The following is a 72089-nucleotide window of genomic DNA, read 5'->3' as shown; positions in this document are numbered from 1 at the left end:
ATTTTAAGGTTTGATAGTCAATTGGGTAAAAAGGACTAAATTAAATTAAGTGTAAAATTATGAAATGTGATTAAATAGCTCTAGTAATAATTAAAGGTGGACTAAATAGGCAATTAAACACCCATTATTGGGCTGGATGGCATGTGTGTGCAGGAAAAAAAAATCAAGTGTGAACAAGGGGCAAAATTGGAAATTTTGCAAATTAAACATATAAAACAAGACAAAATTGAAAAATCTAAAGATATCATCTTTCTTCTTCAGAAAAAATGCCATGGGAGGTCTGAAAGTTGCTGTTTTTCATACTTTGACATATGTGAGTTCAATTCTTGCCCTTTTCTTTGAGATTTTTATGTTTTTATAACTTTTACAATTAGGTCCAAGTGTTTAATTCATTAGTTTTTTATTTTATGAACAAAATTGAAAGCTACCATTGATAAGTGTTGGATGTTTATGATGAACTGAAATAGATTTGAAGCTTTTACTTTGTTGTTTGATGATTTTATCAAGTAATTTCAATAGAAATTGATTTTAGAACTTAATTGTGAAAAAGTTGTGAATTAAGGTTTAGTGTTGAAATTCTGATTTTTAAAGGTTGTGTAATAGTTTAGAATGATGGAATAAAATTTTAATTGAGAAAAATTAGCTTAAGTGATAGGCTAATTGAGCAGGGACTGAATTGTATGACCAATGAAATTTAAAGGAAAAATGGTAATAAACATCTTGAATTAAAACAGTTTTGGACAGCAGCAGTAGGTTAAATTTGAAAAATCACCATAAATTGTAGAAATTGAATCAGAGGATGAAAAAAATATTGAATTAAAGCTTATTGAGTCTAGTTTCTTATAGAAGAAACAGTGTAAGCAATTGAATTGTAAGTTATGAGATATAATAAATCTTATGAGACAAGGTCAGAATGAATTCGGGTTCCCCTGTTCTGACTTTCGAAAATCACAAAAATTTGGAGAAAAATAATTAGAGGCTCAAAATTATATTTTTAGAATTCTTAATGAGTATATTTTCAAGATAAACCAACGAGAACATTATCCGAGTTCTGTACTATGAGATAATTAATTTTAACTGAAGAGAGGTCAGAACTATCGGGTAGTGAAACAGGGGAAACTTTAATGAATAAACTGTACTAATTGGCTAAACCAAAAATTCTGAAAATTTTATGGTGGAAAGATATGTGAGTTCAGGGAAAATTTACAAATCTTAGTTTGGATCTCTGTAGCTGAAATGAAAAATAATTTAGTGACTATGACACGAATGGACAGCTTTAAGTAAATTTATAAGTAAATAGTGAGATCATAGATAATGTTACTTATAAGAATGCTATATACATTTAGGATGTGGAATGGAGAGGAGGAGGAGGAAAATAAATAAATAAATAAATATATGAATTTTCAGCTAGCAAGGGTTTTGTTAGGTTTTTCACACAGGAAGAAAAACATAACTAAGTTATCCGGATAAAATATGAAGCTCTTGTTAAAGCTAGAGCAACAGAGTAATTATTCCGGATGAAATATGAAGCTCTTGTTGAAGTTAGAGCAACAAGGTAATAATTCCGGATGAAGTATGAAGTAAGTTTGAGATTCAAAGACTTAGGAGTTGTAACCAAATGAACAGAAGCAAATGGGATGAAAAATTTAGAGAAGTATTTCATCCGGGTAACATACATACTGTTGTTTGTTGCCACCCTTAATAGGTTTACATTTAAAATGGATAATTTGTATGTTTTAGACTCAGGAACTAAATTGAATAAAAGAAAAACTGTAGGGGCAATTTTGTAAAAATTTCAAAAATGACCAAAATGAAGGAAATTAATTGTTTTATTATTTAAATTATAAAATTGAATGAAACTATTAATTTAGATCAAGATCGGTGAAAACATGTTTTAGGGATTAAATTAAAAAGTGTTGAAATTGTGGAAAATTTTGTTATTTTATAGAATTTATGGGTTTTTATCAATATATATAAGAATAATTAAGTTCGAAACAAGGATTTAATTACAAGAACTTTATTTTTCTTTGTCTAAGGATGAAATCGTCATTAATCAAAAGTTTAGGGATAAAATGGTAATTTTGCCTAGAGATTAATTGAATGTATTAGAATATGAAATAAATAAAAATGATGATCAAATTTATTTATAAAGATCCGGGTGGCTCAAATATGAGACTTGAACATGAAAAAGAAAAAGTTTTTGGATTAGTAAAAATATAAATACGAATAAGCAATGAAGTAAGTTCGTGCAATTTGAATTGAGTTATTGAATGTTTAAATGTATGTTTTGGGCTTTAGGGGCCCAATAGAGGGACATTATGATTATTTTCAGAATATGAATAATAAATTATTCGGAATATGAATAATAAATTATTCAGAATTATCTGAAAATGCTCAGTAAACTTTGGTAATGCCTCGTACCCTATTCCGGCAACGGATACGGGTAGAAGATGTTACATATAGAATTTATATTAGCAGATATTATGGTAGTAGAAGATGAATTAGCTGAATATAGAACAAAAAATAAGCTCACATCAATATTCATAAGTAAACAATAAATTCAAGATAATGGCTAATCCCATCTCAAGATACAAAACACAACATTAATATCATGTCTTTGGACAATAATATTAACAGTAAACGATACTCTTGTTGTAGCAATCAAACATTGACAATAAATTATGTCAAACAATTAATTAATCTTTGGACTAACTTATTGCTCACATAAAATACATTATAATTGTCACACATTTATCACCACAGTTGTCGTTGAAATTCTGCCAAATATTAACTTACCTTTGGGTCAATTAATAAATGCATGAATCCCAAAAACATATAATCATCTTGATATTTCAAATAAACTAATCTATACAAAAGAGGTCACTTTGGCGGCATTTTGTTTCAACTAGTCTATTTAAAATATTAGACACCCTTAATTAAAACCTAAAGCCAAAATCAAATTTATTTGTTTCAAAATATTTCTTTTAATTTCATCTTTCAATTAAATTAAAAGATAATAGTATATATATGTATATATATTTATCCCAAAACAACATACAAAGATGTTGGCAAATATAATAATAGCTGAATAAATCAAAATGACCTCACATAAGACTTTAAATTTAAACTAAAATAATTTGAATAAAGGAAAACCTCATATCAAGATATCAGACACTCCATTAATATTCCATCTTTGGACAAAATATTAACTTGTAATTGATATCTTGGTGAAGTAATCAAACATTGACAATAAGAACATGTAGAACAATAAATCTTCCTTTGGGTCAATTTATTACTCACATGTAAAACCGAATAATTGTCACATGTTTATTATCATAGTTGCACATGTAATATTATTAACTTTCATTTGGGTCAGTCAATATTAACATAATTTAAGTTACATCCACACAACCTTTTATATTTTAAAATAAAATAATTTATACAAAAAAACACTTTAGTGACTTTTTGCTTCAATTAAGTTATTTTAAAAATATATAAACATACCAATATTCAAAATTAAAGTTTCTTCAATAGTCAAATGTCAAAACTATTTTTTTATTGCTTTATAGACTTCGAAATAATCCAAAATAAGGTTGTCTTAATAATGCAATAAAAATCGAAAACCTTAATTTTTGACTATTTCTTTTTGTTCCAAAATCATATATATCAAAACCAAACAAAAATAATGTAGTGGTTCAAAGCCAAATAATTAACAAGCACCTGTATTCATAATTTTGGCATGGATAAAAATACCAAAGCAATTCACGCATATACATGTATTCATAATCAATTAGAAAAACTTACCCTGAATTTACCATGTAAATCTAAAATTGTATTATGATTAAATAAATATTCACACGAATACTTGAAAACTACTTTCAAGCCAATAAATGTAAAAAAAATCATAATAGTTGGCATATCCCACAATTCATACAATAAACCATATCATCATAATTTAATCAAATATTTGGAACCATAAGATGTCAAAACCTAAGATTATAGAACCAAACTTAAAACCAAAATATTTAAATATGTATATAGTAGACATGAATTTACATTAAAGCACCCATAAAATTGAATATATAACCATAAAAAATTTAACAATTTTAACGATATCCATCAAAACTTAATTTCACCAATTAAACTATAAAAGATATCTTATTGAATAATGGTTATAAATACCTATTCACACAAACTATAATCATGCATTAATCCTCAAACTCATTGATATGCATTTAATATATATACACACTCAAGTATAATAATATAAAAATAATATTGACTTACCTTAAATATTTCATGTAAACTCAATTTTATATTTATAACTAAAGAAATTATCATAAAACTTCTTTATACGCACAAATACTTAAAAAAAATCCATAATCATTTAATATAAAAAGAATCTCAAATTATATAAAAATCTTTATATGTGCAACTACTTATGAAAATTCATAGCCGCCATATTTTAAAAAAATTCCAAATATTTTAATTTTAGTCGGGTTTCATAAGAACTAAAACTTATATAAAATAATTATAGCAGAAATCAAAAGTAATCATTCATATATATGAATTAAATTTAATGGTGAATATAATTCATCATGAATAAAGACAAAATATAATAATTCCATATATATTCAACTACAAACAGAAAATTTAAAACAAATAATGCAAAAAAATATCTTACCAACATTTTTTTATTAAGCATAATCATGAGCAAAAGCATAGTATACATATAGCAAACTATATTTTAACCTTAAGCAACTTATATTGTGCGTTGTTTTATATGCGCATACATACTAAAACAAGCAAAATAATTGACATAATGCCATAAAAAATTAATCTAAAATGAATTATCAGATTTGCAGAATTAATCCGAAAATTATAAATCAAGATTTACATACTGTAATATCCTGATTTTGGGCCTAGTCGGAATAGTGGTTTCGTGACCACAAAATCCGATATAGAAATAATTATTTTATGATTATTTTAAGGTCTATGATATGATTGCATGATTGTGTGAAAATTTCGTGAAGAAATTTTATGCATAAAGTGCTTAATTTGAAATTTGGGACTAAATTGAATAAATTGCAAAACTTGTGTTCTAGAAGTATTTTGCATAAAATTGAATTAGATTATTAATTAGAGGTCCTTAAAGAGTAATTTTACCAATTTCTAAGTCTATGGACAAAAATTGGACATGGATGGAATTTTTGGAAAGTTTAGTAGTAAGGGCATTTTGGTCATTTAGGGTAAAATGAATTAAAATACAAAATTAAAAGCCAATTTTGCTCATCTTCAACCCCATGGCCGAATATAGCAAGGAGAAACCATGGCTAGGGTTTTCAAGCTTCCAAGCTCGATTGTAAGTCCGTTCTAGCCTCGTTTTTAATGATTTTTACGTTTTTGGAGTCCCTAGCTCGATTTAGCTTATGCTAGCAATAATTTAACCTAGGGTTTATATTTGGAAAAATACCCATAGGTGAAATTTGTGTATTTTGGTGTTTTATGATAGAATATGAAGTTTTAAATTATGTTAGACAACTTATGCTACTCGGTTTTAAGTGAAAACGAGCAAAAGGGCTTAATCGGTAAAAATACCTAATAGTCATAAGTACATGTTAGAGTGAGAATTTGATGTTGCCATAGAAGGGAAAAATGATCAGCATGTCATAAAACATAAGAAAATAGGCTGAATTTTAATTTACGAGCTTTGGGGCAAAAGTGTAAATATGCAAAAGTTTAGTGGCAAAATTGTAATTTTTCCAAAATATGATTTTGGGTCAATTTGAATAACGTGAGTCCTAATTAGACTATATTTTAAATGATAGAGCAAGGAAAACTGAAATTCGGGCTAAAATGGGTAAAATACCAAGTTGTGGACGAAATGGTAAAAATAGCCATTTTCGCATACGAGGTAAGTTCATATGTAAATGTTGGTAACATAGTTATTATTTTAAATGTTTTAATGTTTTTTTAAATGATATGATAATTATTATGAAATACTATACTTGTGATAATTGTTTGATAATATGTCAAATTATGTGATATACTTGGAAAATGTGAAATAGTACCGAGTATCGGTATCGGCATTCCGTAGAAGATGGTTGAGACACATGATTGGGAAAAAGGTCCGTTGAACCTTAGGAATGGATTAGGATACAAGTGACATGTCACTGGGATATTTGGGCATCCGAACTCGTTGAGTTGAGTCCGAGTTCACTTATGGATGCGAGCGTCCGAACTCGTTGAGTTGAGTCCGAGTTCGTGAGATGTAACTAGGCATCCGAACTCGTTGAGTTGAGTCCGAGTTCACTTATGGATGCGAACGCCTGAGCTCGTTGAGTTGAGTCCGAGTTCACTTATGGGCGGGTTACATGGTAGCTTGGCTACATATGTGGCACTTATGTGCAAGTTATCCATGTATCCAATTATATTCGATGTGTTCAACGGGTAAAGTTCTACTCAAATGGAGGAATACTCAAGATAAAAGGGACGTATTGGTAAGTGTTGTGAAATGGATAATTTGAACAGGTATGTACTTAACCCTCGGGTTGCAAACTCGATATAACAACAATATGGTAAGATGATAAATGAAAAGGTGATATGAATGTCTTGGTGATGATTATGCAAATGATGTTTTATGTTTGCTTATATGGTTATGTTACTTGCTATTTGCATGTGAGCTTACTAAGCATTTATGCTTACTCCTCCTTTTCATTCCTTGTAGTGTTGACAAGCCAGCTCGGAAATCGGAAACGGTCGGAGGCACGCCACACTATCCGTATACCATCTTGGCATAATGGCTTGTATATTTTGAGTATGGCATATATAGCATTATAATCATTTTGTATATATGGTCTTATGATATGGTTATTGAGTGGTATGGAAATAGAAATGCTTGGTAATGATTAGCCATTGGAATGGCTAATCATGATCATATTTGGTATTATGTATGTCAAATTGCTAGCTAATCCATGGAAACCATGAAATAGGTAAAATTTACCATAAAATAGATTCAGACAGCAGCAGTGACGTGAGTTTAAAAAATCACTAAAAATATTAGAAATGGAATTAAATAATGAATAAGTTATGGAATCGAAGCTTGATGAGTCTATTTTCATATGGAATAAGCGAAACAGGTATATGAGCTATATTTTATGAGATGTTTAAATTTTTGTGAAACAGGACCAGAGCGATTTCTGGATCCCCTGTTCTGACTTTGGAAATTCACCATAAATTTTACAAAGATAATTAGAAATCACAATTTATATGTACAGATTCCTTATTGAGTCTAGTTTTATTAGAGACAAACGGCATAGTCATTGAAGCTCTGTACAGGAGATATCTGATTCGTAATACACAGAGGTCAGAGTAGTTGAACTCTGAAACAGGGAGACTTTAACTAATAAACTGTACTAATTGGCCCAACCAAAAATTCTATAAAAAAATTAGTAGATATATATATGAGTCTAGTTTCAGGAAAAATTTACGGAATTGGATTTCGAGTTTCGTAACTCGAGATATGATTTTTAAAGCGACTGTGATGCAGTTAGCCAGCTTGTCTAGAAATTTTAAAATGAATTGTATGAGCTGTTTAATTAATGAATTAAGTCCGTTAACACCTCGTGTTCGACTCCGGCAACGGTATCGGGTATGGGGTGTTACATTTAGTGGTATCAGAGTAGGTTTAGTCGGTTCTCGGACTTACCTAGCATGTGTAAAAGTTTAGCTATACTTGCCACTGATCTGTGATAGTGTGATGTCTTCCGACGCGTATAAGTACCGTCTTATTTAGACAGGGTACTCTCCAACCGAGCTGTGCCGACCATGTTCAATGTTATGTGAAGATATTTGAGTAAAATTATGATTATGATAAGTCTCGGTTCAGAAAAGTATGAATAAAAGTTTATGATACATATGTGATAATATGTGAGATGAAAGTTCATGTTGTGATAAATATCCATATTTGCTTAATGCTCATACGATGTAGTGTATGTGGCTTACTTGATAAGATGAACGGAATAAATAGAAAGTAGTAGAGGTATGAATAAAGGTCATAATATCATAATACGAATGAAAATGTCCTTGTCTTGATTGGACGTTGAATGTTGATGAATGTTAATGATATACAATTTTTTATGAGATAAAGGATTATAATGAAATGAACTTATCTATGTTAAATTGTTGGACTGAATTATATGATTGTAATGATATGTACATGATGATGCACGAAATGAAAGTTGTGATTGTGATGCAAATATCTATGTTTGTTTGGCCTTATATAATGTCATGAGCATGAATTAATTTAATTAAATGAATGGATAAGTAAAGCTGTCTAGAAAACATAGAATGTATGCATAAGTATATTGTCTAAATGGGACAATAGGAAAATTGGTGTAAGCCAACATGAATGAATGACATGATTTTGATGATGTTACTATGATGATGGAAGTTGTGTCATATGTGTATGTATAAGAAAGTCGAGTCGAGGTCCTACAACCCTCCCCTTACCAAAGTGGTACTTATAATGGAATTTCATGAGATTTGTATTGAATAAGTTTCCGGTTGAGAACCCAAAGAGTTCAGTGATAGAATAATTATAAGTATGATTCGAGATTGAAAATGAGCTGATAAGTAAAGTTAGAGCCAGAAAGTATCGGATTGATATAAAGATTATTGGAATTATGCACTTGTCCCAGTTAGAGAAGGAATTCTCTTTGGTAAATCGAATTACTCAAGTGCAAGGTCGAGAAAAGTGTAAATCGAAATTTATTCAGAACCCACATTCTTTAGTGAATGATTTAATATGAAATTTGTGACGGCAGAACTAGTTGGGGAAATGATATTTCAAATGTGAATTATCCGAGTGTGACAGATTATGACCGGACAGATTTAGATCTCTTTTGAGATGTTCTATGTGTTCACCCGTTCTCGAAATATTTCTATGGCTATTGATCTTCTGAAGAAATTCTTGTTATATGGGAATGTCTTCTAATTTGGTGTTGGATGAAAGCATTGGTAGTCTGACTGGTTTATAATTTATATTGCTCTATTTCATTGGGTATTCTATTTCATTTCGTCTGATAAGAATTGATGAGAGAATTCATATGATATTATGATTCTGTTTCTTCTACTTGATGCTTCATCTGATATATATGTATGGGAAGATATATTGATCTTGTTATATTTGATTTCAGTGGGATTAAATGATGTTTTCTTTTGGACTTTCTTTCTTTGAATTATCAGGGTATTCTGTATTTTCTCTATGAATTTGGTTTTCGATTCTCCTAGCATAGTATCGTATCTTGGGTTTCTTTATCCCGGATCTCTTTATTCGGATTTCTTTATTCGGGTTTCTCTATCTTGGATTTCTTTATTCGGTTTTCTTGTTATCTTTGTTCCATAATTTGTCAATTACGACTCATGTTCAAGTGGGTTCTGCACCCATGATAATCATGTCAAATATGACTATACTTCTAATTTGATCTTGGTAATGTGGTGATTTTAGTATTGGGATTTTTCTAATTTCGTAAGGATTTGACATCGAGAAAGGCATAGGTGATAAAAGCGAGTTTTAGTCGGTATGGTAAATTATTTATTTGAAAGATTTCATGTGACAATTATGTCGGATTATTTTCCCAAGTCGATAATAGAATTTCATTTTGTACGGATAAAGAGTAAATAGTTTGAACGAGAAGTGTATATTTAATAGAAAGAGTTGAATATTAGTTTAAGTCACTACGAATGATAAGGTTTCCATCTTGTGAAAGCTGAAAAGTTTATTACATGTTGACAGAGTTCGGATAGATGAGAATATTGGTAACAAGGCGTCGAACTAGACTAGTCTACATTGAGCAATGACTTCGACTTTCAAGAATGTATTGTTGTATGAATTGTGATGTGTTTCAAGACAGTGAGGTAATGTGATAGTTTAGAGCATCCGATGTTACATAAAATCGGAGTTGTTAAAGGGGTTAAAGCCGAGCATTGGGATCTATCAAAATTATCCTTGTCAATGTTGATATTGGGATGGAAATGAGAAGGATTATTCTTGAGGCCATATCAGAATTATTTCTATGGCGGAAAGAGGAAAATGTGATGTATCCTATTGTTAAATGTTTGGCGAGATCTATAAATCACATCTGTATTGAATGAATTCCTACTCATCAGATTCATGGAATTTCAGGTCTCTTTGATTGTTGGATTTCTTGGAATTCCGGTCTCCATTAAATCAAGTTGAGATCTGGGTTTTATGTCATGATATCATGGGAAATTGAGAAGGGTTGAAAATTTAAGAACAGTTGAGAGTTGAGACTGTAAGCTTTTAGATGATATGAGAAATTGAAGAGATGTATTGGAGGTACAGTCTAAGTGCAAGTTCTTGGCACTAAATATGAGATTAAAAGTGAAGACCACTTTTTCGGTAAGATTTTCGGGGCGAAAATCCACGAAGGGGGAGAGTTGTAATATCCTCGATTTTGGGCCTAGTCGAATAGTGGTTTCGTGACCACAAAATCCGATATAGAAATAATTATTTTATGATTATTTTAAGGTCTATGATATGATTGCATGATTGTGTGAAAATTTCGTGAAGAAATTTTATGCATAAAGTGCTTAATTTGAAATTTGGGACTAAATTGAATAAATTGCAAAACTTGTGTTCTAGAAGTATTTTGCATAAAATTGAATTAGATTATTAATTAGAGGTCCTTAAAGAGTAATTTTACCAATTTCTAAGTCTATGGACAAAATTGGACATGGATGGAATTTTGGAAAGTTTAGTAGTAAGGGCATTTTGGTCATTTAGGGTAAAATGAATTAAAATACAAAATTAAAGCCAATTTTGCTCATCTTCAACCCCATGGCCGAATATAGCAAGGAGAAACCATGGCTAGGGTTTTCAAGCTTCCAAGCTCGATTGTAAGTCCGTTCTAGCCTCGTTTTTAATGATTTTTACGTTTTGGAGTCCCAAGAGCTCGATTTAGCTTATGCTAGCAATAATTTAACCTAGGGTTTATATTTGGAAAAATACCCATAGGTGAAATTTGTGTATTTTGGTGTTTTATGATAGAATATGAAGTTTTAAATTATGTTAGACAACTTGTGCTACTCGGTTTTAAGTGAAAACGAGCAAAAGGGCTTAATCGGTAAAAATACCTAATAGTCATAAGTACATGTTAGAGTGAGAATTTGATGTTGCCATAGAAGGGAAAAATGATCAGCATGTCATAAAACATAAGAAAATAGGCTGAATTTTAATTTACGAGCTTTGGGGCAAAAGTGTAAATATGCAAAAGTTTAGTGGCAAAATTGTAATTTTTCCAAAATATGATTTTGGGTCAATTTGAATAACGTGAGTCCTAATTAGACTATATTTTAAATGATAGAGCAAGGAAAACTGAAATTCGGGCTAAAATGGGTAAAATACCAAGTTGTGGACGAAATGGTAAAAATAGCCATTTTCGCATACGAGGTAAGTTCATATGTAAATGTTGGTAACATAGTTATTATTTTAAATGTTTTAATGTTTTTTAAATGATATGATAATTATTATGAAATATTATACTTGTGATAATTGTTTGATAATATGTCAAATTATGTGATATACTTGGAAAATGTGAAATACTACCGAGTATCGGTATCGGCATTCCGTAGAAGATGGTTGAGACACATGATTGGGAAAAGGTCCCGTTGAACCTTAGGAATGGATTAGGATACAAGTGACATGTCACTGGGATATTTGGGCATCCGAACTCGTTGAGTTGAGTCCGAGTTCACTTATGGATCTGACGTCCGAACTCGTTGAGTTGAGTCCGAGTTCGTGAGATGTAACTAGGCATCCGAACTCGTTGAGTTGAGTCCGAGTTCACTTATGGATGCGAACGCCTGAGCTCGTTGAGTTGAGTCCGAGTTCACTTATGGGCGGGTTACATGGTAGCTTGGCTACATATGTGGCACTTATGTGCAAGTTATCCATGTATCCGAATTATATTCCGATGTGTTCAACGGGTAAAGTTCTACTCAAATGGAGGAATACTCAAGATGAAAGGGACGTATTGGTAAGTGTTGTGAAATGGATAATTTGAACAGGTATGTACTTAACCCTCGGGTTGAAAACTCGATATAACAACAATATGGTAAGATGATAAATGAAAAGGTGATATGAATGTCTTGGTGATGATTATGCAAATGATGTTTTATGTTTGCTTATATGGTTATGTTACTTGCTATTTGCATGTGAGCTTACTAAGCATTTATGCTTACTCCTCCTTTTCATTCCTTGTAGTGTTGACAAGCCAGCTCGGAAATCGGAAGCGGTCGGAGGCACGCTCACACTATCCGTATACCATCTTGGCATAATGGCTTGTATATTTTGAGTATGGCATATATAGCATTATAATCATTTTGTATATATGGTCTTATGATATGGTTATTGAGTGGTATGGAAATAGAAATGCCTGGTAATGATTAGCCATTGGAATGGCTAATCATGATCATATTTGGTATTATGTATGTCAAATTGCTAGCTAATCCATGGAAACCATGAAATAGGTAAAATTTACCATAAAATAGATTCAGACAGCAGCAGTGACGTGAGTTTAAAAAATCACTAAAAATATTAGAAATGGAATTAAATAATGAATAAGTTATGGAATCGAAGCTTGATGAGTCTATTTTCATATGGAATAAGTGAAACAGGTATATGAGCTATATTTTATGAGATGTTTAAATTTTTGTGAAACAGGACCAGAGCAATTTCTGGATCCCCTGTTCTGACTTTGGAAATTCACCATAAATTTTACAAAGATAATTAGAAATCACAATTTATATGTACAGATTCCTTATTGAGTCTAGTTTTATTAGAGACAAACGGCATAGTCATTGAAGCTCTGTACAGGAGATATCTGATTCGTAATACACAGAGGTCAGAGTAGTTGAACCCTGAAACAGGGAGAATTTAACTAATAAACTGTACTAATTGGCCCAACCAAAATTCTATAAAAAATTAGTAGATATATATATGAGTCTAGTTTCAGGAAAAATTTACGGAATTGGATTTCGAGTTTCGTAACTCGAGATATGATTTTTAAAGCGACTGTGATGCAGTTAGCCAGCTTGTCTAGAAATTTTAAAATGAATTGTATGAGTTGTTTAATTAATGAATTAAGTCCGTTAACACCTCGTGTTCGACTCCGGCAATGGTATCGGGTATGGGGTGTTACACATACAATAAATCAAGAATATCAAGAATGTTATATTATGCAATTGCAATTAAAACATTCTAAACAAGAAAATCTTAAAAGATCAAAACCATAATTAATCCAAGATTTGTCGTTAAATGGAAATCAAATAAAAAAATAACCCTAAAAAGATTGAATCATAATTAACAGATAATCGATTCATTTTAAAAAGAATAGAAACTTAATCAATTCCCAATGATTTGACATGACGAGGCTCAGATGACACTTGTTAGATTTGTAAAATAAATCTGAAATAAAATTTAATAAACTAGGATCTGTCATGTCAAATCATTAAGAATAAATCAAGAACAAAACTAGATGTAGAAGCGTACCTGAATCCATGAATTTCTTGAAGTTTTACCGGATCTTAGGGTTTTGATCTTCCAAATTAGCACACAAGAAATTTAGAGAATATCTGCTCTCTTTCCTAATAATGGGATATTAGAAAAGATATCTTGTGTATAATTTGGAGACTATAACCCTAATATTTATAACATTGGCATATTAGTTCTAATCAAATTCTAATTAGCTTATTATTAATCTGAATTTGATTAGAATTCAATCACTAGAGTATCTACACATATTTGACCCATACTTTATTTAATAATTAAAGACTAATAAAATTTTAACCAAATTAGATCACTTTTAATTTGAGCTAGCCTATCATGATAGTAAATAATAACATGTAATTATCTTTATTATATATGTGATGTTCATATTTTCCAACACTAGTCACGTCTAAGCATAAACTATACGCAACAATTCTTCAGTCATACGTGGTAGCGTAGCTAATTCTGTTTCTTGACATTGATTTCATCTTCCTTGACCACTAATGCGTGCAACCATAGGTTAATAACAAATCCTAATATAACTCTTAGGATCTAATTAGGCTCTGATTACTAAAGTTGATGTAGATTGGGGAAGAAAACAACAGTAAATTAACGAATTAGGGCTAAGCAAATGAACTATAGAAAAACTTTTGATTTCTTTATTAAATTCAAAGAAATACTAATAAAAGTCAGCTGTTGAAAAAGCTGTTACAATATATACAGGAGACTTCCTTGCAAATAAAATAAACTGAAATAATAAAATATATTTATTTTTTAATTTTAAGCTCCTGCATAACAGTTACACCCAAATTTGAATATTATGTGGCTTTTCAAATGCATCCTTAAAACAAAATAAAGCTAGAGATAATCTATTCATGATTTAGATAAAATGAGTTGAGCTTTGATCTTGACCTTTTTTTATCAAGTATTTAAAACCTATTAATAGTTAATATTCACATTTAAGAAAAAAAAAAGATGTAATTGTGAATCAATAAGACTTAGCAATCTTTTTAAAAGAAATACTTAACAAATAATGGTAGTCATTTGCATATTCCTGGCAAGGGTAGTGCACGGACTATTGTTCAGGACATCCATGAAAACTGGATGGTTGATTTTATCAGTTTTATATCTAATGTGATTAGTATTGGAATAGAAATGTGGGCATTTAGAGATCGGTTAAATTTTACTTTATAATTTTATTTTAAAAAGTTTTTAATGGAATTCAAATGTTGAATTTATAATAAATTATGTTATATCCGGTCAAGACATGTGGTAATGTGAGAAGTGACTTGAGAAGTACTCATGGATGACCTTTTGTCTTACACCACCTGGGTTTGACTAGCTACTTGGGTGCTTCACACCTCCATCAGGCCATCCTTTAATAGCAGACTCCCTTTTAGGCTACTCGATATTAATGAATATACACTTATCCCCAAAAGGGGACTATTAAAGGACTACTGAGATATAACAATCTCGTATTATTACCTCAGCAAAGGAATGTCAAAGCAGTACTATGCTCGACGAAAACCAATGTGTAACGAATAATCACCATCTGTATTTTTTGTGACATGATGCCATTAAGCATAGGGACCTTCCCCTTATACATACCTCAAGACACACGATGATAGGATGATCTTTTTCTCCCTTTTCACCAACCTTAAGCATTTTATCCTAGCACAGTCTCCCCAACCTTTCTTCTTTCTCCTTTGATACTTCGACTCTTCTTATGTCACAGGTGAATCTACCTTTTTATCTTCACTACCATCTCCTCCATTGTTGAACAATAGTATCAACAAATTAAGTTTGGAATTCTGATTTGGATATTTGTTCTCTTGGGACTCTTTACTGCTAGCTGCAGGCTAGCTGGACTAGTTTGGATTGCAGTATACCTACAAGGAAGGAAATCATGTAGGCGATATGTTGGAGTAGTGATTTAAATAGTGAATATTGTAACATCAATGAAATTTTGTGTTTTTTGGACTCCTCCTGATTGTTGTGTACCCAACAATGCTCTCAAGTTTAATGAAATGTTCTGTTTTTAGATTAAAGACAATTCAAGTTGAAGACCAGTACAAGCACTTGTTGTCAATAGCTAGTCATACCTGTGCAGTTTTAAACTAATAAGGGTCCATTTTTTATACAAAATTCTTTTAATATAGTGTATTTTGAAGAAAAATATATTAAATTTAATCTCAACTAATTCAAAGTTTGTATCCTTATTTAAAAATTATTTTATACTGACATTTTATATATTTTAGAGTTAAATTTAAATAAAAATGTTTTTTATATATAATTAATTTTATTTTAAATAAAAAATTTGTTCAAATTAGATTTAATATGGACCGAACAAATAACTTAACGTTTGGAGAGATCTTATTATCATTCATGGAGTATTTTTGAATTTTAGAAACTTTTATATTTTTCATATTAAATTATATATATTTAATTTTATAGAGTTTTTAATTTTCACAATTTTTATGATTTTTATATTTTTATTAGAAATTTAAAAAAACTTAATTTTAAAACATTTTTTGAACTATTTATATGTTTTTAAAAAGTAAGGACCAAAGATGGAGGAAAATATGGTAGCCGTTATGGTGCCAGTTTGAGGAAGCAAATTAAGAAGATGGAGGTGAGTCAACACTGCAAGTACTTTTGCGAATTCAGTGGAAAGTATGCAGTAAAGAGAAAGGCTGTAGGAATCTGGGGCTGCAAGGATTGCGGGAAAGATAAAGCTGGTGGTGCTTATACTTTGAACATTGCCAGCTCTGTGACGGTGAAGAGTACTATTAGGAGGATAAGGGGGCAAACCGAGAGCTGAGCTGCTGCTAACTACGTTATGTTCAACTTTGGTATGATGTTTTTGTATGTGTCGACTACAAAGCAGTTGAGTCATTTTGTTGACAATTATGATGCTTAGTTCTTTAATTTTATATCTTTAACTCTGGTGTTGAAATATTTGAGTATTGTTATTTCAAAAAAAAAAAAAGAGAGTAAAGATTAAATTAATCAAAAATTGTTAAGTAATGAAAGCTAAAAAACTTATTACATTTCTTTATATCTTAACTTAAATATCGAAGAGTAATCAAAGTGCCAACTCCGACACCTCCTTACCTTATTTTCTTTTACTTGTTACATTCCTCTATACCTCATCTTCCATCTAAATTTTTACAATTTTCTATTTTAAGGTAATTAAAAACAATAAGAGTTTCAAAAAAAATACATACCATATTTTTCTCCTTTATTTGATTTTAATTAGTATCTAATATTTTTTTCCTTTCCTTTTCCTTACATCCAAACAATTAAAGTTTACATTAAAAAATCCTTTTATATCCAAACAAAGAAAAACGATATCCTTATATTTCTTTCCCACCTTTCACTTTCAATCCATCCAATTTAAGGAAATGAATAACACTGTAATAAGATAAAATGGAAATTTCACTTCCACTACAATCCAACAGGATAAAGGAAATGAAGTTATTTATATATTTATTTGTTTATATTTTAGAACAAAAATAAACTTTGTTCAATGATTTTTTAATACTGTTTGACAAAGTTTAAAAATTTTCATAAATATTTTTAAAAATAATAATTGTTTAAGTAAATAATCAATAATATTTAAAAATATATATTTTACATAGAAAATTTAAAGTTTTAAATATAAAATATTAATTTTACCATTAAAATAAAATGATTATAAAATAAATAAAAATGAAATTTGACGTGCTTCATAAACCGTTTAAACACTTTAATTTTTGATTTTTTAATCTCAATCCTATTAGATGTTAATTAAAAGTTTATATTTTACTACACTGATAATTTAATTGATTAATTTATATCTACTAATGGAAAAGTCGAAATAATTCCATTTCAAATAATAGCCATAGTAATGTTGATGTTGTTGTAGGTACATGTTTAGTCTGGGTTGGGAGCTTTGTGAACTCAAAATTATGAGAGCTCCATCGCATTTAGAAGGTGCTGGGAGTTTATTGGAGGCTGTTGAAAAATAGATGTGTTAAGCTGAACACATATGGAGTATTGTCGGAAAACAATAATAATACTGCGATTAGAGGAGCATTTAGAGACCATGATGCCAATTGGATGTGCAGTTCTACCATGTGGATTGGAAAGGCCTCAATTTATAATGGGAGTTTGGTTTTAGACAATTGGAATTGGAGTGTGTTAATATTTCTGTTGTGGAAACTATCTTAACTGGTGGCGTGGGTAATAGTATGATATCGTAATTACGTTTGATTAGTCAACTTCTATGCCGAAATTGAAAAGTTTATTTCTGACACATCTCTAAGGAACATAATAGAGTAACTGAATAGATGACTATATTTGTAAATAGGAATTATGATGAGATGCAGGTAAATGAAGGGACTTCAACCTTATTATAGAAACTTCTGAAGGTTAATTTTAATTCAATAATTGTTATTTTTAACTAATTTATTGTCATTAGATTCGATTCCTAACGGTTTCTTGTTAAAAAATGAAAAATTATTATGTTTATATTAAACAATTAATTATAAATCTAGCAAAAAGATATTTATATTACTTTTTTTATTTTTTAAGAAAAGAAAAAAAGAGTGAATAAGAGAGAAAAGGAAAGGATGAAAGGAAATTCCCCACGGCCAGTAGAGTCCAACAGTAATTATCATATCTGCGTCATCTTGGGTTCTTTGGATTAGAATCTTAGATATCCAAACAAAACCCCAATGAAAAGTGGTGAAGATGCTGACAAATTAAAAAGGTTGGAGTACGTGCCCCCATCTCTAAAGTTGTATACTTCCTACGCAATAATGTTCTTTCCCCCCTTCTATATAATTCTGCCAACACTAAAACCTTCTGGTTGTTTGAACGCCGAATGATACTTTAATTTTATCCAAAAGAATCCTTTTCTGCAGAAGCTGAAGCGATGTTGGAAGGCAAAGCTATGATAAAAGAAACTGATATGCCTGAGAAGATGCAAACCCAAGCCATGGATTCTGCTTCTCAGGCACTTGATCTTTATGATGTTTCTGACTGCATCTCTATTGCTGCTCACATCAAGAAGGTCTTAACTTGCAACACCCTTTTACACTCCTTTGTTTTTTATGTCTAAGAATTTAGTATTACAAGGTTCAAACTTGGTTCTGGGGCATCTTCATGTATGTGTGTGTATTTGTTTGGGTTTGGAATTTTTTTTATTTGCAGGAATTTGACAAGGAATATGGAGGTGGATGGCAATGTGTGGTGGGTTCAAACTTTGGGTGTTTCTTCACTCATACAAAAGGGACTTTTGTTTATTTTGCTTTGGGGACCCTCAATTTCCTTATATTCAAGGGGGCAGCTTCTTAATTTTCTTTTACTTATGAAGACAAGCAGAGTGTGAGAGAAGGCCAAAAGGGCACTTCACCCCACATCTAAAACAGCTTTATTGGTCAGCAGAGATATGTAAAGAATAATATGCTTGCTGTTGCCAAGATTTCTGTTTAAATGATATCCTTGTTGTTAAAAAGTCTCCTATGCTTGTTTGCAATATTTTTTATTTCAGCTGCATTTGATACTGCGGTGGGGTTAGAATAATGTAAATTATTTTTTTATTGAGAAATCCTTTGTTTGCATTTTGTTATATGGTGGTTGTCTTATTCAGTAGGCAAGCTGCTGCTTATAGATTAATGGCAGTTGGCAAACTCCAACGCCAGAAATGATGAATGATTGAGCCTCGATTATCTTTCAAAGGGAATGAGTCAGTCAAGCTGCCGTGCCCTTTTTGAAATCTAAGCTTGACACATGGTGGTGTAATGGTTGATTGAGTATTGATTGGGTCTGAATGAGCAAATGGGCAACTTTTCTTTGTTGACCTGAAAGACTTAATACAGCTCAAATGATGTTAATACAGCTCACATGATGTTATTTCAAGTGTTCACTAACATATATGATGATATATTTTTATTCACACTGTAAAAATAAAACTTGGGTTATTTACATATTTTAAGTGGCTGAAGCCTAAATATACATTTTGTCAATTACGGCAATGAAAATATGATTTTTCAATGGAAGAAATGGGCACACACTTTCAACTCTGCCCCCTTTATTCAACCAAAGTAAAGCTTATTTACCATTGCTGCATCAACGACCTCTTGAAGCTATGAATGTGCAGATCTGCAGAACCACCATTTAAGAAGTTGGTAAAACCACACACTTATGCACAAATCTCAGCGATTAATCCACTTAATAGTTGCCTTTCAATGTCATCCACTACTTGTATTGTGTCATCCACTGAAAATCCTTTCCTCCAACCCAAGTCCCATATTCCACTCAAAACTTCACTGTGGTTTATATCTCTTTCCAGCATTGAATAAAGACTATCAGCAGGGTAGTTTTTACCAGCAACTTCACTGTAGCTTCTCAGAGCTTCGACCCCATCACAAGTTTCCTTTAACAAATGATCTAGAGAGATATGCCTTTTGGCATTTCCAACCAGGCTAAACCAAGGAGGGTGAATCATTTGAGAATCAGGATTGCTTCTTCGTCGGACAATTTCGTTAGCACAGTCCAAGGAAAGTCGTGTGTCAGCATCTGAGAAACCACTGATGCCAATTTTTTGCAAAGTTGTAGGAACATTTTCAAGAAGATCGAAAAGTTCCTCCACATGATTGATAAAAGCTGGACTGCTCAATAGCAATGCCTTTAGACTGGTCCCGGTCATGATGCTTTCACAGTCAGTTCCGATGGGAGTGATGAGGTCATCATCAACTTCTTCAATAGATTTTCTGCTGTTCTGATCCCCAAAGGTAACCAGGGTAACATCAAAAACAGAACTCTCACTGCAGCGCTCTACAAGAAAAACAAGGCGAAAGTAAAGAAATGGTAAGAATCTTCATTTTGCACATAAGGTACAGGAGTTCACTTTTCTAAACTGAAATTTTAGAATTTATTTTTCCAATTCCATTATATGGTTACCTAAAAGGCAGTTATACTTATGTGAAGAAATGGTGACAAACTCCACCCATTATTTGGAGGTCCTAGAATGTTTTCTCAATCATTTCTCCTTAAATTTCTCTTTAACTTACTACAATATGAAAGCATATCTGTTTATATATCAAATTAAGTTCCTTCTCAAGCTACATGCTTTTCTTTCAAGCTTAGATGGTTTGACTATCCGAGTTAAAAGTCAAGAAACTCAGCATGATGAACACATTGGCTTCCGAATATTATGTTATTGACTCCAGAAGCTCGGGTTGGGAGAGGAAGGTGTCAGCACTAGAAGAGAGAATCAGCAAAATATAACATAAAATTATTTTTAAACATGAGACATTGTACATGCAATTACATCAGAAATGCTGGTCTATATGTATCTACATCTGTAATGTGAGAAAATGGCATCTGGGTAATAATGTCACACCTAGAACACTGATATAATAAAATTTCAGTTTAAAGGGTGTTACCTCCAATCTGAATATCAGTGTGTTCTGCTCCCTCCTCTCTAGGAAGTTGATCTGAAGTTGCAGAGCCATACTCTTCAAAATTAGTATCATTTTCAGATGCAGGATCAATCCTCTTTTCTTCCAAAAGAATATCATTATTTGATGTAAGATCAATTCTCTTTTCTTCCAAAAGAGTATTGTGAATGGATGCAAGATCAATCCTCTTCTCTTCCAAAATAGTATCAGTTTCAGATGTAAGATTAATATTGTTTCCTTCCAAAACAACCTGATCTGCTTTGCATTCTATCTTCTCAGTCTGCAAAGAAGATGAACTGCATTTAAGAACTCTCAATCTTATTTTCATAGCTTAATACATGTTGCACAGGCATTTCAAATCGTAGATGTCAACATTGCTATTTAATGAAATTAGATTTATAACAGCAGAATGTAAACTTAAAAGAACTCACAGTTATTTTAACCACGGCAGACTTGCTCACTGCTTTTTTTGTTGAGCTCTTTTTCATATCAACAGGGCCACGAACTATAGTTTGTGGTTTGCGAGCAGAGTTGGAGTTTGCAGTTGCACTTGGTTGGTGGGAAACTTTACTTTTCATAACATTTGAAGCATTTTCAGGCTTACTGGACTTTTGAGGGGCAACCTTGGCTTGAACTTTAGACCTCAATAAATTCTTTGGTTTAGGAACCTCCTTCTCAAATGGTTTCCTGCTGCTTATCATAGGCTTTGGTATCATGTCAATGTTCTTCTCAGTTGCCACTTTCTTCAGCGATGACTGAGTTATAGAACCTGAACTTTTCACCCTAGTAGAAAGGCTTTGCTTAGTCTTTACTTCCTTTCTCGCTGGTCTGGTCTCATTTTCTCGGCTGTCTTTTGCACCTTCCTGCTGGATATGTCTCTTCACTGGAGTTTCTTTTGTTTCCAATCTTCTGCTTCTTTTACTGAAGTTCAAACCTCTATTGTTGGAGTCAATTAATTTTGAAGGTGAATCCTCTTTTGCTTTTGGTTTTTTGAGCATAGTTTCTCTGTTTGAGCTTCCCTCCTCCTGAAGCACCGGTGCAAACTTCTCTTCTGGTTGCAAGTACCAATCATGTCGAGGTTTTATGAGTACAATAGGTGGACTATTGTTAATTAACCTGCTTCCTGAAAAGAAATCACTTGATTGATAGGAATCAGGCTTAATCTCTTTGATGGAGTTGCTTTTGAGAAGCACTTTAAAATGCATCGTTTCAAGGACGTCCTTTAGCGTCTTCTCTGGATTTTCTGTCCGGAGAGCATATTGAGGCTTTCTCACTTTCGGTGTATCAATTTCAAAAGCAGGTCGCTGTTGACTGTAAATCTTCTTATTCTCTGTATCTTTCTGGGAATTTGTCTTCCATGACTTTGGAGGCATTTCTTCTAGGCCCATAAGCTTTGCAATCAATCTCGGGCCTCTTGCCTTCTTCTCTTCAGCTGCTGACCAGATAGATGACTCCATGGAAGTAAAGTTGTCAGTTTGAACAGATGAAGATTGGCTTGAGCTTGTGGATGGGATATCTGAAGCTGAGTCCAGCGGATATCTTGAAGTGAAGCATCTTTTTTCTTCAGCATTTATGTTTGGCAATAGATTTTGCCTAGCTAAGCTATCTCTAATCACTTCCCTAAGCTCCTCAATGCAATCTCTAGAAGAAACACCAGCTGAAAGGTGCGGATTCTGGATTGCCTTTCGGTAATTTCGCTCTTCAACTGAACTCAAATGCATTCCCTGAATCACTTGATCATTTCTCACCTTATCAGATTTTTCCTTTACTTTCTTCTTCAACCTAGCCAAATGAGATGCTTCTTGTAACTTCCCCAGCATGTGTAAAGAATCCTGTAATTCCAGAGCTCCTTTCAACAGATCCTTTGCTAGATCTTTTGAATGCTGGTCGCACCAAATCCCTCCAGACCATGAGTTGATCACCTGATTCAGCTTGTGAGCTCCTCTTGAAACCTCCAAGAGCTGACAGGAAGATGAGCTATGAAGTTCTTCCATGGGACCCTTAGACACTGTCTCTTCTCTTCCTGCCTTACTCGCAACACAAACATCCAATCTGTTCCTTGCTTTTCGGCCTTCATTCTTATGCTCCATCTTCCTTGAACCACTTTCAGCCCTTCTAATCATTCCAGACTCTACGACTCCCTTCGGATCATCACACACAACAAATGATCTGTAAACAATTGATCTTAGGCTGTCTTGAGGCATATTCTGTTTATATCCGAAGCATTTTATAATGTGAGTCAGATGCTTACAAATACTAAAATATCAAATCTACCAGTACTAAAATATTTCTCATGAGATGATATTCTTACAGCCTTTTGATATTCTAATCAGATTCAAAGATTGGCCGAAACAGACAACAGCAACACTTGTTCAGCTCTGGTTCATTGAAAACAACATAAGCAAAAATCCTTAAATCAGTTGCTGCCGCCCCATTAAACAAAACCAAATGCCATTAAAAAATGGGGAAAAAAACAATGAAATTACATTTCCCTTTGGAATGTTTCAAACCTTAGCTACTATCTTCCAGAGATTTGTTAATCCAGATAGATCCTTAAATCTAGATTCGACCATAAATAAAGATGAAAGACTTAACTTATATGATACCATTACATAATTGAAAAAAGGATATAAATTTAACAAAGTAAAAGCAAAAGTGTCATCTTTATATAAAGAGTAAAGAATGAGTTTTCCCCCCAAAACTTAATGGACAAAAACCTGAATTTAACAATTTCCTCTCATTTTCACCATTTTAAACCATCCCAGAAGAAGGCAAAAGGAAGATGACCCAGATGAGAAAAATGCATGCAAAAAGGGGAAAAAAAAAAAAAGAAGAAGCAGGAGCAGGAGCCAAGAATTTAAGAAGAGAATGCTGACCTTGTAGAAAGCTGAAAGTGAAAGTGCAGAGACTCAGATCCAAAGAGAAAACCAAAGCAGTGAGGAGCATTGACTTTGTTGGTAAAGCAATGAAGAAGGGAGTGTGTGTGAAACAAGAAGCGCCTTCAGTTTTTCTTACAAAACAAAGAAAAAAAAAAACAGCTTAATAGATTAGTTTAATTGGGGGAAATGAGATGGTTAAGGAGGAAGCTTAGCAAGCGGCGTGATTTCATGGCGGTGGGACTTATAGTTATAATTTGTCGTACGCGTGTTGCAGGAATAAAGGCAAAAAAAAAATTAAAAAAAGAGTAAAAAGGAAGGGAAAAATCTGTTGGAAAGCACGACGAGGGAAAGCACGGTAAACGCAAGTTTTGGCAACTACCCCTCTCCTCTTCTTTAACATCATCTTTCTGTAACTGCTCTTCCTTTTTTTTAATTCCCTTTTGGTAAAATTCTGCTATTAATCCTTATACTTTGTAAAAGTTATGAATTTAATTATTATATTTTTCTAATTGGTCAATTTTAGTCTTAACCAAAAGGTAGTAATTAAATTTTTTGGTTAAATTCAATTACTAGTCTTGTACTATTTGTAAAATTGTAGATTTAGTTTATATTTTCCAATTTGATCATTTTAAGTCCTTATACTTTTCAAGTTTTGAAATTTCATCTTGGTGCAAATAATATGGGTTAATTCATTAACTACATTTTGAGTGAGTAATATGTGAAAATAAAAATTAACATTGTATTACACATGATAGTATGTTGCATTTGATTTTAAAATACCAGAGCTTAACTAAATAAATTTAACAAGTCTTGTTTCAGAAGAACTAATATTTTAAATTTTAAAAAGTATATAGATTAAATACACAAAAGTTTCAAAGTAGAAGGACTAATAGAAGCATTTAACCTTTCTTTTTATATTGCAATATGTTCCAAGTTTTATTATTACTAAAATCCTGTTCGTGGGTGAAAATAAAATATTATTCTTTTCAAAATATTTGTACATGATAAATAAATTTAAATCTTAAAAATATTAAAATAGATATTTTAAGTTAATGATTATTTTATTTAAAAATAAGTTATTTTTAAATTCGTGATATATGAATCAGTTTATAATAATATAGATTATTTCAGTTATTTAGTAATATTTTTAATTAGGTTTTTGTTCAATGAATGCATTTAGAAGATTATTTAATATATAATTAGTTAAAATAAGGAAAAAATAGAAATCCATCGGCTAAGCAAATTATGGTAAGATTATTTAAGAGAAATGAAATAATTGAGTAATAAGTTAGTGTAACAGAAGTTCAATTTATTTAAAAAACAATTAATTGTGTACATTAAAGAGACTGTTTGGGGTTTAATGGTGCAAGCCGCAAGGTTTGAAAAAAATAAAAACGTATGATGCTTGTGATGGATAGAAAAGACAAAAGAAGAATCAACTATCTCATTATTTATTTATTTATAATTCAAATTCATGTGTTAATGATGATTAATTTTTGGAATTCTAATCAATTAAAATAAAGAGTTTATTGGTATCAAAATTGTCAGTTAATTGGATGCAAAATTGTCAGATTTGAGGGCTCATTTTAACAATAACCCAAAAAAGAAGTTAAAAAAGTAATATTTAGAGCTGAGAAGTTGAAATCCTAGTCCCACCAATCACCTGGATTTTGAGTAACCAAAACTATGGTTTACTTGTAGCTAACATTATATTATATTATATTCTATACCAAACACCAGTTTTTTTTTTCTCTTAGTTGAGTTGTGAAAAAAAACAAAAACAAAGCAAATGGACCGCATTTCAACATTTTTAAACTGGGAAAATTTTAAACAATGCAGTTTTTTTTTTTTTTTGGTTAAACCAAAAATAAGACTAAATGAGGGAAATATGTTGAAAAAAAGAATATTTGGTAAAATAGGTATGAAAATGCTTCTGACTCTCTTCAAAATTAAAATATTTTTTTTTAAACGGCCAATTCACCCAAGCCTTTATTGAAATGTTTGGGAGCAGCGGAATCCATTTACCTCATTTTACTCTTTTTACAGTATTACAATAAAGTTTAATGCATTCACAAGAGTCATGCTATGACTATACATAAATGAAGGTATGGTGCTAATACTACTTTTGGTGGTGCCTATCATTAATGCAATTCAAATCCTCACCATCGTTTTTGCTGCTGCTAACTCTATGTATGGTTATTCACCATGCTTGGCTAAGCTTAGAAAGTTTGCTTCAACCCTCTTTTGCCCATTTGTTCCAAAAGACAAACCTAAAATTGAGTTAGCAGAAAAGGTTTGATTGGAGTGTTATGGGTAGAAAGAAAGATTGGAAGCAAGCAGGGGCTTTATCTCTGAGACTAAAATTTTGTATTAAAAATATTAAAAGTAAGTCTCTGAAGAAAATGAAATTGAATGTTGATAGTGTAAACTAAATGAAAGGGTTTATATATGTTATATGAGAGCTGCTTTGATGTAAAAAAGCAAATGGAAATCCTGCTATACATTCCCCCGAATCTTCCTATGCCCAATAATTCAAAAGCAGTTTAATTCAGGACAAAAATAGTGTAGTGTTGGCAATCACATTACATTTCCCCAGTGAGCGGACGCACATGCCATTTGTAATTAACCCACACTAATTATTCTCCCAAGATTAGTACCAAAAACAATCACTAACATAAACATTCAACATGTATTTGTAATTAGTATGGCTCCGTTTTATTTTCAGTTTAACTTCACATTATCTCAATTTTTTTTTTTTTTAAAGTCAAAGTTTCTCTTTATTTTAAATTTCAAAATTTTGCAAAGTAGAGGGATTTATGGAAATTTTAACCTATTTGTAAATATCTATAATAATAATAATAAGCCCTTAAAATTCCAAACTAGCCATGAAGTTAAAACTGAAGCCGAATTGCAAAGATGAAAATACATGAAGAACAATTTGCGGACATTAATTAATAAAAGGTGAGAGAGAGGGAGGGAATGTCTCACAATTGAAATGTACGTTGTTTTATTCGTTTTTCTTTCTAAATTTACTTGCCCCACCTAATAGTTTTTCTATTACTATTATATAATCACAATATACTCCTGCTTCCTAAATTACAGTCTATGTTCAACATATTATTTATATTAATTAGATATAATAATATATTTATTTCTTAATATTAATATCTTTTTCATTTTATTAAATTTGGTCTTTAATTTAAAAAATAGAATTTGATCATCAATTTTGATAAAAGTCAAATTTTTTTGTTTTTTAACGAAAATACTAACTAAAATGTTGAAGATTTAAACATAGCAACTCTCTTAATAATCCACGTGTACTTCATACTATTTTTTTATTTTTATTTTAAATATTTTTATAATTAATGTGATATATAAGATAAGTTGTACTATGTCAAGATGAGGTTCATAGACATTACCACATGAGTTGTCATACCAACATTATTAAAAAAGTTAATGTTTTTGTCAACATTTTTATAATAAAAAATAATTAGACTCTTTTAAAAAGTTAATAATCAAATTTAGGTAAAAAAATAAAGATCAAATTGAAAAATATGTAAATATTAAGAGGTAAATGTAATAAATTGAGCCTATTGTCTGTAGCATGCTATATATTAAATTTTTTTATACAATTTAGAGTCAAAATCAAATTAGTGTGATAAATTATAAAAGATATGAATGAATGAAGACATGATGCAAATACAACATAGTAAAATAATTAATATATAACATGCCAGCAAAAAAATCAAAATCTATACATAATAAATATTAATTTGTCATATATCTATTTCAATACGAGTTTAAAATGTATCACTCCCATCTTTGACCTTTAATATTGTATTATATTAAAATAATATGTTGAACACAAACACGTTATGAGCACAAAATTTTCTCTACAAATAGTTTAGATAAATTATTTAAAATATCTCATAAATTTAAATATATGATATAAATACATATTTTCTTAAATCAAATTATACAAAATATAAACAAACAATTGGATACTTTAATGATAATCTAATAATCAAATTTTAATTAATTGAATACTTTAAAAACACACACTAAGACAATTGGATATAAAAAATAATGTGAAGAAAGAAATTAAATGACTTAATAACCGATACCCATAAATCAAAATAACTGCTGCTCAATTCAGAATTGAGCAATTAGGAAGAATAGATTATTATATAAATAAATGAGATAGTGGTTAAAAAACTAAATTAATATGTTGAATAACAAATAAATGAGATATTGGTTAAAAAACTAAATTAATATGTTTAATGTTATTCAATGGTATTATAATTCATTTGGATGATTAATGAAGGTCATCCTCATGGACAAATGTTTTATTATAGAGAGTCATTGGTTAAGTTATGAAAAGTCTTATTTGAATGAGATAATACTGTAATATGCTAGTTAAGTTATGAACTACATATCATAGGAATTTTCAAGTAAGTTTTAACGTGATTTGATGATGGTTCACATGTTATATTTTAAATATTCTTATAGGTGAAATATTCTATTACGTAATTAAAATGATTGACTTAATGAAGTACATTAAAATTAAATGTATATAATTTTGAGATGAATGTAATATTACGGAATATAAAGAATAAAAATATTGAAATTTGTTTGAATGATTAATGTACCTCTTGAATTATGTTGAGCCATTTTTTGGGGGCGTTTAATCTTGTTAGGTTGAAACATTAATTTTGACCAGATTTGTTTATTAGTTGAGATTTGACACACATAAAAGTGGGTCGTCCGTATCTTCGCCAAAAGTCCCTCGTCAAATAATGCATTCAAACTGTACCTTTGAAAGCTAATATATAAAATACTTTAATTAAGGGAAATGCCTATGGAATGAAAAAGTTGGTCGTGGTGCCTCCATTTTCATGCAAATTTTAGCTTATGAAGAGGGAGTTAAGTTAGTTAAATCAGTTAAAAAAGTTGTATGTTTTCCCGAACATTTTGCACCATTCATCCATCTTGCCATTTTTATTTATTGTTTTTAGACAAAAACCGTTGTTTAGAATTTATGTTTAATTTGTTAGAACCGACCCTCAAATTTATGTTTTCTGAAAATATGCACCGTACATTCTCTTGTTGTACATACAGTAATCGCCATTAAACCACTTCAGCCTCTATTTATTCAACCTTCAAAAATCACATAAACCCTCTTTTTTTAGTTCTTTTTTTTTTTTTTTTTTTTGTTTTCTTCTTCTTTTGTTTTTTTGTTGTTTAAACAACACAAAGAGGAGGAGGAGAAGAAGAAGAAGAAGAAGAAGAAGAAGAAGCTTTGGATTGACAATATGATTCGAACATTAACACGTAGGTACACCCTTCGAACCTCCTCATCTTGCAACCGTACGAGAATGTCGTCTGATAATTCAGGAAAGTACCACCAGAATCTGATCCCTGATGCCAATGATGATGATGATGGTATGGACATAAGAAATGAAGAACAATCAATGGTGCATCAAAATGTAGGAGCAGGAATTCCCCATCACGATCTGCAATCTGATATGGAAATGATGAAGGAAAGGTTTGCAAAGTTGCTCCTGGGTGAAGATATGTCTGGAGGAGGAAAAGGTGTTTATTCAGCTTTGGCTTTGTCAAATGCTGTCACTAATCTAGCAGGTAAATATTCCTGTATGTATGTATGTATGTATGTATGTATGTATGTATGTATGTATGTATGTATGTATAATGGTGGCCAATTATATTGCAGCATCGATATTTGGAGAGAAAGGGAAATTAGAACCCTTGGCTCCGGAAAGGAAAGCAAGGTGGAGAAAAGAAATGGATTGGCTTTTATCTGTAACTGATCACATTGTTGAATTTGTTCCTTCACAACAGATATCTAAGGATGGTACCAATATGGAGGTACATACCATCATCATCTCTCAAAGAAATTGGGATCTTTGATTACAATTTCACCATTGCTAATTAACTCCCAACCATTTTATTTCAACTCAACAGGTTATGATCACGAGGCAACGGAGCGATCTGCTGGCGAATATACCCGGCCTGCTCAAACTCGATGCGATTCTTATCGTCAGTATCTCTAATCCTTTCTAACCTGATGATGATAAAGAATAACAGTATATGATATGCAGCTGATCAAAAAGTATGTAATGAAAACAGGAGACTCTTGACAACTTTGGACAAGAACAAGAGTTTTGGTATGCGTCCAAAAATGAAAATCAAGACATGGACAACAGCAGCCAAAGGGATGACAAATGGTGGCATCCTATCGTTAAGGTTCCCGAAAATGGACTGTCGGAAACATCACGAAAACGGCTGCAATATCAAAAGGAGTCTGTAAGCCAAGTGCTAAAAGCTGCAATGAACATCAATGCTCAAGTCTTATCTGAAATACAAATCCCAGAAAGTTACATTGATTCCCTCCCCAAGGTAAATAAATCAATGGAGCTCCACATAATAGACTAGAATGTTAACCTGTACTAAAGCAACAAATATGCATTTTTTGACTTAGAATGGAAGAGAAAGCCTTGGAGATTCAATTTATAAAAGCATCACAGTGGATAGCTTTGATCCCTTACAATTTCTGTCAGCTATGGATTTCTCGACCGAACACAAAGTACTCGACTTCAAGAACAGGATTGAAGCCTCCATTTTGATTTGGAAAAGGAAGATGAACCAGAAAGATGGATGGAATCCATGGGGTTCGGGTATCAGTTCTGGGAAAAGGGAGCTGTTTGAAGTGAGGGCTGAGACTATCTTACTCTTACTCAAACAGCAATTCCCTGGAGTTGCACAATCTTCACTTGATATTTCAAAGATCCAAGAAAATAGGGTACAATAGCTTAACCTTCTCCTCAATTGTATTCCAGGTTTGATAAACTTAGTTTTAACTAGTGTGTGAACTTTCAATAGGATGTAGGGCTGGCTATCCAGGAGAGCTATTCTAGGGTATTGGAGAGCTTGGCTTTCTCAGTGATGTCAAGAATTGAGGATGTTCTTCATGCTGACTCCCTTACTCGAACACGAAGGTGCAGCGAGATTGATTGCTCCGGAGATACTGATACTCTCGGGATCAAGTGATCCAGACATCTGCATTAAGGTTGATAATGAGGAGAGTAACACGTTCAAACCATCATCACATGGTTCCACCCCCAACAAAGGTTCCTACCTAAAGAGGATTGAAAACTTAAACGGGCTAAGAAGTTGTGGAATGATCCAGATTGATTGATAAAAATGGTAAATTTGGAAGAAAGGTAACAAGAGGAATTACAAGGATAAGGAAGAAGAGGGAGAGAAATATGTAGAGTTAAACCAATGTATATATGAGTCAGCCCCATGTTGCAGGACTCCTTTGGGGCACTCACCTTTCTACACCTTACATCGTTCTTGCTTCACAACTTGGGCAGGGAAGCCTTAAGATTGATGCTTTTTGAGATTGCATTCCGGCTCTAGGATTATAACATTTTTTTTTTTATAATCCGGACTGCAACCATTAGTTCAACTTCATTTTCTTATTTCTTTACATTTTTAACTACAAATATATCAACATTGATATCAAATGGAAAAATTGTTCAATCCATTGTCATCGGGCCTATAGATACAATATTTTAAAAACTTAAAAATAAATAAAAACAGTCACGTCACATTCATTTTTCTCAAACACCAGGAAATGAACAGTAACCCCTTCAGAAAAAAAAAAAAAAAAACCTGCCCAACCAAAATCAAATAAAACTTCTTCACAAAAATATTGATACCAATTGCAAGCATGCCATTTACGATGAAGTTTAAAAGGACATGTAATGTATAACATTGAAATCGAAATATCAAAAATCTGGTTCCAATCCAGACCCAACAGTTATTATGGAAAATAATATGTGCTTGAAAAGTTAAGAAGAAAACAGTCATGACATGGATGGGGCTAAAACCCAAAAAGTACTTGCTACAGAACTTTAAATTTGCTTTCTAACAGCCACGGGTCACTGCAGCATGTATAGCATCAGCAAGATGAGGCACAGTCTTGGAGCTAAGACCTGCCATACTAATCCTCCTGCATGCAATATAAAGAAGAAATTTTCTTTTGATTTAGCATCACAATTAAAGTAGGCATTTACAGATGGATACCAGTAGGTATAACAATCTTCAGAAATATCATCAACTATGCAAATGCAAATGAAGTTCGGGTTAAGGGATACAGTAAATGAAACAGAAGAAGAGACTGCTACAACTCTTAACTGTAAGCCATTAACACGGTGCCTGGGGTATGTGTGGGAGTAGGGAAGATGGAGAGTCGCTAAATTTGGAGGAAGAGATTACCAATCTATAACTAGAATAAGTGCTAAACTCGTTTTAGTAAAGGTGCGTAAATAGCTCTATTCCTTTGCAATGCAGAAACAACTTCATTATAGCAGTAAAGAAACCCTCTTAATGTTGAATGAAAACTTTTAATCATATAAAACATTCATTGCATCCACGTCAAATGATCTTATTATGACTCATGCAAGAGTAGCTGAAGGGGAAACCTCAAGGCATGATTTTCTAGCCTGGCACTGATTTTTCAGGGCAAAATGCGGATTTTTGGTTAGACAAAACAAAAGCATTTCTTACCCAACCATCTAGAAACCCCCAACCTTCCTCTCTCATCTCCGAAGTGTTTTTTTTTTTTTTTGGGGGAGGAGTCAATACAAGAGGTTAAAAGAAAGAGATCTTTTTACCCATCAGATGTCATGTAGATGTGGTACTCCTTGGTCATGAAAGCAACTTGATCACTGTCCAATCCTGTGAAAGTAAACATTCCAATCTGCTTTATAATGTGACTCCAGTCACCTGGAGTACCTGTAAGAAAGAAGATAGAAACATGTTTAGTTTCTGCTTGAATGGAGTACACCAAAGATCCATACAACAGTATAGAAAATTCAAGAAAAGAATACGCAAATTTCTTGTCAATAACATATACAACAGATTTTGACTGACTCTTACCTATCAAACTTACAGCTCAAACCTACCGGTTAAGAAAAAAAGGGGCACATATATGCATATACCATTAGAAGAAAGGATTAAGCAAAACCTTTAGCACTTAAAGCATCAAATAGTTGTTTCCGCATGCTAATAATTCGGTCTGCCATAGCTTTCAGTTCAATCTTCCACTCGTTATACATATCACTGTAAAAATAAAGAACAAGATTATAAATATATATATATAAATAAATATAAGAACAATTTTAAAAGAGAAACTATATGCAACCCACAAGTGAATTTGCTTGATTTGAGTAATGATCTCATTCAAAGTCCAACAAAACATTCATAGATGAAAAATTAAATTGAAACAGAAGAATACATGTTTTCCTCCTCTAATTAATATCACATGATATGGGCAAGGATTAACAGTAATGAGATAAATTTAACACCAAGATAAATTTGTTGCAATCGTTTCATTTCTAAAAATTTACCAATCCTACTCGTTTCTCTGTCATCTAACAAGTTCAGGTAGTTTGGTCTGACAAAGAACCCACCTATTTTTGAGGATAGTCATTGCAATTGAGGCACCATGAATTGGTGGATTGGAATACATAGGCCTAATCACAAGCTTCAACTGGCTCTCAACCCTGCTTGCAACATCAGCCGCCTTACAGACCTGTAAAATTATTATCATTATTATATGAAAGAGGCCTTAGGCATATAACGAAAGAAATCTACTCAGAATTTATAAGTCCAGCATCTTACAATGCTGAGAGCACCAACACGCTCCCCATAAAGTCCCATGTTTTTTGCATAACTTTGAGCTATAAAGCATTCCCCGCCATCTGCAACAAACATGCGAACAGGTTGTGCATCTGCATCTAAGCTACCACTTGCAAATCCCTGGATGTCAAAATTCAAGTGTTTGTAAAATAACATATCAAAACTTTAACAACATAAATGGAGGTCGTTGAACAGCACTAAGTTTATTCAACAACAGACGATTACCTGGTAAGCACTGTCAAAGAAAGGCAATAACCCTTTAGATCTCATCGACTGTCTGATCTGTTCCCATTGCTCAACAGTTGGATCAACACCAGTTGGATTATGAGCACAGGCATGAAGAAGCACTATAGCTCCAGCTGGTGCTGCGCCAAGATCTTCTAGCAAACCTGTTTCCCAAAAATTTTGCCGTTACTTTTATTAGCTTACCACAAGCAAGATATTGGTTCCATAAACCATACAGAACTTGTTTAAAGGAACTTGAAACCAAAAGCAGGCAATAAAAAGGCAATGACATTTTTGCAGGAAGATTTATGGACGGTAGCCAAGATCTTATATTGAATATGCTTTTTAAAAAAAAAAAACTCTCCCTGTAATAAATGAATGCATCAATTGTTTCTCCAAAAATTTCTTAAACTAATCAACTTATTAACAGCAGCAACGCATTCACTGCATGGCCTATTTACAGAAAACCATTATCTCAGACCTTGGAAATTAAGCCCACGAGTTGTTGGATCATAGTAGCGGTAATTCTTCACCGACAACCCTGCCATCGTGAAAACTTTCACATGGTTTCCCCATGATGGCTGTGGAATGTATATAGTACGCTGGAAAACAAAAGATGGGCAAAATAAATATCACTTGCTCTTCAAAATGATAACAGCTTACTAAAGCAAAAATTAAAAAACCAGTCAAATTTACTTGGTGGTAATGCTTTGCTAAAAACTCAGCTCCAACCCTCAAGGAACCAGTACCAGACAAGCACTGAGCAGTAGCCACTCTGTTCTCTTGAATAGCAGGACTACCCAAAAGCAACAAACAAAAAACATCCATTAAGAAATCAATAAAATACAACAGAAATGGACAAGTAGACAAAAAGAATGGTTTCAACTAAACTAAAAGAAGGCACTTTCATTTTTTCTTCAATTTCTTCCTTTACCTGTCATCACCAAGAATGAGCTTAGCACTCAATTTATTGAACTCTGCGAGACCAAGAATAGGAAGATACTCCTTGACTCTCGACCTGAAAGTACATAAAACATGATCAATGAAACAATGCTAGCACGGCATGAAGAATAGAACGGTTTGAACAACTTACTGGTCATTAACAAGAAGCTGTTCTGCTTTTCGAACAACATTTAGAACTAGAGGTTTTCCTTCCTGTTGTTGTCACAAACAGATCAACTGAATCAACATTAAGTAGTAGAAGAAGAAGACTGATCAACTTTATTATTAAGATGATTCTTAAAGAAAACTTAAAAATACCTCAGTTCTGTAAGCACCAACACCTAAATTCAACTTGTTTGGGCTTGGATCCTTGTTATAAGCAACTGTCACCTGTTTGTTCAAATAAAATATTAAGAATAAAAAAAATAAAAGAATGAACGAATGAAACACCTATCAATCAATCAATCAAACGAAGCTTCCTCTATTTATTTTCTGAAAGAAAAAAAAAAAAAGGGAAAGCGAATCTAAAATGAAACTCCAAATATTCAAAATTACAGCAAGAGGCAAATAAGAAAAATAAAAAGAAATTCCTCGGTTACATTTGATCATAAAGCTCATGGTTAGCCGCGATCGAACACGTAATGATCCGATCAACGAAGATGATTGAATCAAACTTAAAATAAAGTATGAGTTACTGATTCAAAGAAAGGAGGATGATAAGTTACCCCAAGAATGGGATCTTCAGGAGCTTGAACAATGGAGGCAAACACAGAATCCATTGGGTTTGGAAAGACTCGTTTGGCTGGGGTTTTAGAGAGTGATCAAATAATCAGGGGGGGGTTTCAGATTCTGTTTTTTAAGGCGAGAAAGGGGTAGGTTGATTTGTTGAAGCAGCGGGCGTCTTAAACGCCGTGAACTATGGGCGCTTCTGCTTTTCCAAGAGCCTTTCACTACTTTCCACGGTTTTTTAATTTTGGACTATTCTTTTCTACCGTTACTTTTTTATGGTTTTTTTTTTAATTTATAAAATACTAATTACGAAAATGTAACATATTTATATTTTCTATTATAAATTAGGTGTCATCAATATGATTTCATGCCGCACCTTTTTTTTATCCTGATTTTATTTTTACTTATTTTTTAATTGGATGGTTGTGGGTATAATTCTTAAATTTTATTCTATTTTATGAAAATTAAAAGTTAGTTCATTTATTTTAATTTATCATAATTTAATTTTATATGTTTTCAATTTAAAAGTTAGTCAAATTATTTAATACTATTAAATTCGATCATCAAAATATTTATCTCAAGATCAAACGTAATTAATAAAATTATCAATTCAATAATTTATATGTGGCAAATTAGATAAGAATCAATAGTTCAAGTTTATATGATAGATTAATTGTTGAATTGATGATTTAATTAATTTTTTTCATATGAATTTGATGAGCAGTTGATCTTAAAGTAAGTAATTTGATAATTGAGTTTAATAGTATTAAATAATTTGATTAACTTTTAAATCCAAAATATACAAAGATCAAATTATGATAAATTAAAACATAAAATAGAAGTATGAAATTTAAAATTTATACCATAATTACCCCAAATTTAAAAAAAAAAGAGTGACGATGAAAAAGGGTGCCAACATTCTAATGTAACCCTTTTTAAAAAATTATTATTTTATTCATTTTATTAAAATATTTTTTATAAGTGATTTCACTTCATAAATTAGCATACTTAATTTTACTATAAAAATATTATTCTAGTAAATAATTTACACCATACCCTATTTTCGTAATTAACTTTTTATATTATTTAGATAAAATCCATTTTTATTTTTTAAATTTATTTTTATCTATGTATTTATACTATTATAATAATTTTATTAAGCAATGAATTTTTATTTGTAAAATAATTAAAGACTCACCTATTTTGTGAAGTAAGAAAATCATGGATTTGATTTTAAAAGATTATAATTGTTATAATTTTAAATTTATTATTTCAATTAAAATCGTATTTAATTTTATATCAATTTTAAAATCATTTTTTATCGTTTTAGCAATATTTATTTACTTTCTTTTAAAATGTTTTAGTCACCTTCAAAAAAAAAAAAGTTCTAGTCGGTCTAAGAAATGCTTATGCGGCGACAGGCGTGCGGTTTTACGTGGATACAAAACTCAAAACTGAATATTTAAATACTAAGGTTAATTTCTGCTATTAGGTCCTGTACTTTACAAACATTGTGAATTTAGGCTATATACTTTAAATTTGACTAATTTTAGTTTTTATACTTTTTGAATTGGTCAATTTCAGTCCTTATTTTTTAAAAAATTTGAAATTTTAATCCTAACCCAAATAGTAGTAGTTAAATTTGTTCAGTTAAATTCAATTACCAACCCCATACTACGCTTTACGGTTATAGATTTAGTCCAAATTTTCTAATTAAATTACTCTAAGTCTCTATATTTTTGAATTTTAAATTTACAATTTTAATCCAAATGACTTGTTAATCCATCAACTAGATTTTTAGTAAGTATTATGGAAATAACAAACTAATGTAACATCATACATATGTTTACTACATCGATTTTAAAAATAATAAAACTTAACTTAATGATTTAATTATTATTGTCGGTGAGGATTAAAATTTTAAAATTTTAAAAGTACAAGATGAAAATTGATCAACTTAAGATATAAGATTAAATTCATAACTTTTACAAAGTATAGAAATTAATAATGAATTTAACTAAATGATAATAAAATAATAAATGTCATTAGTAGTAGTAGGTAGAAAATTTCATTTTAAATTTATATAATAAATAAAATTTAGAGTTTAAAAATTGAGCCTTTTCTCCCCGAAGAAGGTATTGTAAAAACAATATTTTTAATTTGGGGTCCATTTAATTTTTTTTTCTTTAATTAATGTATTTTATGCCATGTCAATGCTTTACATTGGACACGTAGTTATATTGTCTACGTTGCACCCTGTATATCTTGATTTTCCTTTATTTTTTATGAGTTAAGCCTTAATCAAAACTTAAAACGATTGAGATGAGTTTCAATTTTAACCCAAACAATTTTTATTGGCATTTTATCAAACATCAAATCAAAATACTATTTCGAAAAAAAAAAGGAATTCGGTAAAATTAATTCAATCTATTACAAGTTTCTTATAAAAACCCATGCATATTTGTTTAGTAAAATAAAAGACATGCACCTTCTGATAGCAAAAGAAAAGCTACAATAATTCTTTTCCATAAATGCTATTAGATCAAGAATTAGATGTGATTATAATCGGGTCGAGTATCAATAGAACTTTAGGAATGTCTTTTAGGTTTGGGTCAGGGTTGGTTTGAAAAATAAATATAAAATTTTGTCTAAATTTGACTTTAATAAAATGTTAAAATCGAGTGCAGGTCTAACTTGCTCTGTATTAAATTTTTTATATTATTATTTTTATATAAAAATAAATTTGAAAGATATAATGTATCAAATACATAATTTGAAAATAAATTTTAAAAATTATTTATACTTAAATAATTCTAAGATATATGCAACTTAATAAACAAATATCTCTAATATAATAGCAAAATTAATAATAAAACAAAAGTTATATAATATCCAAATCAAGATAACAATATAATAGAGACATAAAAAAAAAACAGGTTTTTTCTTCTGTAAATTTGGGCTGAGTCAAGCTGGGTTCAGGTTAAAAAAGCTTATCGTTTTTTTGTCTAAATCTATTTTTTCGGTCTATATTTTTGTCTAAATTTTTTTATTTTTTGAATGGACCTTCGAGTCGGACCGAGTGACCCAATTCATGATCGATCTATCAAGAACACACGAAGTTATTAATAAATTAAAATAAAAAATAAACAAAATATTTATATCTAATAGAAAAAGTTTTAAATCCGTTATTGTACACACAATTAGGCAGACACAATTGGTAAACAAAATGTTGATAGAAAATAAAATTTTTAATTAAAATAAATTCAACTGCCAATTTGATGAGAAAGAGGAAAAAGGTAAGTATTGTTGTATCTATGTGGACATTATATCATTGCCTAAGGCAAAAGATTAAAACTACTCTCATTTGAGAATAAAAATAAAATGTGTATCCTGTTTTTTACACACCTTTTAAGTGTACTTAAAAACTATATATATATACTAATCTTAATTCACTATGGATACTAATAATTTTATCACGCATACGTAGTAATTATATATTTAAAACATAAATGTCACTATTAATATATACAAATATGTAATAAAATTATCTAATAATATATATTTATATATATTAAAATTTCACATAAAACTAAAATTACTTTAGTTGAAGTGGTAAATAAAATGTTTATATGCATGGTGTTATTTGTTTAAGTCGAACAAGTTTCAATTTTTTATAAAAATATAAGAAAGTTAAAACATTCATATAACCATATAACTTATTTTACAAATAAAATAATTTTTTGAAAATTCTCTAACCCAATAAAGGGCTTTATAAATAATATAAATATAAAAATATTTAAAACAAAGGGCAGTATACTTTTTTTATTTCACAAGCAGTTTTAAAAAATTGTCATGTATCTCTTTTATATTAATATTATACTATGTCCCTATAGGATACTTGTCAACCTCCTAACCCTACTTGTGAAGCATAAAAACTCTACTGATAATATACCAAATATTATTCCAATAATAAAATGAATGACTTGAAACTAATTAATAATAATGCATGAAATATGTAGAATATTAAAATTTAAAAAATATTAAATTGTGAGTAAAATTAAATTTAAACACATAAATAATATTAAGAATACTAAATCCACTACAATTATTTATCTTGATGTTGTCATCAATCTCGAGTTAATGTTGAGTTGACTTGTGAAATCAAGCCAATTAACAATATCATCAGTATATACAATTGACGGAGATAATAAAGTATGCATAATATAATTAAAATGAAACATAATTTCAAAATGCTGAAAAAGATAAATTTATTATCTACCACAAAAAAGATTGGATGGGATGTGTCAATTTTATCCCGAGATTCTCAAGCTTCTGAATTTTTATCCTGGGATTCTCGAATGTAGGGTTAGGATCTAGATTTTTTAAGGTCAGTTTTAAAATACGCGCCGTAAGAGACGTGCTTAGTTAGGACGAAAACACCTCCTACATGTAGGATGTATCCAAATATTTTACATTTTAAAATAAAATAAATGTTATATTTTTAAACAATTTTTGAAATAAAATATTGTTTAATAGTGGCCCAAATATTTTACTAATAATAGAAAGAGGATGTGCTCATCAAATAAGTTATCTAGTTATCAAAATTTTATGCTTACACATAATATTGTTTTTCTAGTATATCTTATTTATACTATCATTTAAACTCTTAATTGAGTTAGTGTTATAAGTCAATTATGTATTAAATCGGTTAAAGAAATTACAAAATATCTTTTCGTAATAAAAAATTATACTATTGAAGAGTACTTTAATATTTTTTAAATCAATAAAATATGCATATGATAAGATTCGAACCTACATTAAGTACATTAGTAAAATTTTTAATTTACAGTTCAACCAAAATTTTAATTTTATATTTATAAATTTATATTTTAATATGTAAATTTTATTATCACTATCAATTATATATATATATATATACTATTTGTAATAAAAAATTTAAATTTATATAATTGGTTTCGTCAAAGAAATCTAATATAAGTAGCAGAAAATATGAATTATTTATTCAAATCAATGCTAAAAATATGATTTTGACATTTTGATGAAGTGATATTATTTCTCTTGTTTTGTGTGGGTATGAATCTATTGGATGCATTTATTATTTGTCTAAATGATTTCATCAATTGTTTTAATTAATATTAGACCTATATGACTGTCAAAAGAAAGTTAGGCATACACCCAAAATTTACCTTCAAGCTTTATTACTTTTTATTATTATTAAAAGTAGTATTTAAATTTTAGTTGGAATAACTTTTTCTGTTTTAAAAAAATTGAAAGCCAATTAAAATGTAATATGTGGAAAAGAAATAAAATAAAATTTCTTTTTTCTTCCTGCACCCTCCCCACGTTTCATCTTCTTCCTCGTCAAAAAGAAATTCTTTTAATTGGTGTCTTTTGTTTTATAAAACCTAATCCCCAAAAAGAGATGACTGGTTTTTTGAAACCTCGAATGCAATCTCCATCACTATCATCGCTATTGCTTTATGATATGGAATGAAGATAAATAATGGTCATATTTTTCAATCTCTGTTACATTTCTGTTTACCTTTGGTTTAATTGTTATTAGAACGATGTGTTTTGGTTGTCATGATGTTTAGTTTAAATGGTGCGAATTGGGCAGCTGTTACTGACAACGATAGCTTGTCATTTCTAAATCGTTTTCTACTTTTATTTAGACTCATCAGCATGAGGAGAAGATGGTTATGAATATATGTATATTGTTTTTGTTCTTTATCCTTCTTCTCTAAACTCTCTCTTTCTCTGCACTTTTTCTGCTTGAATATTCGATCGTATTAAAGGTATCAGAGACAATCGATCTCCATGGCCACCAACGGAGTTACCACACGTCAACAAAAGGAAATGGGGTTACTACAGCAGGACCTGTCTTAGCTCAGGAAAGAGTTTACTCAGTTGTTGCCAAATTCAACTCTCGCTTTAAAGATTTTAGTGATGAGTTCAAAGGTGAGCTTCGATCGGAGCTTCACTATTTTTTTGCTCAGTATTTGAATCAAGTTCCAAACCCAAACGGTAGTGGATCGTCATCATGTGGTAAGGGGATTCTAGAGACACCACTTTCTGGTTTTCCGCCTAAGGAGAGTTTGGTTATGTCCCTTGTTACTGATTTAGTGCATTTGGGTCTTCATTCTCGGACCACATCAATAGAGCTTGCAAGTCATCATATTCAGTGGGGTTGTCCTCGATTCGATGGGGAAAGTTTTCGGGGGTGGTAGTTTAAACTCGAACAATTTTTCGAGGCTGAGAATGTAGGGGATCATGCCAAAGTCAGGATGGTCATGTTGAACTTAGAAGGTAAAGCACTTGATTGGCATCACTTTTTTGCTCAAAGGCATGAGGGCCTCCACCAACTTACTTAGGATCTGTACTTGCGGGGCTTGAAAGACCGTTTCTGTGTTACCAGGTGTTTGGATCCTATGATAGAAATGGTGGCTCTTAAACAGGTTAATATAGTGGAGCTTTATCATGATACTTTTTTGAGTCTCCTTAATTGACTGCGTTTACATGAGAGTTACCTTAAGCATCTTCATTTATAATCTTAAGCCTGAAATTGAGCAGTACTTATGATTATTTAAGCCTACTACTATAGTTCAATAGTACACACTTGCTCTTGAAATGGAAGTTACTGTTGGCAGCAATCTTAAAAAATTAACTCTTCCAGGAGGCACTTCTGGATATGCGAGGTCACTGTTTTCTACTCACAAAGGATAGGGTTCCAGTACTGTTGGTAGTTTTTCGCCCTCAAGAGCTTGTCCTGCTATATCCAAGGGTCATAAGCTTCCCACCGAAGCCTTCTCTCAAGCTGAGATGGACGAGAGGAGAATAAAAGGGTTGTATTTTGTGTGCTGCCAAATATACACCAGGGCACAAATGCAATCGATCTCATTTGTACCAACTTGTGATAGCCTTTCACCAAGAACACGAGAATGATAACCAGAGTCCAACCTTCGAGGAATTTTCTTGATAAACTAGATACAGTGGAAGTTGCAGGTGATACCGTCGCACCAGTTTTATCCTTACACGCTTTGCATAGATCTCAGGGTCACAGTACCATGTGTTTATTTTTCACAATTGATTTCGCTACAATCATCATTTTAGTGGATTCCGGTAGCACCTATAATTTCGTGGATTCAAGCTTAGTCAAAAAGTTGAACCTTTCAGTTGACTAATTCTGTCACTTGAGAGTGATAATAGCTAATGGGGCTCAACTATCAACACAAGGGCTATGTTGAGCTGTAACGTGGCAGGCACAAGGGTGTACCTTCTTTATTGACTCCTTCGTCCTTCCAATCAAAGGGTGTGACTTGGTTCTTGGCGTTCAGTGGTTGCTATCTCCCAGCTCACTTGTTTGGAATTTTTCATCTTTTCTCATGCAGTTTGATTATTTGGGCAAATCCTGCACTCTTCAAGTCATACACCCTGGCAGTTTTAATATCTTGACTATACTACAGCTATTGAAGTGTGTTACAATGATAGAATATGGACCTTGGCCTATGTTATTCACAACTAGTCATCAGACAAATTTAGTAATGCCTTCATTATCCCTTCATTAGGATATAGAGTTGCTCATTGCAAAATTTAATGATGTCTTTCAACTTCCAAAAAGGTTACCGTATTCAAGAATTCAAAATCACCGCATTCATCTACAAGACGAGGCTCAAGTAATTAAAGTTAGGCCTTATTGGTACCCTGTTGCTTAAAAATCTAAGATTGAAAAGTTGGCTATCGAAATGTTACAAACCAGGATCATTCACAACAGTAACAATCCTTTCTCATCTCTCATTGTCATGGTTAAGAAGAAAGACGGTAGTTGGCCACTGTGTGTGGATTATCAACAACTTAACCGATTGACCATCAAAGATAAGTTCCCAATTCCGGTTATTGAGGAGCTTTTGGACTAGTTAAGGCAAGCTACTTACTTCTCCAAACTGGATTTACATTCAAGGTACCATCAAATTAGAATGTGGGAAGGAGATGTCCACAAAACAAATTTTAGGGCTCATGAGGGCTACTATGAATTCCTTGTCATGCCCTTTGGGCTGACAAACGCTCCCTCCAACTTTTAATCTTTGATGAACTGAGTCTTCAAACATCTTTTGAGGAAGTCTATACTTGTCTTCTTTGATGATATACTGGTATACTCCACTATTTGGTCTCAACACATAGTTCATTTAAAAAAAGTCTTGGAACTCTTACGGCAACATCAACTTTTTGCCAAAAAAGGGAAATGCAACTTTGGCACCACCCAAGTTGAACAACTGAGACATATCATCTTAGCTGGTTCGATTTATATGGATCTTACCAAGGTTGATAGGGTGAGTAATTGGCCAACACCTCATTTGGTTAAAGACTTGAGAGGATTTTTGGGACTCTCAGGTTATTATTGAAGATTCATTCGATAGTATGGTGTGATAACCAAGCTTTTCACTGCTCTTCTAAAGAAAGAGGTTCCTTGAAACTGGTCTCACGATGCTTAAGTTGTATTTGAGCAACTCAAACAGGATGTTTGCCAAGGTCCTGTCTTTATACTTCCAGATTTTTAAGAGGAATTTACTGTTGAGACTAATGCGTATGGTTAAGGATTAAGAGTCGTCCTACCGCAAAAAGGGAGACCTATTGCCTTTTTCAGTAAAGGTCTAGGAATTCACCATCAAGCCTTGTCAATCTATGATAAGGAAATGTTTGTGGTTTTATTGGTCATAAAAAAATGGCATTCTTATCTTGTTGGTAGTCATTTTCGTATCAAGATAGACCATCAAAGCCTTCGCTTTTTAGCTGACAAACAAGCTAACACTCCCTACCAACAGAAATTGGTGGCAAAGATGTTGGGGTATGATTGCTCCATCACCTATAGGAAGGGGCACTTGAATACAGTTGCTAATGCATTGTCGAGAATAGATCACTCACAAAAAGGACAACTATTGCAGTGTGTGGGAAGTATTTCATGGTTTGAGGTTTGGGGGCAAATTTTAGATTCTTATTTCACCGATCCAGCTATACAGAAGATATGTTTGAACCTACAACAGTAACTTCAACTTCATCTAAAATATTCGTGGGATGGAAAAGTCTTACGTCGAAAAGGGAAGGCAGTGGTGGGACAAAGTATTGAGCTAAAGAAAAAAATTTTTGAATTATTTTATAAGGGTGCCTTGGGTGGCCATTCGGGGATACATGCTACTCAACGCAGACTCTCCAGTTTGCTATATTAGAGAGGACTCTCGACTGATGTAAAAAAATAGGTCACCAAATGTGAGACTTACCAAAGATGTAAACACAATACCATTGCAAATCCGGGGCTCCTAGAACATTTACCTATCCCTACTCGAGTATGGGCAGCTGCCAGTATGGATTTTATTGAGGGATTGCCTTTATCTAAGGAAAAATACATGATTTTTGTGGTCGTTGATAGACTTACTAAGTATGGTCATTTTTTAACCTTATCCCATCCCTTTAATGCATTTTGGCAGTCAGTGTTCAAACAAATGGGCACCAAACTTCACCTTTCTATGGCCTATCACCCACAGACCGATGGGTAAACTCAAGTCTTAAACCGCAATTTGGAAAGCTATTTACGGTGCATGTCATAGAACAACCCTGTGAGTAGGTTCGGTGGCTACTTTTAGTTGAGTGGTGGTACAATACCACCTTTCGTATAACCATACAAACAACTCCTTATGGAGCCTTATATGGCCAGGCACCCCTGCACCTTTTGTCTTATCTCGCCGGATCTTCTCAAGTAGAGAGTGTTGATAGAGAACTGTAAAACATAGAGGCTGCTAGAAATATATTGCACTTTCATTTGAAACGAGCCCAAGAACGTATGAAATAGATAGTCGGCAAGCATAGATCAGATAGAGTTTTCTAGGTCGGTGACATGGTTTATCTTAAACTTCACCCATATCGACAACATTCTCTCAGGAAGAGAACTGATCAGAAATTGGCCCCAAGATTTTTTGGTCCCTATCTAGTGGAGGCTCGGAGGGGTAAGGCCACGTACAAGTTGACTCTACCAGCGGCTGTCTGCATTCACCCTATCTTTCACGTTTCACAACTCAAAAAGCACATTGGTTCAGTTGCGAGTACTATAACGCTTCCTCTTACACATGTTCATGGTGCTCTGAGTAAAACACCAATACGAATCCTTGAGAGAAGAATGGTGAAACAGGGGAATCATGCAGCAACCGAAGTTTTGGTAGAATGGGCCAAAATACTTTCCCTAAAGACTCTACTTGGGAGAAACTGATTGTGCTACGACAACAATATCCAGAGTTTGATCCTTAAGGACAAGGATCGTATTCTAGGAGAGGAGTAGTTGATATGGAATGAAGATAATGGTCATATTTTTCAATCTCTGTTACATTTATGTTTACCTTTGATTTAATTATCATTAGAACAATATGTTTTGGTAGTCACGATGTTTAGTTTAAACGCTGCGAATTGGGCAGCTGTTATTGACAATAACGGCCTGTCATTTCTAAACCGTTTTCTACTTTTATTTACACCCATCAACATACGGAGCAGATGGTTATGAAAATATGTTTATTGTTTTTCTTCTTCATCTTTCTTCTTTGAACCCTCTCTTTCTCTGCACTTTTTCTACTTGAATATTCAATTGTATCACTTTATTGTTTGTTCAAAACCTCTAAACACAATGAGGCAACGATGACTTTTTTTTCCCTTTTTTGGCCATAAAGTTGAAGACTTTTGAAGAAACAAAAATAGATACTTAAATACCTAAGTAATGAAGAACAACACATATGGATGCACTCATATCTATATAACAGAACAACCTGAGTTTCAAAGAGAAATAAAAGAAGGCATATGTATCAAACCCTCAACTTTCCCTCACCACCACTACATTCAACTGATTCAGTTGAAGGATATTTGGTGCAAGAAAAGATGACTTTATTATTATTATTTTAATTCTATTAACATTTACATATTTTTAAAAATTGTTATCATAAATTATTAGGGTGACGATTGTCTTTGAAGGTTGCAATGAAGGTGAAGCAATGGTTAAAGGATGAAGACAGCAAGGAAGAAAATGTAAAAAAAAACAGGGAAAAGTAAGTATTAATTATTAAGGCTCCGTTTGTTTGCCAGTAAAATGCTTTCCGGAAAATTATTTCTGAAAAATGATTTACTTTTCTGGAAATGATTTACTTTTATGGTGTTTGGATGAATCTGTGTAAAATATTTTCTATTGTTTAGCAGATTACCTAAAAATATTTTTCGGAAAAGCTATTTTTACATATATTAATAAATTTATATTTTAAATTGTTTTTACATCTATTACAATGATTTATTTATAAATAAATCAAATTAAATATATAATAATACTCAATTATTAAGCTAGAATATACATTAGATAATAAAAAGGAGAAGAACAATGCAAAATGTGAAATATTTAAACCTTTGCTATCAAAGTACCAAAAACTATTACTGCACTTCAACGCGTGTCCTGTAAGATAGAGCTTTGAAAATTCCATAAAGCATAAATTCATAATCTTGGACTAGCTTTAATTTATGAATTCTGACAAATAGATCCATAATGGCAAATACATGAAGAGAAAAAAAGCATGTATAAATAAGTCTGACATAAGTACAGAACTATCCATTCTTCTTTCAAATCTCTTTAATGAAATATTTACAATACCCTTTTTCTCAATGTCTGTGCGTCTTAATGCATGTTATTTCAAATGTTTGTCATTAGTAACTCAATGCAAGCATTGCTAGCACCAAATAACTTTAAAACTAAAACCAGCCGTTGGCTAGTAACTGAAATAGCCTATGGCCACCATGTAGAACGTGCAATGTCGAGCCTTGAGTTGGTCATCAATGCTAAAGGGAAGAGCTACAAATCACATCTGTTGGGGTTTTGACAGTAGAGGAAGGGGGACAGTGTTATACAGAACGACCTTATCATCTGTGCTATAAAGATATAGCTGCGGACAGTACAGATAGGCCTCCAAAGCTGCATTAACCACCGCTCTAAACTTTCTGCAGTAAGAACCACAAGTTGTTTATCATAAACATAAGATTTGATTGTATTCAGAGAGAGAAAATAACATGGCATGTATGTGTTCATTTAACATTTATGTGGACTCATAGCAGAATCAATGTAATTGCAAAAAAATTATAATTCTCGATATGAAAATGAATACAGACTATGCTGACAGATCAGCCGGCTAGAGTCCAATGCCTTCTCGAAAATCCGAAAATGCATACCTGCAACATGGCTATGATCATTGCAAGGAGAGCATATAAACCTATTCCACCTGAATATACTTGCATAGTTTCAAAAAACATTGCAAATCAAGAACAGAGGAACACTACTTTTTGAACAAAACGAACAGATCATCAATATTGATAAACTCAAACCTCATTCAAGTCTCTCTGTTGTAAAAATACTTTCAAGATCAAACACAATGGTCGTAATTGAGGCCATTTTAGTACTGCTTCCTAAGAGAAAACACATAAGAAAAGTTTAAATTTAGAAAAAACAAAGAAAATATCTAGAAAAAAGTCCAAAGTTTGTGGAACATACAAAGAAATAAACTAAATAAGCAGAGCTTTAATTAACCACAAGAAAACCACAGTAGTCCTAATTTTGAGGAACATGAGTTAATCGAACCAAAATGATTTACATAAAATCCAAAAGTAGACATAGGAAATAAATGAAAATTAAGCAGTGATTCCCATTGGTGAAGATAAAGCAAGCAAATAATCAAACTCAACACAGGAGCACAATCCTCAAGAATAATTGCAGCCAAAAATGAAACTTGACTTAGAAGAAATTGTAATAAGGAAGAGGCTATGGTCCAACTTAATTGACCTCATTTAACAAAAAAAGGGGATTAAAATAACTATATTTTAAGCACCACTAACAAATGAAACATCTGAGCACAGGAAAGTCTGTAATTGTAACAAACCTTGATAAACTCAGCAGCTTTTGGTCCATTATCCACATCAAAGCTGCAATATTGAACACCCAATTAAATATTAAACTGTGAGACAGAAGTGCTAAAGAAAATATGAAACATGGCTTTTAAATTGCCATATCAAACCAAGATGGAGATAAACAACTTTCTTTGGTGCACTTATCACATTTGCTATAAGTCAATCTAGGAACCTAAACATGCCTCCACCCTCATCAAATTCCAAGCATCCCATCAAATCTTGTCAATCAAGAAAATTCAAGAAAATAGGAATCTCAATCAAGTGAACTGTTTATTGATTAGAGAAAAAATGACCAAGATTTCTTGTTCATGAATTCTCGACAATCTCATCTTCCTGAAATAAAAAGCAAAGAAAATTTCTATGTTTGGTAAACTATTTAGCCTCATTCGCTACTAATATCCAAATACTAAGTTTTTTTTATGGAATTTCCAATTACTTGGACCTCCCAATTATCATGGACCTCAAAGAAAACAATGAAGACAATTCAAAAGTCCTACCATAATATCTTCCAAAAAACCTCACTACTAAAATTTCATATTAATCCAGTGTTTTTTATAATGATATTCATACCAGAACTAAAACAAATTCAGAAATTTTCGGAGGTGAAGAGAATTTTAGATGAGATATTGGATTGAAACATACTAGGACAAGAGGGCAAGACGAATATAGAACTACCTTATATCAAATGCGACACCGCTTTTCTTTTTTACAAACTTAATTATTGGCATGCGAGCTTTTGCAGTCACCTAATAGGAATTGAATTGTTAGCTAAATATACTTTATTGTATCAGTAAACTTTCCAAAAAAATAAAATGCTTGCATCTTTTTTGCAATTCCCCTTTGAGATAATGCCTTGGAAAGAGCATACAAACCAGTCTGTGGATTTTTTATACCTAACTCTAGAATCACTACCTACATAAAATGGAAACAAATGGCTTAAGAATGTCAGTCATACAGAATAGGGGAGAAATACAAAAATTTGGGTCAACTTTCCTCTGCCTATTGTTTTTCTTTCCTTTCCATAGTAGAAGATCTATATACTAAATTTCATAATCCTACTGAAAAACCAATCAACCATGTTACGCAAGCTACAATATAACAAGATTAAACATTGATATAGTTTAAGTTGCGAGACATAAACTTATGAGATAAAAGGAAGCAAACTACTCACATCAATATCACTTGTTGGTGAATAAAGCCCTGTCCTAAACGACCCAAAAACTTCTGGCTGCAAAGCAACAACTCATTACCATTTGGCATTGTACACTATGTATGCATTTTTATAAGTGTGTGCTTTTGTGCATGAGAGAAAGAGAGGCTGCCAATCATACCCTGCAGGCAGGCCATATGTACTTGATAACATCAAAAATAGAATGCACAGTTGCATCGGTGCTGCTTGCTCTTCGGGAGTAGGGGATAGAAAATCACAGAAGTCCACTATTTCTGCAATGCCCATCATGGTGGGAAGTATTAAAATATGTCCCATCTGCCTCAAGACCCACAGCATATTCCCCGGTGGTTCAGAAGATGCCACATCTGCCTCAAGACCCACAGCTTATTCAACAGCTTACGCCCCTGCGATTTGTTGGTTCTAAGGTTTTCGATTGGTCTTATTTCTACCCGGGTTTCAAGCCATAGTCTCAGTTGGTGGCCTAAGATAAGCCAACATTGAAAATGGCTTCTTCAACATTGAAAATAGCTTGCCGATTTCAAAAGGGGAAGGGGAAAGGGGAGAAGAAGCGTCAATTTTCGGAAAATGTCTTACCGATCTCAAAAGGGTAAGACATTTTCCTTAAAAAAAGCCCTCCTTTTCCCGTGTTTTGTAAAATATTTTACCCTAGAAAATCATTTTCAAGTAACTAAAGATCAGAAAAGCCTGAGAAGCTTTTACGGAAAAGCTTTTGCAGGTCACCAAACGGACACTAAATGATAAATATTTTACTTAATTTTTTATTTAATTTAATAAAAAAATTTCATGTGTTATATTTTAATTGGCTTTTCTTTTGATAAAAATCTAATACTTAAATAGAAAAATAATATAGTTTAAGGATAATTATTCATTTAAGCTTTATTATTATTATTAATTAGTGGACTATTCATCTTTCCCAAAATTTTGATTACACTAAAATTCTATCTAGTTGGTTTGGCATTTGAAGGTTTTACTTTTTTTCTTTCTTTAATTCTTTTTTTATGGTTTTGGACCGCAAATAACTTCCATTTAATAAGTCAACTGTTAATTAATAATATTTATTAAGTTTGATGGACAAGGCTATTATCTCGCTTGTATTCATTTTATCTATGGATTAATACATTTTCATATTAAATTAAATCTTTTGTTTATGCTATACTAATTTTGTATGCATGTCTTTTAACTTATTTAAGGGGTTATGATAATGTGATTTGCGACCGATTTACTCAAAAAGGTCCATTTCCAAACAAAATTACAGAAATGGGTCAATTAAAACATTATTTACGGAAAATGGCCAACTTTGGCAAAACGCGCCTACGTGGCCGCGTTTAAGGGGGAAATTTTCAACAAAGCGCTCTTCCAGGGGTGCGCTTTGCTGGCACCAATGACTACTTTTTTTTGACCATTTTTTGACAGTTGGGGGGGGAACCAACGGTAAAAAAGGGAGAGTATAAAACCCCCTTCTTGTATTTCACACTTAATTTCTTCAAAATTTAGCTAAAATCTCTACAATTTCTCCCTAAAGCTCTCAAATTTCTCATTAAATTTCTCAAAGCTCTTTATAATTAGTTATTTACTTTATTTTTTCTCTAAATTAATATTATTTTTTATAGTTTCAAAAATATTTGATCGTGTTAGCAATGGCCATGGAATTAATTCGTCTCGATCATAAACATATCTCCGTCGAACAAATAAAAATGGTAATGGTTTATTTTAAAAGTTGAATATTATTCAATATTTTTTCATTTATGTAATTTTAATTAATTTGAATTTTATAATTTTTTATAACAGTCTGTAGATCGGGTGTTGCAAAGTTATATTCGAATATGCCTGGTCCGTCATCACCGTTGATAGAAAATTACTTGAGGGAAGCGGGTTTTTGGCACGTGGCCACTATAAGCTGGGGGTGCAAGTTGGACCCGAAACTCACTAGCACGTTAATAGAAAGGTGGAGACTTGAGAAGCACACATTCCATCTTCCATGCAGAGAGTGTATTATCACTTTGGAGGACATCCAGTTACAATTAAGATTGCTGATGGATGGGTCAGCACTCACCGGGTTCGTTCAATCTGCTGATTGGGGAGCCATATGTCATGATCTTTTGGGTGCAATTCTAGATAATATTTATGGAGGTCGGATTGAGATGGGCTGGTTACAAGACAAATTCTCAGAATCGGGGAATGATTTGACTGAAGTTAAAAGAATACGATATGCTCAGGCATACATCCTTGAGATGATTGGAGGATATCTGATGCCGAAATTGTTACGAAACCTTGTACATCTGAGGTGACTACTGAAACTCATTGATTTTAGAGTAGCTGGCGAACTTAGTTGGGTGTTTGCCGTGTTGGCAACATTGTAATTGGAGATGTGCGGGTGACGCGACCAAATAAAGCCAAAATCGAAGGTTGCCTATCACTACTATAATTATGGGCTCGATTTCGCTTTCCATTTTTACGTCCTCGAGTGAACCACCCATATACATTCCCACTCATAACGAGGTAAAATTTTTATTTGATTTTAAAATTATTCTATAGATTTAAAATAAAATTGTATGCTGAAATTTTATTTAATTAGGTGGAAACATCTGGCAAGTTATATTAGAATACCTACTGCTCTTGAAGATATACAGCTTTTATTAGACCAACGGTCGGAAGCGCAAGTAAGTATTAAATAAAATATATATACATAAAATAGTCGTTTCATATTTAGTATTTAGTATTTAATATTTAGCATTATGTATATAACTAATATTTTTATCCCGTTCATATAGTTTTAATGGACAGCATACGAGGATCTAGCAATACGGGCAGTAATTCTGGAAGAATTCTTTCAAAATCCGAACATTTGGCATGTTAAGGTCCTATTGGTAAACTATTCTATTGTCGAGATGCACCAAACGGATGGAGTGTTGTGACAATTTGGATTTCGACAACCGATTCCTAAGGAACCTGAGGTGCTCGATAAGCAGCACAAAATCGACTTACGACTAATGAATACGAATTGGCCGTTATTCTGGTTGGAATATATTGAAATTTGGGAAAACTGGTACGATCATATACCTGATCACGAACCGATTATCGTTCCAGAGTTAGCGTGCACCCCGGATTACATGCCATGGTTTAGGATCCATGGTAAGTCATATTTGTTGTCAAAAAAGCAGAGGTGTCAGCAAATCTTTGTGGAAAGGGAACGACGGGGCCCTTTAAATACAAGGAGAAGGGATGATGGGATAGGCCTATCAACAGCGCCCATACAATCATCGGGCCCATCAACAGTACTCACACAATCACGGGGCCTAATGCCTCAATCGACAACACCCACATCACAGCCCTTTCAGATTAACCAAGTGTGTATCTTATCCCTTATATGTATCCTAACCCTTATATGTTTCCTTTTCCCAGTCCTATGGCAGGTTGGAATGCATGACCCTGTGCATCTCCTTTCCTGATGACTCCGACGACTCAACTGATGATATATAGGCCATTGTCACTGGAGGGATCGCACGAGGCACCGTCGGTGAGCTCATCTTATTACCATTCCCCATCTCCTTATGGGATTCAAACACCTCCACCGTGGTTGATGCAAACACCTCCACATTTTTTTATTCTACCAAGGTGGGTCATCCTCCCAACACCCACAACCGGAGCAACCACAACCCCCGCCGAAGCAACCAAGGAGGAATTCAGTGCGTAATCATCGTCCACCCTCATGTGGCACTGATTTTGACCTGAATATGCATTGGTTTTTTTAATATATTTGTAGACACTGTTTCTATATTGTTTCATTTAATAAAAATTAAGTTGTTTTTAATATTTTAATTGTAAATTAATTTTATACTTTTAATAAAATATAAGTTCTTTTGAATAAGGCGGAATAGAAATAATGCAACATCATTTCATTACAGTAATTATCAACTATTTTGGTTTGGACATGATTGAATTGTATAACCTAGGTTCCTACACCATCCACACAAATTTCGCTGGTTCGTTCTTTCCCGAATATCCATATTATTACATATTCTACTCAAGAAAGGTTGACCTTTCGGTTTGCGACGCAATTCTGTATTCAGTAACAGCTTAAATGGAGTAAGCGATATAGACAGCCACTTACGTTCATTTGGGACTGGTAGGAATATGTATCTCCATACATTATACATGTTTTCTATTTTATACACTTCGTCGACATATCTCATGGGATCCAAACGGAGAATCTGACAAGTTGCAATTGCATGAGCACATGGATAACGAAGTGCGTCAAATGTCCTACAATCGCAAGTCCTATTTATCATGATATTGCCCACCGGTAATACATTGGCTCAGTCTGTCAAACTTTATCACACGAAACCATAGGTTGCCGCGATCGTGACACACTATGTGCTTGGTGTTGGCCCACGCCTTTGCCTTGTTAATTTCTTACAATGCCTTCCGGAACCATACATGGCCTCTCTGCATTTGGCCTTGCTCGCTTTGGAAATAGTTCTGCCAAACGAAAATATGTCTCTCGCATAATCGAGGTTATCAGCGAATGACGCGTTCCTTTTAGAACATAATTTATGCATTCAGCCAGGTTTAATTAATTTTAACCCTAAACCCTAAATAATTTATTTAAAAACCCCAAACCTTAATTTAATTAATTTATTTAAACACCATAAAACCTAGTTTAATTTATTTAAAACCTTAATTTTATTTATTTAAAACCCTAAAACCCTAATTTACTTAATTTATTTAAAACCATAAACTTAATTTACATAATTTTTACAAAATAACACTAAATCTGATTTATTTTTAAAATCTACTAAAATTTTAAATCCTAAGCTATTTTTAAAAAATAACCACTAAACCCTAACTTATTTTATCAAAACCCTAACCCTAACCCTAAAAACCTTAAAACCCTAAAAACTCTAGGGACTAAACATGCAAATATCCCTAAATATAAAAACATGGAGCAAGGGAGCACTTTGTTGGAAATTTCCCCCTTAAACACGGCCACGTAGGCGTGTTTTGTCGAAGTTGGCCCTTTTCCGTAAATAATGTTTTAATTAGCCCATTTCGTAATTTTGTTTGGAAATGGGCCTTTTTGGGTAAATCGGTCGTGATTTGCATACATTTTTATATAATTTTTAAAGTATTATCACTTAAACATATTCAAATCCACATTTCTTGATATGCTACAACAACAATAATATTAACCGCGTTATAATTTACTTGGTATAGCCATAATATCTTTTTTTCTTATGAAAAGAAAATATTAACTAATTAATTACATAAAAGTACTCGGAAAAGAAAAAAACACCCTTTGACTTGTCTAATTCTAGAGAGGTTAGAACTGTCGTAAGAGGGGTATAAAAAATATGCAAATCCTCTTTTTGACTAAATCTAGTTTGGCTAAACAGTCTGTAACTTGATTTTGCTCTCTAGGAATATAAAGCTAGAGCCACCATTTTTCTTGTGCCAAAATATTTTGTATACATCTAATCAAAGCCGAACTCGACGTGCTAGAAACTCTTTCTTGAATGGCTTTAATAACCTCTAAGCGATCAGATTTGATTATTACCTTGGCATGGCCTTTACATTGGGTTAGCTTGAGACCCTTCAAAATACCCCAAAGTTCGACGTCAAAGATCGAACACTTCCGTAGATAACGGTTATACCCAGAGACCCAATCCCCATTCTCATCACGAGCATACGGAGGGGGTATACCCTAAATGTTTTAAATCACATCTTCTGATAACCAAACTCGAAACAACTAAAGATTCCACGACCCTTCCTCTGTGACCATCTCATTAAGGGAACAATTAGAATCAAAATTGTACTAGCAGGGATATGTTTAAGCAGAAGCCCTACACTTGGAATCCAAATATCTCCCCAATAGCGGATTTTACTGCCATTACCCACAGCAGTTTTACTTATGCAATTATACAATAAATAATAAATGATTATATCACATATGGAAAAATAACATCAAAGTGTAAATTATAATATGTATAAATACACGAGTTTAGAAAAACTTTTAAACGAACAATAATACCTTTTATTATTAAATATATTATTAAATTGACATTAGAATAATAATTTATTAATATTATTATGTGATAATAATAAAATAATATAAATTAATATAATATTATATTAATACAAAATTAATTAATTTGGTCATATCTTTTAAAGTTCTACTTAAAAATAACATAATATATTATTAATTAATAACATTATAAGTATATAAAATTATTGAATATAACTGGATATTTAAAAATAATAAATACAAGTTTTAGTTAAATAAATATAATTTTATATATAAATATGATTATAATTAATAATGTTGAAATCATCTTTTTATAATTAATAAAATTAAATATGCTAGATTAACATTTTATATATAAGAGAAATTAAATATATTTTAATTAAATTAAATATCATTTTTATATAAAATGGTAGTCTAATCTATAATGTACAAATTTTTATTTTTCTTTATTTATATATCAAAATTAAAAGAAAATAAATATATTTTATAATTAAATTAAATATCATTTTTATAAATACTAATTACATCAAGTAAATCAATTTGATACAACGAAAATTCTAACTCGACTAATAGTATGATTCATATCTATAAGAGAAATTAATATAAAGAAAATAGACCACTTAATAATTAGTATTTGCATTATCTATGTTTTTCATTTTTCTTTTTGGTGAAAAAAAAGAAGAAGCATTAAGCTAAGATTACATCAGAACTAGACACCCTCAAACAAAGGATATGAGGCGCAATGGTTATCGTTGTTTAATAAACTCTTCACACTCGCTAGTGGTTCTTCATGAATAATCAACTGCTCCATTTCGCCTTTATTTTCTTTTGCGAGACAACCTGCCACCCTATTACTCTCTCTCAATATCTGTCGAAACTTCGCTTCCCAATTATTAAGGCACCAGTCTTGAATGAGTTTAACTTCATTGTAGTTATTATTTGCTGTTAGACCATTCTGAATATTGGTTACCAACACTGAATTATCACTTTCAATCTTCACTCTACGGTACCCCTTTGCCCAAGCAAACTTTAGCCTTCAAGTAATGCTTGAGCTTCAATATGAAAGATATCCGATAAACCCACCACCATTTCAAAACCCCCTATCTAGCTGCCATCCAACTCACTCACCACTCCACCTATGGCTGCTCTTGGTTTAAAAGTTTACACTAAACCATCAATGTTTACTTTCACCCATCCTTGAATCAGGAATTGCCAATGACCCTTTGTCATGGAATTACATGCATAATTTCTAGCCACATTTTTAATAAAAATAGACCTCGTCTAAGCTCCAACAGAAGATAGATCGAATGGTTGTTATGACTCATTTGATTGAAAATAGAATCATTTCGACTCTTCCATAGAAACCAAGTTGTGATAGAGAAGAAAGTGGGCCATTCACCATATTGGGAAGCAACACTATCATTATTAACAATATTCCAAATAATCTATTGCTCAATCGGTAAGATAAAAAAGACATCTGACTTGCTTCTAAGTACAACAGATTTCCAAACCAATCTCGAGAGACCGCAGTCCCTAACAGCATGTAAACTTGACTCAATATCCAATCCATATTGATCATAATAAGTAAAATGGGACATGCCTTACCTGGTTCATTCTTGATTTGTCAAGAGTCGGTTTCTAGCTAATAACCAAAGGAACATTCGAACCCTTTGTGGTGCCTTTATTCTCCATATGAATTCATCGCTTGCCATTCCAACTGGGCCACTTATACTATTTAAATTTTTATATGATTCTAAGAGAATTTTACTCCGAATAGCCACATCCATGATATGTGGTCCTCCCCTGCTTCCAACAATGGAGGATTATATGCCAATATCCACTCTATTATCTCTTTCGGGAGAATCGAATGAAGCCATTGAACGTTCCATATCCCTTCTACCACGACATCACAAACACAAATGGGATCTTAAATAGGTGCAAGGCCAATATAGTGATGACGAAAGATGCCCACTTCTATTATCTCATATTTTTTAAATCTATAAAGCCAATAATATAATATAATATAATGTAATATAAATTCATTATCCATGTAATAGTTATTATCACTTAATTCGACTTTGAATCCATATTAAATTACACTTATTATTTTAGATTAATTACTGTATAATTAGTGTTATAGTTATATACCAATCATAACTAATATTTAGCACCATAAATATATATCTTAGAAAGACATTCATTGAAAATAACATCTAAAGAATTATTGAAAAAAATATTTTAGCACTATTTGATAGATTATGTTTTCATCACCAAAATGTATAGTTTTCATTATTATTTTAGGTGTTTATTTATTATTATTTGATTTTCAATAGTTTTACTACCATTTGATTATAATAATATTTATATAATTGTTATTTTTATTTACCATTATCATGTGAAAGATTATGTTGTTCACCAAACAAGATTTTTATCTTATTTTAGGATTTTTATTATTTAAAGGAGTTTTATATTTAATTATTATAAAAATATTGTAAATAAAACTACTTAATTATGGTTAGTTATGATAGTTTAGTTAAAATTTTATCTTACTTAGATAGGAGATTAAATATTTATTTAGGGATTTAATTATATAAGATTTGTAAAAAAATTAAATTTATTTTTAAGAGTTTACTTTCTTTTAAAATTTAGAATTTAAAGACCTATAAATACTTGACTAGCCAAACATTGTAAAGGATAAAGATCTTAATTTAATAAATTTAGCCATGAGTTTTTATTTTCAAGATTGAAAGATTCGCCTTGTTTAATTCATTGTTGCCTATACTTTTAGGTACAAGTTATTTAAGGGTGTGTTGGGAAGCCATTGAATTATAGTTGTTGCTAGTCACAAGTTGATTATATGTGTTGTAAGATAAAGTATATTCTTGTTTTTACATCAACAACATGTTCTCTTGTCGATTTTCAAAACTTGGAGATTTTTGGTTTTCTCGGATCTTGGAAAGATAAGTGATTTTTTGCACCATTAGTGCATTGATGATGTTGATATGCATGAGCCCTTTGATGAAATAGCAACTCAATTGATTAATGGCATTTAAGCAACATGCCCAGAAGGCCAAAATTTCAAAGCTTCTGAATTGCCTCCTACGTTAGGTTTGGAACAAGGATTAAATTGCATGAATTTCATTTTCTGAGCCTAGAGATGAAGTTGGAATTAATTAAAAGTATAAGGGCAAAATGGTAATTTTTCTTAAGATGTTAATTGGATTAAATTGATGTTAAATTTATTCGTATAGATCCGAATAGACCAAATATAGAGTTAGAACGAGGAAAAGAAAAAGTATCTGATTAGTAGATTACAAATCCACGAACACTTATCGAGGTAAGTTCGTGTAATTAAATTGTATATTTGTATGTTTTAAATTGATTATTATGTATGTGTATTGTATAATTGACATGTATGAAAATCGGTCACATATCCGATAATGCTCGATAAGTATTAAGTCCTGCATGAATAAATGAAATTCGATGGATATAAGGTTCTCGAATTGGTTGTGGTCCTGCATGTGTTGCGGACACACCACAGCTCGAAAGAGCATCTTGTTGTTAGCTTTCATAAGTATCCTGATATTTGGCTCTCTTGAGCTTCTCGTTATATAGTTCTTGTGAGCCTTCCGTTAATAGTTCTTCGGAGCATCCTAATTGGTTATGATTCTGAGCGTCATGATATATGGCTCTTCGGAGCTTTCTGATATTGGCTCGCTTGAACTTCCCGATATATGGCTATCCGAAGCTTCCTGATTAATGGCTCTTCGAAGCTACCCGTTATTGGCTCGCATGAGCTTCCTGATTATGGCTCTTATGAGCTTCCCGTTATACAACCCAGATAAGTTTCCAGTTATATGGTTCACATGAGCTTCCTATTATATGGCTCTAAAGAGTTTTCCGTTTATGTACTTATATGAGCATTCCCGAATATGAATTGATAGATTACAATTTTGTACACTTTGTGCATACTATCCTTGTATCCATCGAGATTTTAAATGGTTCAACGGGCAACGTTCTGATATGAGATAATATGGATTCAGAATGGATTATTATTGAATATATTTGAAATCCATGGAAATGGTTTGTACATGTTATATGAATCCATGATATGGAAAATATATGTAAATGGCAATTCAATTGTTATGAGCTCATATATATCCCTTGATATTTCTATGAAATACATGACTAACATTTTTACGAGGATATATGTTTAGGCTTTTGGCCAAGTTGTTTCGAATATGTTTTGTGTGCTTACCTTTAATGTGATTAAATGGTAAGTTAAATTCCATGTTATACGGACTTACTAAGCATTATATGCTTACTTTGTTTTATTTTCCCTGTTTTATAGTACTCGGAAGCTCGTAAAGGTTGGACGTTGGTCGAAGTATCATCACACTATCCCTCAGCTTATTTCAGTATAAATAGTAAACTCATTTTGATTATAATGGCATGTATAGGTTAATTAGCCAAAATGTTGGCTTGTAAATGTTTGATTGATAATAGCCATTTGAATGGCTTATGTTTGATATGTTTTGATGTATATATAAGTGGATTTATCATTTTAGAAGTATTGATCTTGATTATGCATATATGCATTTGGTTATTTAGGTAAATATGAATACTAAGTAGAAATTATAATAAATTCTCATTTGAGGTGCCTAAGAGTACATTAGTTGTGTGTGGTAATAAGTTATGTTTAATGCATGATTTTGGCTTGGTTTGAATGTCTTGAATTGGTTGGTGAATGTGTTTAAGTGTTAATTTAGATGGAAGACAAATTGGGTGAGAAATGTAGCCTTGGAAATGGCCTATTTTCGTCCACATGGTCAGAGACATGGGCATGTGTCTCAACCGTATGTGACACACGGCCTAGTACATGGGTGTGTGGATTAGCCATGTGTCCCTTGCATCTTTAAAATTTTAAAACAGAATGCTCAAAATTTATCAAATGGCCTGGCACACCGGTATGTGGCTTAGCCATGTGACCTCTGCACCTATACGCAACCTAGCACATGGACGTGTGACTTGGCTGTGTGATGTAAGTCAGATAGTTACACGGGTACTAACATGAGCTAAGACACGAACGTATGCCCTATTTCGAATACCCACACGGCTTGTGACACAGGTGTGTCTCCCCACACGTCCTGACACACGGGCTTGTGAAACAGGTGTGTCTCCCCACACGGCCTGACCACATGGGATTGTGTCCCTTACACCTTGGAAAAATTTTAAAATTTTGCGAAAAATTTTCTGAGTACCCGGTTTAGTCCCGACTTGATTCTAATGCATATTTTAGTCCTCAGGGCTCTTAATAGGGATGTTATGAATTATTATTTTTAGTTTATGATGTGATTGCTTAATGATATGAAATTGTCTGTATTTAATCTGTAAATCTCAGTAATACTCTGTAACCTTATTCCAGTGACAGATAAGGGTTAGGGGTGTTACATCAATATTTGGTTATAATCATTTTTAACTTACTAATTAAAGGGGAGAAGTTTACTAATCAATCCCTATTTCATAAATACTATTGGTTTTGTTCAAAAATTTTCAAAAGAGGATATTGTTAGAAGCATTTTTTTTTTGTTTCCAGCTACAATGATAGTTGCAACTTAAGGCATAGTTGGAATTAACCAAAACTTGCCTTTTTTGTGTTGGCATATTTTTATCCTAAACATGTTAAGCTTTTCATTTGTGATTTCTGGAAATTATCTATGATCCATATATGATAATTAATCTTGCAGAACCAAATCATCAAAGATTGAATCAGAGTCTTTTAGTGCAATCCAAGTTCCCTTAGATTAAGGAGATTGAATTATTTTAAATTTGGGATATCCTGAAGACCTCGATCTTTATCTTGCCTTTTATGAGAATGATTAAAGAACTTTTTATGTGACTATTTTAGGGGAATTAAATTGCAATAGATTTATATCTTAGCAAGCCTAAATACTTATATATGATTCTGTAACAGTCCGATTTTGGGGCTAGTCGGAACAGTGGTTTCGGGACTACGAATTCGGTGTAGAAAAAAATCCATTTTTATTTTATTTTTATGGTCTACAGTTTTATGGAACTATTCTGTGAAAATATCATTCGAAAATTTTGACGTTTGGGCGCTCAATTTAGTCAAAAGGACTAAATCGTAAAAAAGTGCAAAAGTTGAGTTCTACTTGTTAAAGGTGTCCAACTACTATGAGATTTTAAATTAGAGGTCCTTAATTGGTAATTAGACCATTAGATAAGTTAGTGGAAAAAATGGACATGAATAGGTAAAATTTCAAAGTTATGTATTAAGGGCATTTTGGTCATTTGGTAAATAAAAGAATAAAAAAGGAAAATAAAGTCAAAATTGATGTCCATCTTTTTCACCATAGCCAAAATGCCCTAAAGAGACTATAGATAGGGTTTCTTCAACTTTCAAGCTTGATTGTAAGTGCATGCTAGCCCCGTTTGTAACACCCCTTACCTGTATCCGACACCGGTACAGTGTCCGAGGCGTTACTGGACTCAAACATAAACATTCATACAAAATCGGGCCATAAAATTTCACCCAAGTTAAAACCATTCTTACACAAGCATATTGTCCCTTATAAGGGCCCACGAGGCCCAAAACATATATTGAGTATGGTTCGGGACTAAACCGAGAACTTTCGGAATTCTTGTGAGACTTAGAAAATTTTCTTGTTTTGGAGGGTCACACGCCCGTGTGGTTTGAGACATGCCCGTGTACTCAGCCCGTGAAACTCTCTATTTATGACGTCATCAACACAATTAGGGTTACACGACCAAGTCACACACCTGTGTGCTTAAGCCGTGTGGTGAATTAAATTTCAAAAATCAGGCGCAGACTTCACATGGCTTGGGCACACGCCCATGTCCTGAGGCTGTGTCCTTCACACGGCTGAGACACACGGCCGTGTCTCTACCCATTTGTTTACTGTTGGATAATTTGTTTTACCTAATTAGGGTGCAGGGGATACACGACCGGATTACACGCCTATGGGGCAGACTGTGTGTCACACACAGTTTAAACACATGCCTGTGTGCCTACCCATGTGGACTACTTTGAGGCTATTTTCCAAGCCTTTTGTCACCCTCAATAACACATGCACACTTAAACATGTCAATGACATCCTACATGGCATAAATGAGCACTTACACATTCAAAAACATGACTCATGCATATTAACTTATCAATTTGTGCTAGCTTACGACTTCATATTTTATTTAGACCAAGCTTATTAAATCACATGCAATATGTAACATCAATTTACTTCCATTTTATACGTTCATGCCTTAGCTGTCATTATGCCATTTACTCATAATTCCATCATCAAAATCTATGATCATATTCACAATTCAACCATGCCAAATGCATTTAACCACATCATGAGTGACCATAGCATATGCATGCATATATGAATAGGATTACATCTCCATAATTAATATGGGTCATATCTCATTGCCATATACAAAATGAATCATCAAATCATTATAAGCCAACACATTTGGTTAAACCAATATGACATACAACAAAAAGATCAAGTCCCTATACATGCCATACTCAAAACACTTGAATTCACTATACCCAAAAGATAAGTTTGATAGTGTGAATCGAGCTCCAACATCCTTCGATACCCGAGCTAGCTTGGCGATACTATAAGAAAAATAGAAAAGAGAGGGGAGTAAGCATAAAGCTTAGTAAGTTCACATACAAATAAATAGCAACATAAGCATGATTATTATACAATTAACTTAACATAATTTACATATATGTCATCATAGTTACATAGACATAACTTATTCATTCTCAACTTACCAAAATTTCATCACATACCGAGCTCATTTATATGAGTTTTTTGTACATACCTGTACCAAGTTGTAACACATTCTCATATTTCCTTATCATTGACTTACTTGTTGCATATCTCACTGATTTACCCATTGAACACTTGGAATACTATCGGATACAAGGAAAGTTTGCACATAAGTGCCACATACGTAGCCAATGCTACCTCATATCTCATATCACACATTGCTCGCTCTTGAGCTAATCACGGGCCTGCTCACACAAGCTGACAGTCAGGACGTAACTACATGGGCTACTCACAAAAGCTGACAAGTACCTGCAACACATGCCGGGCTACCCAGCCACCGATAGGACGTACATAACTAGCACCTAGATTCACATAGTCACGTATACACATAATCTCATGAGCTCATAATTACATAGTTCCTAACGACATGTCACTCGTATCCTAATCTATTCCTAAGGTTCAAACGGGGTTTTCTTGATGTCACATATTCGTCGAACTTGTTCACAATGTCATACTCATAGACTATAACGTTGTTCATACACTTGTCATAACAATTAAACATAGAGACTCATACATTAATAAAACATTAAAACATGATATAAAATTGCATTATTTATACATGAACTTACCTCGGTATCAAAATATGGCTAATTATTTGATTTAGTCCACAACCTTGTTCTTTCCTCAGTTTAGGTCCGGACTCCGATTTTCTTGATCTATAATAGCAAATTTCACTTATTTAATTATCACATTGTTCAAAACATCCCATAAGTCATACTTTTGCAAAATTATAACTTTACCCCTAAACTTTCACATATTTACAAATTAGTCTCTAGGCTCGTAAAATGAAATGTACTCGTTTGATTTGGTACCCAAGCCTAGCCGAACTTATAACATGCTCATAACAGCCCACATTTCTCATCAAATCATACATCTTACTACTCTTTTTACAAACTTTACAAATAAGTCATTTTTAGATATTTTCATGAAAAACCACTTAGTGAAAGATGTTTATCATACATCAAACTTTCATACTCCTCCATTAAACATCAACATACATGCATGTCACACATGGGTCTATTTTTAAACATGAACCCTAACTCAAAATAAGGCTAGAAATAGGTAGATCATGCTTCAAGGATCTTAAAAACATAAAGAACATTAAAAACGAGGCTAGGGTGTACTTACAATCGAGCTTGAAAGTTGAAGAAAACCCTAGTTATGGATCTTCTAATTTTCGTCACACACTTGAAGAAAATGAGAAATTTTTTCTTCATTTTTCCCTTTTTATTCTTTTATTAACCAAATGACCAAAATGCCCTTTAATGCTTTTCTTTCAAAATTTCCTAACTATGTTCATTTTTGTCCATAAAAATAAAAATTTGGAAAATTTCTATTTAAAGACCTCTAATTAATAATCCATGGCAATTTTATGCTTAAAGCTTCTAGAACTCACATTTTGCAACTTTTGCAATTTAGTCCTAAAAGTTAATTTGGATACTTCTTCACAAAATTTCTTCATGAAACTTTCACACAAGTATGCAATAATATCATAGACCTTATAATAATCATAAAATAATTATTTCTGCTTCAGATTTGTGGTCTCAAAACCATCGTTCTGACTTGGCCCTAATTCAAGATGTTACACTGTTTTTAATGCTCTTTACATTTTTGAAGTTGTTATCATTCGATCTATCTATTTCTACCATTATTTTGAAGTAGTGTTCATGTTTAAAAATTTATCCATGTGTGATATGCATGTATTTTGATGTTTGATGGAAGATATTGTATGTTTAAGGTGTGATAAACAACTTTTACTAAGTGATTTTTAGTGAAAATGCATAAAAAGGACTTATTTGTAAAAGTTATAAAAATAGGTAGTAGAAATGTGATGTTATGAACAAGTGGCCTATTATGAGCATGATTTAGGTTCGGCTAGGCTTGGGTAACAAAGAAAATGGATACATTTCATTTTACGAGCTTGAGGACTAATATGTAAAAATGTGAAAAGTTAGGGTAAAACTATAATTTTTCCATAATGTGATTTTTTGGATAGCATTGAGTATGTGAAAATTAAATAAGTTAAAATTTCCATTATAGATCAAGAAAAATGAAGTTCAGACCTTGACCGGGGGAAGAACAAGGTTATTGACGATTAGGTCCATTTTTTCCCATTTTGTTCTGAGGTAAGTTTATGTCTAAATAATGCAATGTTATATTATTTATTTAATGCTTAATATTGCATAAATTGTACTATAGTTTCAATGGAAATATTCAATGATGTTTCGACGATGAGAAAATCCTAGTTGAACCTTAGGAATAGTTTAGGATACAAGTGACATGTCACTAGGAAACCATGTGTTATGTGATCTATGTGAATCCGGGTGCTAGTTATGTACGTCCTACCGGTGGCTAGGTAGTCCGGAATGTGTTGCAGATACCTGACAACTTCTGTGAGCAACTCGTGTAGTTACGTCTTGACTGACAGCTTGTGTGAGTAGGTCCGTGATTAGCTCGTGTGTGGGCCCTATGTGTTATAAGATATGAGGTAGCATTGGCTACATATGTGGCCCTTACGTGCAAGATTTTCCATAATTCGATAGTATTCCAAGTGTTTAACGAGTAATCTGAAGAGTATGTCAAAGATGACAAAGTATGTGACTATGTTACGAGTTGGTACAGGTATGTATGTATAACTCATGAGTATGAACTTTGGTATGTGATGAAATTTTGGTAAGAATGCTAATGGGTTATGCCTAAGATATATGATGATATTTATGTTAACGTATGTTGAATAATTATATGATTAATGTATGATTAATGTTGCTTATTATTTACATGCAAACTTACTAAGCTTTAAAGTTTACTCCCCTTTTCTTTCCATTCCTTATAGTGTCTCCAAGCTAGCTCGGGGATCGAGGGTCGTTGGAGCCCGATTCATACTATCAAACGATTGCTTTGGGTATACTTGGTTTTAATATTTTGAGTATGGCATGTCTAGGGAGTTGGTCATTTTGTTATGTGTCATATTGGTTTAGCCAAATGTGTTGGCATTGTAATGGTTAATGATTCATTTTGTATATGGCCATTAGAAGTTGACAAATATTAACTTTATTGGTCATTGGTATATTTTTGTGATGAAGTTATCATAAAGATGAAATTGACATGAATGAAAAAGAAAGTATGTGATGTTTATGCATGATAGATGTTATTATGTGTAATTGATGTATCGACATCTTGTTTATGGCTGATTTGGTTGTATGTATATGCTTAGATTTTGTGTTTCTTGGTGTTGTGCAAGTTGGTGCAAGTAAGGGTGGCAAAATGGCTTGGTAAATAGCCTTATTTTAGCCACACGGGTAGAGACACGATCGTGTGTCTCAGCCGTGTGAAGGACATGACCTAGGGGCATGGGCGTCTGTCCAGGCGTGTGAAGTTTGCACATATTTTATGAAAAATTTTGAAAATTAAATTCGCCACACGGTCTAGCACACAGGCGTGTGACTCCTTTTGGTGCAGGATGCCATAAACAGAGAGTTACACGATTTAGGAACATGGGCATGTGTGACCACATGGCCAACCCACACGAGAGTGTCCCAAGCCACACGGGCGTGTGACCCTGTTTTGATGAAAAATTTTCTATGCGTTTTAAAAATTTTTAAAGTTCTCAGTTTAGTCCCAAACCACTTTTAATGCCTGTTTTGGGCCTCGTATGCTCGTTTTAGGGATAATATATTTGTAAATGAAAAGTTTTAAATTTGGATGGAAATTTATGTCTCGATTTTGTATGTTAGTTTGTGTTTAAATCTAGTGATTCCTGGAACCCTATTCTGACGTCGGATACGGGTAAGGAGTGTTACATTTAGTGGTATCAGAGTTACGGTTTAATTGGTTCTCAGACTAACGTAGCGTGTGTACGAGTCTAGCTATATATGCCATATATAAATTGTGATAGTGTAACGACTCCTGACAATTTTAAACTATGTTTTCATATAGTAAGGGATCCCGAATGAGCTGTGGCAGATGATGTAGAAAGTAATGCGCCGGCTCCTGTTTGAGGGGCGGGAGCCGGTGCAGTTTGATAGTAGACCTCCTACGGTTAGTCAGGGAGAAAGATGTAAGGAACCCTTCCTCCACATGATGAATGAGTAGTATACGAAATTTGTTCGAACAAATCCAAATGCCCAAACTCCTCCACCCCCTCCTAATCCTCAACCTATTCCTGTAGTGCTTCAAGGTATGGACTTTATAAGATTGGATAGAACCCCGGTTGATAAGTTCATAAAGCAAGGGGCTGAAGAATTTAGAGCAAGTGCTGGTGATGATCCCGAAAAAAAAGAATTTTGGCTTAAGAATTCTATTAGAGTATTCAATAAATTATCTTGTACAACCGATAAATGCTTGAAATGTGCTATATCTTTATTGAGGGACAAAACATATCACTGGTGGAAGACACTAGTATTTGTGGTTCTGAGAGAGCGAGTTACATAGGAATTCTTTCAAAAGGAGTTCCAAAATAAGCATATCAGTGAATGATTTATCGATCAGAAGCGTAAATAATTTCTTGAGCTAAAATTGGGCCGCTTGTCAGTTGCTGAGTATGAAAGAGAGTTTGTTCGGCTCAGTAAGTATGATAGAAAGTGTGTTTCCTCTGAAGCTATTATGTGTAAAAGGTTTGAAGATGGGCTTAATGAAGACATCAGACTATTAGTGGGTATTTTTGAGCTGAAATAATTTATTGTGCTTGTAGATTTGGCTTGTAAAGTAGAGGAACTGACCAAAGAGAAGAGAAAAGATGAGTCTGAGGCTAGAGATGCAAGAAATAGATCGATGAGTAAGTCGTTCCAATCTTAGTCTAAGAAATCTAGAGAGATGCATTCTTGTTCTCATGCTTCATTTGGAATTTCAAATAGAAACCGTGGGAATCAGTATTCGGGTTATGAAGCTTAGACTACTTTTATTTTGAGCGTTGGTAATCGACCTAATAGACCTAAATGTCCACATTGTGAGAGACGTCACCCCGGTGAGTGCCGAATGAATGACCGAGCTTGTTTCAAGTGTGGTTCCCAAGATCACTTCATTAAAGATTTACCTGAGATGAATGAAAAAGAAAAGTTTTAGAGTATTAGGCCGAGTAATACTGAGAAATACCAAAAATGGAGCTAGTAGCAAAAATGTGACAAAGGATTCAGCTACAAGATCTAAAGCTTGAGCACCTGTTAGGCCCTATGCCATCCGTGCTCGCGAAGAAGCAACATCTCTCGATGTTATCACCAGTACTTTTTCCCTTTATGATACTATTGTTATTGCTTTGATCAACCCAGGATTTACCCATTTATATGTATACATGAATTTGGTAATTAGTAAGAATATGTCTGTTGAGTCTATGAAATTTATGATTAAGGTGTCAAACCCTTTAGGCAATCATGTGTTAGTTGATAAAGTATGCAAGAAATGTCCTTTGATGATTAGGGGTCACTGTTTTTCAGCTGACTTGATGTTACTGTCGTTTGATGAATTTGATATTATATTGGGTATGGATTGGTTGACTATGCATGATGCTATAGTAAATTGTAGACGAAAAGTCATTGAATTGAAATGTGAAAATGGTGAATTTCTTTGAGTTGAATCAGATAAGTCAGATAGATTGCCAATTTTGATTTCTTCGATGTCTGCTCAGAAATGTATAAGAAAAGGTTGTGAAGCCTATCTTGCCTATGTGTTGAATACAAAAGAATCTGAATTGAAAATTGAATCAATGCCAGTAGTGTATGAATACTCGAATGTGTTTCCAGAAGATTTTCCAGGTTTGCCTCCAACTAGAGAAGTTGAGTTTAGTATTGATTTGGTCCTTAGGACTACATGGATATCGATAACTCCGTATAGGATGACCCCAACCGAATTGAAGAAGTTGAAAACTCAGTTGCAAGAACTGACAGATAAAGGTTTTGTGAGATCTAGTTTTTTAGTCTGGGGTGCACCGGTATTGTTTGTGAAGAAGAAAGACGGATCTATGGGACTTTGCATCGATTATCGACAGCTTAATAAAGTGACTATAAAGAACAAGTATTCCTTGCTGAGAATTGATGACTTGTTTGATCAGCTGAAAGGGGCGACAGTGTTTTTTTAAAGATAGATTTGAGATCCGAATAGTACCAGTTGTGAGTTGAAGAGTCGGATGTGCCAAAAACTACTTTTGAAACAAGGTACGAGCACTATGAATTTCTTGTTATGCCTTTCGGACTAACAAATGCTCCCACAGTTTTTATGGACCTAATGAACCAAATTTTTTGACCATATTTAGATAAGTTTATGGTTGTTTTTATTGACGACATACTGATTTATTCTCGAGATGAGACAGAGCATGACGAGCACAACGAGCACTTGAGAACTATTTTGCAGACTTTGAGAGTAAAATTAGTTATATGCTAAGTTTAGTAAAAGCGAGTTTTGGCTTTGGGAAGTCAGATTTTTGGGATACATTGTTTTAGGAGATGGTATTCGAGTTGATTCGGGCAAGATTTCTACTATTGTTGAATGGAAACCACCAAAGAATATATTTGAGGTTAGAAGCTTTTTGGAATTAACCGGTTATTATATTCGATTTGTTAAAGGATTTTCTATGATCATTACTTTTATGATGAGATTGCTGCAAAGGGATGTTAAGTTCGAGTGGTCTGATAAGTGTCAGCAAAGTTTTGAGAAATTGAAGGCATTATTTACTGAGACACTAGTTTTAGTACAACCTGAATTGGGGAAAGAGTTTGTAATTTACAGTGATGCATCATTGAATGGTTTAGGATGTGTGCTGATGCAATAGGGAGAAGTGATAGCTTATGCCTCGGAATAGTTGAAACCGCACGAGAAGAACTACCCGACATATGATTTAGAGTTGACTGCCATTGTGTTTGCTTTAAAGATTTGGAGATATCATTTGTACGGTGAAAATTGTCATCTTTTTACCGATGATAAAAATTTGAAGTATCTGATGACTCAAAAAGATCTGAACTTGCGACAACGGAGATGGCTTGAATTATTAAAAGACTATGAGCTTATGATCGATTACCATCTGGGAAGACGAATGTAGTAACCGATACTTTGAGTAGGAAATCTTTGTTTGCTTTGAGGGAAGTGAATACACAGTTGACTTTATCTGATAATGGTTTGATTCTAGCCGAGTTGAGAGTTAGACCATTGTTTCTCCAACAAATTTGTGAAGCTCAGAAATGTGATAGTGATTTGTAAGCCAAAAGAGTTCATTGTGAATCAGGTAGTGACTCAGATGTTCATATCAGATTTAATGACTGTTTTATGTTTCGAGATAGAATTTGTGTACTGAAAAAATGATAAGATTATTCAGAAAATTCTCCACGAAGCACACAGTGGTTGTATGTCTGTTTATCCGAGCAATACAAAAATGTATTATGATTTGAAGAAAATATATTGGTGGTCAGGTATGAAATGAGATATCTCAGAGTTTGTTTCGAAATAGTTTGGTCACAAAATCTATGGTAATTCTGTCCTATTTCCACTCGGGTACCATCACTGGCTGAAGTAAACTCAAAGGTATGAAATGAGATATCATTGGCTGAAGTAAAGGCCGAACACTAAGTACCTTTGAGTTTACTTCAGCCAGTGATGGTACCCGAATGGAAATGGGACAGAATTACCATGGATTTCGTGACAGGTTTGCCTGTGACTCCGAAAAAAAAGATGTCTTCGGGATTATTATTGATAGATTGACAAAATTGGCTCATTTTATACCTGTACGTACTGATTACTCACTAGATAAGCAAGCTAAAATATACATTGCTGAGATTGTGAGATTGCACGGGGTGCCTATTTCTATTATTCAGATAGAGATCTGAGGTTTACTTTGCGGTTTTGGAAAAAGGTGCAAGAAACTTTAGGTACGAAATTGAATTTTAGTACATCTTTCCATCCACAAACTGATGGTTAATCCGAGAGTGTAATTCAAATTTTAGAAGATATGCTCCGATGTTGTGTTCTAGAATTCCAATATAGTTGGGAAAAATACCTGTCGTTGGTTGAATTTGCCTACAATAACAGTTTTCAGTCAAGTATAAAGATGGCGCCTTATGAGGCATTGTATGGCTGAAAATGTCGAACTTCATTGTACTGGACAGAGCTCAGAGGGAATCAGATTCACGGGATTGACTTGGATAGAGAAATTGATGAAAAAGTAAGGGTGATTCGTGATTGTTTGAAAGCTGCTTCAGATAGACAGAAGTCATACGCGGATTTGAAAAGAAAAAAATTGAATTTCAGATCGGTGATAAGGTATTTTTGAAAGTATCTCCATTGAAGAAAATTTTAAGATTTGGCTCTAAAGGCAAGTTAAGTCTGTGAATTATTGGGTTGTATGAAATTACCGAGAGGATAGGACCACAACGTGTTTCATGTGTCTATGTTGCGCCGTTATAGATCTGACCTTTCGCATGCGATTTCACTGGCAGAAGTTGAGATTCGTCCAGATATGACTTATGGTGAGGAACCAATCAATATATTAGCCCGGGAAGTAA

At 32.6% G+C, this 72089-nt stretch overlaps 5 protein-coding genes, 1 long non-coding RNA gene and 1 pseudogene across 8 annotated transcripts; 4 read left to right on the top strand and 3 right to left on the bottom strand.

Moving 5' to 3' along the window:
- Positions 1-18205: 18205 nt before the first annotated feature.
- LOC108486366 (uncharacterized) lies at positions 18206-19163 on the top strand. Its single transcript, XM_017790394.2, has 2 exons — positions 18206-18626; positions 18767-19163. Exons 1-2 carry the CDS (start codon positions 18489-18491, stop codon positions 18908-18910), a joined length of 282 nt encoding a protein of 93 aa, XP_017645883.1. The 5' UTR covers positions 18206-18488; the 3' UTR covers positions 18911-19163.
- Positions 19164-19465: 302 nt separating this feature from the next.
- LOC108486365 (uncharacterized) lies at positions 19466-24324 on the bottom strand. Of its 3 annotated transcripts, none has more exons than XM_053030045.1 (5): positions 23529-24324; positions 23330-23396; positions 21450-23225; positions 21004-21298; positions 19466-20392 (listed from the first exon to the last, which is right to left on the bottom strand). In XM_053030045.1, the coding sequence occupies exons 3-5, from the start codon at positions 23220-23222 to the stop codon at positions 19758-19760; spliced, it is 2703 nt and encodes a 900-aa protein (XP_052886005.1). In that variant the 5' UTR covers positions 23223-23225; positions 23330-23396; positions 23529-24324; the 3' UTR covers positions 19466-19757. The 3 variants fall into 3 exon arrangements, with proteins under 3 accessions (XP_052886005.1, XP_017645880.1, XP_017645882.1); XM_017790391.2 differs by having other exon boundaries at positions 23895-24324; XM_017790393.2 differs by lacking the exon at positions 23330-23396 and having other exon boundaries at positions 23895-24324.
- LOC128294107 (uncharacterized) lies at positions 20300-21009 on the top strand. The gene is made up of 2 exons (XR_008284368.1): positions 20300-20425; positions 20705-21009. It is a non-coding gene; the product is annotated as an uncharacterized LOC128294107 (long non-coding RNA).
- Positions 24325-28974: 4650 nt separating the features above from the next.
- LOC108484783 (rop guanine nucleotide exchange factor 9-like) lies at positions 28975-31464 on the top strand. The gene is made up of 6 exons (XM_017788686.2): positions 28975-29537; positions 29629-29783; positions 29880-29954; positions 30045-30314; positions 30397-30717; positions 30798-31464. Exons 1-6 carry the CDS (start codon positions 29210-29212, stop codon positions 30963-30965), a joined length of 1317 nt encoding a protein of 438 aa, XP_017644175.2. The 5' UTR covers positions 28975-29209; the 3' UTR covers positions 30966-31464.
- A 153-nt stretch (positions 31465-31617) lies between these two features.
- On the bottom strand, positions 31618-35781 carry LOC108486696 (aspartate aminotransferase, cytoplasmic). The gene is made up of 12 exons (XM_017790881.2): positions 35516-35781; positions 35109-35180; positions 34942-35003; positions 34783-34866; positions 34545-34644; positions 34330-34450; positions 33849-34012; positions 33606-33743; positions 33395-33516; positions 32950-33044; positions 32597-32717; positions 31618-31932 (listed from the first exon to the last, which is right to left on the bottom strand). Exons 1-12 carry the CDS (start codon positions 35567-35569, stop codon positions 31848-31850), a joined length of 1218 nt encoding a protein of 405 aa, XP_017646370.1. The 5' UTR covers positions 35570-35781; the 3' UTR covers positions 31618-31847.
- An 11270-nt stretch (positions 35782-47051) lies between these two features.
- On the bottom strand, positions 47052-50465 carry LOC108484327 (uncharacterized; annotated as a pseudogene).
- Positions 50466-51527: 1062 nt separating this feature from the next.
- On the top strand, positions 51528-51992 carry LOC108484782 (serine/threonine-protein phosphatase 7 long form homolog). The gene has a single exon (XM_017788685.1). It carries the CDS (start codon positions 51528-51530, stop codon positions 51990-51992), a length of 465 nt encoding a protein of 154 aa, XP_017644174.1.
- The last annotated feature ends 20097 nt before the right edge of the window (positions 51993-72089 follow it).

Source organism: Gossypium arboreum, chromosome 6, assembly GCF_025698485.1.
Source record: "Gossypium arboreum isolate Shixiya-1 chromosome 6, ASM2569848v2, whole genome shotgun sequence".
NCBI classification, from domain to species: Eukaryota; Viridiplantae; Streptophyta; class Magnoliopsida; order Malvales; family Malvaceae; genus Gossypium; species Gossypium arboreum.
The sequence above is the reverse complement of the archived record's forward strand: the minus strand, read 5'-3'. Positions and strand labels throughout refer to the sequence as shown.

Excerpts from the sequence above, each read along its gene's own strand:
- LOC108486366 (XM_017790394.2), top strand. The coding sequence starts at position 18,489 with ATGTTGGAAGGCAAAGCTATGATAAAAGAAACTGATATGCCTGAGAAG. Across the intron at positions 18,627-18,766 it reads TTGCTGCTCACATCAAGAAG|GAATTTGACAAGGAATATGG; the intron begins GTCTTAACTTGC and ends TTTTATTTGCAG.
- LOC108486365 (XM_053030045.1), bottom strand. The coding sequence starts at position 23,222 with ATGCCTCAAGACAGCCTAAGATCAATTGTTTACAGATCATTTGTTGTG. Across the intron at positions 21,299-21,449 it reads CTGCCGTGGTTAAAATAACT|ACTGAGAAGATAGAATGCAA; the intron begins GTGAGTTCTTTT and ends TCTTCTTTGCAG. Across the intron at positions 20,393-21,003 it reads CACTGATATTCAGATTGGAG|AGCGCTGCAGTGAGAGTTCT; the intron begins GTAACACCCTTT and ends TTTTTCTTGTAG.
- LOC108484783 (XM_017788686.2), top strand. The coding sequence starts at position 29,210 with ATGATTCGAACATTAACACGTAGGTACACCCTTCGAACCTCCTCATCT. Across the intron at positions 29,784-29,879 it reads AGGATGGTACCAATATGGAG|GTTATGATCACGAGGCAACG; the intron begins GTACATACCATC and ends TCAACTCAACAG. Across the intron at positions 30,315-30,396 it reads ACATTGATTCCCTCCCCAAG|AATGGAAGAGAAAGCCTTGG; the intron begins GTAAATAAATCA and ends TTTTTGACTTAG.
- LOC108486696 (XM_017790881.2), bottom strand. The coding sequence starts at position 35,569 with ATGGATTCTGTGTTTGCCTCCATTGTTCAAGCTCCTGAAGATCCCATT. Across the intron at positions 34,013-34,329 it reads TCGTGGGCTTAATTTCCAAG|GTTTGCTAGAAGATCTTGGC; the intron begins GTCTGAGATAAT and ends TTTGGGAAACAG. Across the intron at positions 31,933-32,596 it reads ATCTACATGACATCTGATGG|GAGGATTAGTATGGCAGGTC; the intron begins GTAAAAAGATCT and ends TATTGCATGCAG.
- LOC108484782 (XM_017788685.1), top strand. The coding sequence starts at position 51,528 with ATGCCTGGTCCGTCATCACCGTTGATAGAAAATTACTTGAGGGAAGCG.